The sequence below is a fragment of the Acinonyx jubatus genome, chromosome B4 (genome assembly GCF_027475565.1).
Source record: "Acinonyx jubatus isolate Ajub_Pintada_27869175 chromosome B4, VMU_Ajub_asm_v1.0, whole genome shotgun sequence".
In the NCBI taxonomy this organism is placed as follows: Eukaryota; Metazoa; Chordata; class Mammalia; order Carnivora; family Felidae; genus Acinonyx; species Acinonyx jubatus.
The window spans coordinates 135,023,796-135,084,743 of NC_069387.1; the positions used below are offsets into that span (position 1 = coordinate 135,023,796).

Sequence of the window (60,948 nt, forward strand, 5' to 3'; positions counted from 1 at the left end):
GAGGAAGTGATTAGGATAAAAGTCAGGCTAGTCCTACCCCTGGCCCTAGCCCCTGCAGGGGGGAAGGGAGGGGCCTTTTCTGGGATGGTTGGCAAGGTATTATTTTTTTGACCTGGGTGGGGGTTAACAGGGTATTGGCTTTTTGTTGTTGTGATTTATGAAGGTGCACATTTGTTTTGCGTTTCTTCCTGTATATACTGCCCCTTGAGGGGCGTTTTGGGAACATCACGGGTGATGTTGTTACCACACTGATGGGGTTACCTCAGGCCTTTTGTGGGTGGGACCAGGTTTGCTAGATGTTCTCCAGTGCCCAACGACAATCTCCTTCGTGTCTTTCCTTTTTTTTTTCTCCCCCAAAAGTCCTGGCGGACATTATTGCTGGTGAAAAAAGTGTTTACAACGGTCTGAGGCTTGACTTTCACATAACGCGCACAGAGGTTTTTACACATTAAACACAAGGTGCTGAGCAATTTGAGGGAACACTGTTTCTGGGCTCTTGCTGGAAGCTTACCAAATGTGGACCATTTCAAAACATCCTGCCCTTGCCTACAACGTGCTGTGGCTCCCATTGTGTTCACCCTCCTGGTCCGGTTCGCATCCGTAGCCATCCCCATTCACACTGGTTCTCCAAATACTGTATGGGTGTCAGCTTCTCACTACTCTATATGTCTTTGGGTGGAGCCAAACCTCAGCGTTTACATGTTGGAATATGCATTTCATTATCAATTTCTTTCATTTCTCCTTCATAGTACGGTTAGGACATTACCCTTTTTTTCCCTTCAAAATGATGTTTTCAGAAAGTGCTGTTAGTGAATTTCACTTCAACACGATTATAGTGGCATCACAAAATATTTGTTATTAACTGAATGACTCCAATTTGTATGAGGTATCGAAAGTAGTCACATTCATAGAAACAGGGGCGCCTGGGTGGCTCAGTCGGTTGAGCATCCAACTTTGGCTCGGGTCATGATCTCGCCGTTCGTGAGTTCGAGCCCCGCGTCGGGCTCTGTGCTGACAGCTCAGAGCCTGGAGCCTGTTTCGGATTCTGTGTCTCCCTCTCTCTCTGACCCTCCCCCCCATTCATGCTCTCTCTCGGTCTCAAAAATAAATAAACGTTAAAAAAAAAATTCATAGGAACAAAGTAGAATGGTTGTTCCCAGGGGCCAGGGGGAAGGGGCCAGTGGGAAGCAAAAGGGGAGTTGTTTAACGTATATGGAGTTTCAGTTCTGCCAGATGAAAAAGTTCTGGAGATCTGTTTCACACTAGTGTGAATATATTTAACACTATCGGACTATGCACTTAAAAATGCTTAAAATGATAATGTTTTATTTTATTATTTATTGAAGTGTAATTGAAAGATGGTAGTTTTTTTTTTATGTTAGAGAGTGAGAGGGGCAGAGGGAGAGAGACAGAGAGAGAGAGAGAGAGAGAGAGAGAGAGAATCTCAAACAGTCTCCATGCTCAGTACAGAGCCCAACTTGGAGCTCGATCCCACGACTCTGGAATCAGAACCTGAGCCGAAATCGAGTCAGATGCTCAACTGACCGAGCCTCCCAGGTGCCCCAATATATGGTAATGTTTTACATTATGTGCTTTCTAACCTCATTTTTTTTAATGTCAATAAAAGGAGGTATTAGGTCTGATTGGTTGAGAACAATGATCTTTATAAATAATGTCTACATTCCAAAACAAATGTAATAAAGCTACCATATGATCCAGCAATCCCACTCCTAGGTATGTGCCCAACAGAATTGAAAGCAGGGACTCGAACAGACCCTCATAACCCATGCTCACAGCAGCACTGTTCATAATAAGCAAACCGTGGAAAGAACCCAATTGTCCATCAACAGATGAATACATAAACAGAATGTGATCTGTGCATACAATGAAATATTATTCAGCCCTAAGAAGAAATAAAATTCTGACATGCTACAATATGGAGGATCTTTGAAGACACCTGCCAAGTGAAAGAAGCCAGATACAAAAGGACAAATATTGTACGTGTCCACTTACGTGAGGCCCCCATAATAGGCGGATTCACAGGACAGAAAGGAGAACAGTGATTGACAGGGGCCGGGGTGGGGGAATGGCGAGTTGTTTCACAGAGACAGAGTTTCAGTTTGGAAGATGAACAAGGTGTGGAGTTGGGTGGTGGTGGGAGTTGCAAAACAATGGGAGCGTACTTAATGCCACTGAATTGTACACTTAAAAATGGTCGAAATCTAGGGGAGGTGGTTGGGGGGGTGCATGGAATAGATAAAGGGAATTAAGAATATGCTTATTTGTGGGGGCGGCCTGGGTGGTTCAGTCGGTTGAGCGTCCGACTCTTGACTCCGGTTCAGGTCACGATCCCAGAGTCGTGGGACTGAGCCCTGAGTCGGGCTCTGTGCTGAGTGTGGAGTCTGCTTGAGCTTCTGTCTCTCCCTCTGCCCCTCCCCCACTTGCACACGCTCTCGTATGCTCTCTCTCTCTTTAAAACAAACAAAAAAAATTTTTTTAAAGAATACACTTACTGTCGTGAGAGCTGAATATTGTCTAGAATTGTTGAATCACTCAATTGTTCACCTGAAATGAATATTACGTTGCACATTAATTAGACTTCAATTTAAAAATTCAGTAAAAAAAAAAAAGGACATAAATAACAGAAGAATCCTACTAATAGAGATCTTAAGAATCTCAAAATCCTATTCATATCAAGAGTGCATCTATATGATATCACCTTACGATTCTGCTGTTAGCAATAAATAAACTGCATAAATTTTCTTAGGCAAAAATGGTTACAATATTAAAATGTATATCATGTGTATGTTATCACAATAAAAAGGGGGCGGGAACATTGTCCAAAAATTATCGAAAACTGTCTTCACCAGAACAATATCTCCACTTTTCTTTTATTTTTTTTTAAGTTCATTTATTTATTTTGAGAGAGAGAGAGCGAGCGAGTGAGCAGGGGAGGGGCAGAGAGAGAGAGGGAGAGAGAGAATCCTGAGCAGGGCCCACACGGTCCGCACAGAGCCTGATGCAGGGCTCGAACTCATGAACGGTAAGATCACGACCCGAGCCAAAACCAAGAGTGGGACGCTTAACCGACTGAGCCACCCAGGCGCCCCCTCCACTTTCATTTTTTCCCTTCCTAATAGACACAAGCGCCATCTTCCGCGTAAGAACTACCTGCAGAGTTTGTCCTTCCAGTGTTGACATGCAGTTGGCCCACAGTCCACCCCTTGAGAAGGTCTCTCGGGGACTCTCTGGTCTGTTGTGCAGGCAACCGGCTGAGGTACATGCAGAAAGTCCTCAGTTTCCTGCCCAGGAGCTCCTACCTGTCCCCGTACTGGTGGGGATGGGCCAAGAAAGGATGGACTTGTGCAGACACACAAGACTCCCGGTTCTGACTCACCCTAACTGCCTCGAGTGCCAGTTCGTCCGGGCATTCATTCTGTGAGTCTCCAGCACCTACTATGTGACCACTCACAGGCGGGTCACTTAGCCTGTCCTGCTTTGGTTTCCTGACCTACATACCAGGAATGACATTAACTAGCTTGGCCCACTCTTGTCTTAGACTGATTGACACAGATAGGGGACTTAGAACAGGGTGGTGCGTGGCTCACAGTGGGTGATGGCCGTCATCGTCGTCATCGGCATCGGCATTGGCATTGGCACCATCACCAGGATGGAGAGGAAAGGGGAGCATCAAGGGAGTAGGTATATTTCATCAAGAGGCGGGTCTTGAGTTAGACCTCAAAGCAGAGCGGCACCGGGCTGCAAGCGGTTAACACTCACATGGCCCTTCCTCTGTTCTTTACACACGTTGCAAGCGATTTACCGATTTACTGAGAAAGAGTGGAGCTGGATGTCAGCCAAACAGTAACTTGTGTTGGAAATACAGAAAGGGACTCAGCGACATTTGTGAGCCCATTAAGCACAGAAGTGGCTAAGGATCGGAGTTCCAGTAAAAGTGAGCACCCATTTTTGTCATGCCGGCTTTCTGGAAGGAATGACACGATGGCACTCCCCTCCTGGCCCCCACCCATTCCTTCTACCCCTATCCCCTCTTCCTCATCCCTGCCCCCCCCCCCCATCTCCAGAAGCTCTCAATGGACTGTTTAGGCCTTAACAACTCTGGAGAGCTATTATGATCTATCAGGTGAAAAAATCATTTACTTTACAAAGTGGTGTGTGTGATTTTCACCATTGACTGTAATAGCAACAGAGAATCATTTCAGCTGGCTGAGTGCATAATCCGTGCGCTAAACTTCTCTAAGCATGGATTTACACAATGGAGGAAAATAGCCCCCTGGGACCCACTCAGCGCCGCGGAATAAATAGCTTGCGTTTCATAGATGGGCTGAGTATGTGCCAGAACCATCGCTCAGGACCCAAACTGTGGTCAGTCTGAAAGACCATCGGACACTCAGAAATTGTCTTTGAAAATCCTTTTGTGGTAAGGCGGGGGGGGGGGGGGGCGGCTCCGGGGGACGCGCACCCAACCAGCAAAGAGACTAGATGTTACCATGTGCCCCCAGCCAGCAAAAGGAAAAAAGGCGAGGAGCCAGCCTGAGGACGGAGGTGTTCTTGGTTTTCCTCCATCACATTGGTGGGCAGTGCCTGTGCAGCAAGGTGGCCGATGGGAAACCATCTGGATTCCTTTGCTCATTGACCTGGAAGCAGGAGTGTGGTCTCGAAGAAGAGGGTCGGGCTGTTTGAAAGTGTTTCAGGACCTGCCTGGCCTCTTGTCCCAGGTGCTGCATCCCCCGTGGGTGAGTCTCCTGGGTCCCCCACGGAAAGCTCAACCCGGCCCTGGGGCCTGGCCATCCTGTCATCTGAGGAAAGGCACTTCAAGGAGCCCCAACCTGGGGGCTTCACTGGCAGACTGTTGAGACAGAGACTTGAAAAAAAATTATGATTTTTAGGGGAAGATGCAGGTACAAAATTGTGTATATGGCTTAGGTATAGTGGCACCTGGGTGGCTCAGTCGGTTAAGCGTCTGACTCTTGGTTTCAGCTCAGGTCATGATCTCATGGTCTGTGAGATAGAGCCTTGCGTCAGGCTCTACTCTGACAGTGCAGAGTCTCCATGGGATTCTCTCTCCCTCTCTCTCTGCCCCTCCCCTGCCCACTCTCCCTGTCTCTCTTTCAAAATAAATAAACTTAAAAAAAAAGAAGAAAGAAATATGCCAGCCTGTCAGCCCGGTTACCTTTCGGAATGAGTTTCTCCCTAACGTTCTGCATTTTCTAAAATTTTCTACAACAAACATGTAATCATAATTGTAATAATAAAACAAGATTTAAAAAAATCTCAAGGTGCCACACTCTGAGTTCGAGCCCCGTGTCGCGCTCTGTGCTGACAGCTCGGAGCCTGGAGCCTGCTTCGGATTCTGTGTCTCCCTCCCTCTCTGCCCCACTCCCGCTTGCACTCTGTGTCTCTCTCTGTCTCTCAAAAATGAATAAACATTAAATTTTTTTTTTAAATAAAATAAAATAAAGGGCAGAGAAATGCCCACAGGGTTGAGGAACAGGGGACTTACTGAGTCCTCATCCTACAAGTAGGAGCTAAAGAAAATCACTTATTGCCCTGTAGTCATGATATTCACATGCCTTAACTGCAGGCAACAACTGGCCTCCCCCCTCCTACAAATGACAACTGTCCCATCTTCCTGCTCAGATTCCCTCCCCTCTCCATTGTTACCACCCTCACCTACTCAGTGCAATTCCCTGATGTCCCAGCCTCTCCCAAGTCACTGTGGGCTCCTGCACCAGCCTGGCCAGAGCACAGATGTTGTGCCTGTGGGGTGGCGGAGGGGCACGTCAGCCTGGCAGAGCTGGACCCTTGGAGAAAGAATGTCTCTCCTCCTGGGGACTCCAACACTGCGGATCAGAGAAGTCTGGAGCTGCCAATTTTGCACGGAGAAAGCCTATGTCAGAATGAAGCCAATGCGTTTGAAAACAGAGTTAAGAGACGGGAAGACTGAGTCCTGGGGATGTCCCTTGAGTCCTGGGTTAAGCATGACCGCAGCCAGCCCTAGCCCCTTGCAAGTCCTATTTACTGAACCAGGAGATTCAACCTGGCGATTCCACCAGAGAGAAGAAATTCACATGCTCCCAAGGAGACATGAAAAGAACATTCACTGCAGCGCTGTCTCCACATTTGCATGAAGAAAGACCTGAGTCTCCGAGGTGCGGTCCACTGTGTGACGGGATTCTAGGTAGCAGTTTCAACAAATGAACCACATCTGCACGGATCCACACGGAGAGTCCTCTGCGCAAGCTGAGCGACGAAAGCAAGTTCCAGAACGATGGATACAGCACACCATTTTTGCACACCTAAAATACATTATGAATGGTATATATTGCTTATGATAACTTCGTATGTAATAGAGACGCCAAAACGCACAGGGAAATACATCACGGGCAGAAATGGGAAGGGGTAAGGGTGCAACTTTCGTTATGCCACTAAAGTTTTATGCCCTTTGAAGTTCAGCAGAGAGATTGGAAACAAGACAAAATATCTGCCCTGGTTAGCAAGATGTGTCCTAAGTTATCAGGAATGCCTAAGAAAGGTGTTTTTTGGGGGGGGGGGGGCGGTCTGAGAATGCTCAAAAATTTTCCATATAAATTAGTGGTATTTGCGGGGCACCTGGGTGGCTCAGTTGGTTAAGCGGCCGACTTCGGCTCAGGTCACGATCTCGCGGTCCATGAGTGCGAGCCCCACGTCAGGCTCTGGGCTGACAGCTCAGAGCCTGGAGCCTGTTTTGGATTCTGTGTCTCCCTCTCTCTGACCCTCCCCCATTCATGCTCTGTCTCTCTCTGTCTCAAAAATAAATAAACGTTAAAAAAAAATTAATAAATAAATTAGTGGTATTTGCTTCGTTGCTTTGCACCATGGTGGCTTACCCAAGGTTTCATAGGCACCCTCTACTTTCGGGTAGAAGGGGAATCCCGTATTCCATTGTCCAGAGGGGCCAGTTCAGTTATCCACTCACTGAAGACCAGCGTGGCTGCTTTCAAGCCTTGGTGATTATGAATAAAGCTGCTATAAACGTCCATGTGCAGATTTTGGGTAGATGCAGTTTTCAACTGTTTTGTGTAAGCACCAGTCACTCGATCGTCTGGTAAAAGTACGGTTGGCTTTCTCAGAGACCGCCGCGCAGTCTCCCGAAGAGGCCGTACTGTTCCGCGCTCCCGCCAGCAGTGAAATGAGAGTCCCTGTTGCTCCACCTCCTCTCGGGCGCTGGGTGACGTCTTCTCTCTTTGCAGACCGCAAAGTCGCTCCAGGACAGCATCCTCTCCCGGCAGGGCACACACAGCAGCTTTCCGCATGGGGTCACAGGATGAAGCGAGGTGTCTCCAAAAGGACTCCTGGCAATTCCCCCCTTCCTTCTTGGATCTCTTTCTTAACGCCTTCATGAGTTGAGGGTCCCAGCGCCACGGAAGCAGTCCCCGAAGCTGTCCTTAGAAATTCTGCACAGCGAGGTCTAGCCTCAGACGTCCACGTCTATTACATGTTAGCGTTGCCCTCGGCCTCTCGATTTTGACAAGCTGTCACGACTCAACCGACTGCTCTACAGTGACAGCCACCCTGTGTTATCTGCAGTTCCACGAGGGACAAAAATCTGGGCCCAGATGCCACGCTTCCCAATCTCACATCCGCAGAAGACACAGCGGCACTGACTGCCCAAGTGAACTATTGGAAAGAAATTCCAATGGCAGAGAATCAGAGACATGTCTTTGGCCCCACCGGATGAGAAGGAAGCCATTTACCATGTCAGTTCCCAGCTTTCTCTTATTTATACCATACGCACTTATTCTAAAGATATCATATATGATTTTTCCAACATTTGTTCCCCTTATGGAAATAGAATTGTTTCTTTTAGTCTGTTAAAGAGAAGAGCCTAGGGGCGCCTGGGTGGCTCAGTCGGTTGAGCATCCAACTTCGGCTCGGGTCATGATCTCGCGGTTCGTGAGTTGGAGCCCCACGTCGGGCTCTGTGCTGACAGCTCAGAACCTGGAGGCTGTTTCGGATTCTGTGTCTTCCTCTCTCTCTGCCCCTTCCTCTTTGTGCTCTGTCTCTCAAAAATAAATAAATGTTAAAAAAAAATTAAAGAGAAGAGCCTCTTTCTGTTCAAGGGCACGCCTTGTTCATTAAGATATTCAAGAGTCGATGCTCAATAATCTATTCTTTCCTATACACCTGGTCTTAGGTTAGTGACCCTGAGAAGCAGACCCTGAAATAGGGACTCAAGGTCCCGTAGTGGTTTCTGGCCATCCTTGGGCTTCCTTGGCCTGTAGATGAATCACTCCAATCTCTCCTTCCACATTCACACAGCCTCCTTTCTGTGTGTGTCTCTGTGTCTCTTCTCGTCTTCTTAGAAGAACATCCTAATTCAGTATGGCCTCACCGTAACTCGATTACATGTGCAAAGACCCTATTTCCAAATCAGGTCACAGTCACAAGTATCTAGACTTAGGACTTCAACATGTCTTTGGGGAGGGGGCACAATTCAACCTGTAATAGGACGGGATTGATCCCTGGGAACTCCAATGGGATGGGCTGGGATATGGGGCAGGGAAGGGAAGGACCAGTACAGAGTGTTATCAAGCAAGTTGCTGACAGGGCACTCGGAGCACAATCCATAGGGACCCACGAGCACATCTGGGAGTTACCCCACAGGGAGGCTGGGAAGCTAGGCTTAAGGAGTGCTGTAATGGCTAGTAGGTGTAGGTATAATAATTATTTCAACCTCAGTTGAGGGCTGCTTCTGGGGCATTCACTCTCCCACACTTCTGGCTTGGCTTGCCCAACGTCCAGGCCTCATATGATCTCAGAGACAGAGGGAAAGTCCTCAGGACAAGAGTTTCTGGTGCTTGTGGTAAGTGCTCTCCACCTATAGAAACGAGGGCTGAGGGAAGGAGAGGGAGCCAGCCGTGCTGGCCACAAACACCAACAAATTTAGTCGAATTTTATTTAGCGAAAGGAAGTAGATCAAAAATGTAAGACATCTGATCCACATAGATTCCAGCCAAGGTCTTTAAACCTTAAGTATCAACTCAAAATGTTAAACGTGGACACCCATACGGTATGAAGTCCAAAGGAAGCGATGCAGTGAGGTCCTCCTGTGTCCAGTGAGCCACCCACGTCGCACAGAGGGCACCTTCCGAGTTTTTGTTGGTCTGTGGGCTGTTTCTGCCACCTCACCCTCTTCCTTTTGGGTTGAAAGGGCGGATGGTCTGCGTCAAGAGCTGGAGAATGCATACCAATCCTGCCACCTGCCTTCTTTTACCTCTTGTGCCAACGTATACGCAGCATCTCCCTTCCTGGCACATGAGACAGAAACCAGGCTGGGCCTCGGCACATCTCATTCCAAAGATTGCCGACCACTCTGCTAATAGATTCCGTACTGCTCTCAGCTCTCACCCTTACAAACCCCAATGTACTAGAATCACAGTGCAGCTTGCTTCCCTCAAAAGTGATTAGAGCAAACTTACCCACTAGGGGAAGGCAACCAGAAGGGAGAGAGAGAATAGTCTGGATATCTCGGGCACTTCCCCTGAGACGTAATTAGTGCGTCTTGGCAATCATTCGTTTTCAGCCCCGTCGTAATTTTCAGCAGCTGCTTAAGCTGCTGAGGACGAAGTAACAGCTATTAATTAGCACACAGGCTCATCAAGTAATGAGAAGAAATAGAAAGAAATCAGCTTGGGGAGTGGAAAGCATCAATCACCCCATTCATTGATTTCCACCATAATTGTGCCAGTCTGGCTGTCGAGCTTCAGGGAGGTCAGCCTGCTGACCAGCAGCCCGGGCACGCTGCTACTTTCTACTTCCAGGGCAATACGGGATCGTCCCCTGGGGGCAGCCTTCCCAAGCAGGCACAGCCCAGAGGCACCGCTCTGTTCTCGGGATTCTGAGACCCGCCACATACGAGTATATCCCGTCCTACCCCAGGGACACACCCTGGGCTGTTGTTTCCCATCATGCTACGCTCACACTGATGTCTAACTTCTAGCGGCACTTTTTAAATGTTCCCAATGAGTATATAAACTCGAGGGTAGAGACCGTAGCCATCCCCCACATACCCAGAATGGAGTCCTGATTCCAAGAAAGCTACTTAAGAGACTATTACCACTTTATTTGAGATGTATTTCCTTCCTGCGGAAAAGACGCTCATCAGCCCCCGAGTGGGGATTTGCGGACCATGCGCTTCAGGTCATTCAGAGACGAGGCTATAGGACAGCAACCTGCCAGCAAGTAGAGAGGGCAGAGCCAGGGGTGGGGCCCTCTACAATCGCAGGGTCACCGAGGCTCTGGAACCCAACAGTGATTCAGTGGCAGTGACTGTGGTGATGGTATTGGGAGCTAGACCATCTTTGTTGGAATTCGATGTCTTCCTTCAAACATTTGTACAACTTCGCTGGTCTTATTTGGACTTTACTGAAAGCACCTGCTCTTCCTTCTCGTTCTAGGCCTTTTGATAGAATGCAAGTTCAGTAGAGAAATCCTGAGTGGAGACAAGGCCATGGAGTCAACCTTGGGTGTGTGCGCATGGGTCTCTTCCATTAGGCAGGGTCTTAGCGAGGGGACACTTCATTCATTCACCTGGCAAATATGTACTGAGCCCTTCCTGTGGCCAAGGGATGGCACCAGATGCTGTCTGGGGAAGGGTGGGCTCTAGTGAGTGGAAAGGAAGATAGACAGATGAATCAAAGCTCCAGCCCATCCTTGGAGTGCAGGGGAGGGGGGAATGAAATTGGCACATAAATAACTAGAATTCAACAGAGTGGCAAGGGGTCTAAGAAGTTCCAGGAAAGTTCACGGAGCGACCGACAAAGGGTGAAAGTAACTGAAATACAAAGACATTGTGTTGACTCCCTCCCTCTCAGAACTTCTGCCAGAAAGTGCAGAAACCCAGAAAGTTCGTGGGTTCAAGCCCCGCATCGGGCTTTGTGCTGACAGCGCGGAGCCTGCTTGGGATTTTCTCTCTCCCCCTCCTCCATTCTCTCTCTTTCCATGAAAATAAATAAATAAACTTTAAAAAAGGAAGGGTAGGGGCGCCTGGGTGGCTCAGTCGGTTGAGCGTCCGACTTTGGTTCAGGTCATGATCTCATAGCTCATGAGTTCGAGCCCCGCGTCGGGCTCTGTGCTGACAGCTCAGAGCCTGGAGCCTGCTTCTGCTTCTGTGTCTCCCTCTCTCTCTGCCCCTAACCCACTCGCATTCTGTCTCTGTCTCTGTCAAAATAAATAAACATTAAAAAAAAAAAAAAGGAATGGTAGGGAATCCCTGGGAACCAGTGAGTGTCCACCAAGGGTCTGTTAGCCATGGCCTTCATCAACTTAAATACATGTGTTCGTTTATACCTTAATACGTTGTATTTACTGATGTATATACATTGTGTTATCGATTTAAGGGTCATGGTGAGTTGATACTGTGGGTGTATGATGTAAAAGCCACCATGACGGGGAAAATTACTTGGAGTGGCTGCAAATGTGCCAATGTTCACATGGCCTGAAGTGATTCTTTTCTTCCCCAGAGGGGACAGCGGTAAGGAGGGGCTTTGGTTCCGCATCGGCATCCACGAAACAAAGATTCAGCGCTAGGCTGGGACCAGGCCCCAGAGAGCTCACTGTGCACAGCTCATAGTGCTGGCTTCTGTGGCTCAGACTGGCCTCAGATACCCACCTGCCTTGTGACGGGGACAACCTGCTCAGGCTCTCGTGCGTCAATCTCCCCATGCTTTTAGGTTGTTGTTGGGATTAAATGAGCACACACAGAGAGGTGGAGAGGGCTGCATAATGTGAGCTAGACATCTTCCTCCTCATCATCAAGACAATGCGACGGATTCTTCGGTCCAATCCAGACTCCTCCCAGCAGGAGGGATTTTAGGCAGGTCAAGAGGGAGGGGAAAGTCCCCAAGCAGCCAATGGACTTTCTAATGAGTCCAAATTGATTTTAAAATGAGGATTGGCTTTAGGGGTGCCTGGGTGGCTCAGTCGGTTAAGTGGCCGGCTTCGGCTCAGGTCATGATCTCGAGGTCCGTGGGTTTGAGCCCCACGTCGGGCTCTGTGCTGACAGCTCAGAGCCTGGAGCCCGTTTCAGATTCTGTGTCTCCCTCTCTCTGACCCTCCCCCATTCATGCTCTGTCTCTCTCTGTCTCAAAAATAAATAAACATTAAAAAAAAATTTTTTTTTTTAAAAATGAGGATTGGCTTTAGGGGCGCCTGGGTGGCTCAGTCGGTTAAGCGTCCGACGTGGGCTCAGGTCATGATCTCACGGTTTGTGGGCTGGAGCCTCGTGTCAGGCTCTGTGCTGACAGCTCAGAGCCTGGAGCCTGCTTCAGATTCTGTGTCTCCCTCTCCCTCTCTCTGCCCCTCCCCCGATGCGTGCTCTGTCTCTCTCTCTCTCTGCCTCTCAAAAATAAATGAAAACTGTTTAAAAAAAGTTTACTTGTAAAAATGTTATAATCCACTTACTAATATTGTAATATCAACTGGTAATCTGGTTTATGGCTTAAACAGATGTATGTATGTGAGAAAAATTTCCAAAACCCCACTTGGCTAATTCCCTGTGAATTCATACAAAGGGAAGAAGTTGGTGGGGAAAGTGAAAAAGAGGTAACGCTGAGTTTCACCAAATGCTTGCATCTAAATAAAATAAGAGTTTTTTTTTTTTCTTAATGTTTGTTTGTTTTTGAGAGAGATAGAGAGACACAGAGCAAGCAGGGGAGGGTCAGAGAGAGAGGGAGACACAGAATCCGAAGCGGGCTCCAGGCTCCGAGCTGTCAGCACAGAGCCCAGCGTGGGGCTTGAACCCACGAACTGTGAGATCACAACCTAAGCCGAAGTCGGATGCTCAACCCACTGAGCCACCCAGGCACCCCCCATAAGAGTCAGTTCTGAATAGCCAGGAAAAGCTTCCTGAGTTAGTGATAAAGTGGAATTTTTATACGTGAGAACAGGAAACTCACAAGAGATCTCACCGTCCGTCCCAAGCCACTCGTCCTCACCCTTCCTGTCCAGTTCAGTGTCTACGGAGATGGACATAACATGCCCATTCTGATCTCCCCAGGCCCTTACGTTTGCAGTGTCCTGTCTAGAATGCCCCCCTACCACATCCAGCCAGTTCTTCTGCATGCCACTCACTATGACTCCCAGCGTTCCACTAGCAAACATGTTTGTTTCCTATATACGCCCCGTGTCCAGCTGGCCTAGAGGTCGTAGAGAGGGAAGGTGGGTGGCAGGTATGGTTCCAAGGAACTGAAACTTAGGACGGCCACCTGGCCACTCTGGGATCCTCGTGCCTCTCAATCAACCGGCAAAGAAGAAAGTCCTTGTGCCTGCTGGGCGACTGATTCCGACTACCAAGGGGAAACTGGACCACCTCTCCACCAGGAGGTACGGAGGAGTGTGTCTGGAGTGCAGAAGACCCCTTAGGGTGTCTCTTAGTATCACCATGCCCTAGGATTGAAGTCAGGGACTTTATTCCATTCAAGCAGAGCTACTCATAACACCCAGACCCCTCAGGAATGAAGGTCTGGGTCACCCACTAGGTACAAAAATCATGACAAGCCAAGGTCTTTGCTGAAGGCAAAGGGAATATGGAACAGGTAGTGGAAGAAGGTAGTTACAAATACTAGCTACGACCACATCAACGGCCGCAGAAATGACGACTGTGGTTGTCATAAGTGTTTCTTCATTTCTCCAGAAAGAGTATTTCTTCTTTCTCCAGAGAGATTTATATAAAATAAATGGCTCACACAATTATGCAAACCAAGGAGTTCAAAATCCGCAAAGAAGGCCAGCAGGCTAGAGACCCAGAGAGGAGTTGATGTTGCAACTCAAGTCCAAAGTTGCAGGTAGCATCCCTCTTTCCTCGGGGGAAGTCCATCTTTTATCTCTTCAGGCCTCCGACTGATTGGACAAGGCCCACCGCATCCTGAAGGGTCATCTGCTTTACTCAAAGTCCACTGCTTTATTCTTTTTAATTAAAAACATTTCTGTTGTAAGTAGTCTTGTAACCATCACATGGTTGGACTGTGGACATGCACAATTTGAAGTGAGAAAAAATGGGATACATCAGCCCATTATACGTGGAGTCCGAGAGAAGGAGAGGTACAATCCAAGCACGTGGAGTCATCGCTGTCAAGATACCTATGGAGATACCTGGGAAGCTGTGGAGATGCTGGTAACTGAGATGGGAGGGCTGTTGGGGACAGCAGACAAGGGGAGTAGGGCCAGCCGTGGAGATCAGACCCTGGGGCTTCGAGCTTGGAAGTCAGAGACATCTGCGAGGCTCCAAATACGGCGGCTGCCGTATACACGACTGCTATTTGGAGCTGGGGTTGGGGGGGGGGAGAAGTTCGGGCGGAAGATTCAAATCTCATGCCATCTTCTCTGCGAGCCGTTTAGGATTTCCCACGCAGATTGCTAAGTTAAAACAAATCTTCCGTGCCCCAGTTCGGGATGCAGAAAATAGCTGTAATGAGAACCCGAGGAGGATTAAAGCACAGAGAGACCAGCCCCGCGGAGGAGGCCGCGGGTTACCCGGAGGGAGCGCGCCGGCTGCCGGGGCGCCGGGAGGAAAGCGAGCGAATCGAGCGAATCGCCTTCGGGGAGAGGACGAGGTTGACGCAGGCCAGGATCTGCCCCCAGGGAAGCGGGGACAGCCGGGCGCACGGGCGTCTCGGCCGGCCGTTTCCCTGAGACGCGCTTTATGGGTGGGAGCTGGTGCCTGGTGTTGCCATGAGGAGCACGTGTAGCCTCCAGGGCGAGGAGCCCGGGCTGGCGGCGCAGGCCCGCCGTTTCCCTTAGTCCGGGACAGTAATTCAGTTTCTCCGCGCCTCCGAGCCTTCGCCTGGTAAAGCAGAAGCGCACTGCCGCCCACTCCCCGGGGTTCCTGCCGGAGTGAGATGCCACGGCCGCCGGCTCAGGGCCCACGCTCCCCACGTGTTAGCTCCGGCCCTGGCTGTCCGTCTCGCCCACTCGTCTCTGGCTCCACCAAAGCCCCGGATCCCCTTGCGCTCGGGTCACCCGTCCGTCTGGCCCAAGTCGGCCGTCAGCGGGAGGGTGCAGAGTCGAACTGAACGGAAAAGTGGCCCCCGCGGCCCCCTCCCACGGCGTCGGGGAAGCAAGTGGTGCTTCTGGAACCCTTCCCGTGCCCGTGGGCCATGCTTCCCTTCCTCTGTCCTTCTCTCCTGGCGTCAGTGTCCCCGTGGGCCCTGCGTTCCAGCCCCCACCTTCTCGAGAACCGCATTCTCTTCTCCCGCTCCCTTCTGTATCTTCGGCCTCTCCCTAGGTTCTTCCCTGCTGCACCTTGCCGTGCTCAGGGCTCTCCCGCTTTTAAGAACAAAAACACAAAGGCACCCCCCGCACCGCGCTGCCCCTCTGGCTATTTCCCGTTCTCTACCCGTCTGTTCTCAGCCAGACCTCTGAGTTACCTACATTAGCCCCCCATGGCTTCTCTGCTCATCTCTCCCTCCCTTGCAAAGCGCTAAACTCACCCTCCCGCTTCCGAAACGGCTTCTTTTCGGCGTCGCCCATGACCAATTATTTCTGCGAGATCCAACTGCTGTTGTACGATCTTCAACTAACGTAATCCTCCCGTGCAGCCAAGACCCCTAACCACCCCCTTTTCTTGGAACGTTAGATGGTTCCTCCCAGCTTCCTTCTTACATCCCAGGCCGATGGTCCTCGGTCTCCCCGGCTGGCTTACCATCCTCCGGGGATTTTTAGGAGCATTGGAGTTCCTGCCAAACGTGCCCTCTCTGAAATCCACCCCTAGGAAATTCATACACTGAAGGGCTCCGGTTATCCCTGGACACCCATGCCTCCCAGCTCAAGCCTCCTCTTTGAACTTCAGACCCACATTACCAGTTCGACCTTCTCAAATCAGATTAGGTATCTGTCAAACCTGCCCACTTCCTTCCATCGTCATTGCTGGGAGAAGGAAGCACTGTCCGTCCACACAACTCCACTGGGAGAGCTCCACACCTGCTCTCTCAGGACTCTGCCCGCCGTGCCTATTACCTTTGCCAATTTAAAAATTTTTTTTAATGTTTTTATTTTTGAGACAGAGAGAGACAGAGCATGAATGGGGGAGGGTCAGAGAGAGAGGGGGACACAGAATCCGAAGCAGGCTCCAGGCTCTGAGCTGTCAGCACAGAGCCTGACGCGGGGCTCGAACTCACGGACAGCGAGATCATAACCTGAGCCGAAGTCGGACGCTCAACCGACTGAGCCACCCAGGCGCCCCTACCTTTGCCAATTTTAATCTGTATCCTTTCGTGGTAGCAACCCGTGACCGTGCGCATAAGGGCTTTTCTGAGTTCTGGGACTCCTTCGAGCGATTTTTGAACCCGAGAGTGGTCTTGGGGAGCTCCAGCATATCAACGAAAGTCAAATGCTAAGAACCAGGATTATAGTCTTGGATGTAAAAGAAAGAAATGGGAGCCATCTGTTTCCGACTCGATATGTATCCCCAAACCCTAGGCCATGCTGATCCTTGTCTTTGGGCCGGAGTGGGGGATGGAAGTAGCTGGAGACCAGAAGCTACCGGAAAGTGACATCACATGTGGAATGCGAGAACTCGAGAGCTGAAAAGCACCTTGGAGAGAGTGTCTCGTTCGAAGTCCCCCAAAGAAGGCAATGGAAAGCAGCCCGGGACATGGTCTGAGCCGACCCAGGTCACAAGACTGGGTTCAAACATACTGAATGCTCATTGAACATGAGGTGCCAGGCACTAGGCCAGGTTCGAAGGAATGGGTTCCCTGGGTTCAAGCAACGCTTCTAAGAGGCTTGAGGGAGGCCAGGGCTACAGGACACTCCAGTCGGTCTCCGGCCACCCGGTAGGTGCTGAGTGAGTGCAGGCTGTCCCTGAGCAGCACAGGTGGTTCGCAGAGCTCTGCTGCTGCCAGCCTGCAGCATCCGTGCCCCGCGCGAACCAGAAAGCAAGGGGCCGTACTCTCCATCACTCGGCCGGGCGTGCAGGGGCTGGTGAGGGGTGCAGTCAGGAGACTCCACAGGAGGGACATCTGCAGTGACCCAGGAAGCTGCCCCAGGGGCCCCGATCTCCCCTCCAGAGCCCAGTTCTCCCAAACTGCATCTTTTAGCACTTTCTCTCTCAGAGAAGGTTAGTTAAATCTAACCCCCCGCCCCACCTACACACACACACACACACACACACACACACACACACACCCCTCAGGATCCGAAGGAAATCATGTGCCCTAAAAGGACTGCAAAAGCATTTTGTAACCTTTATAAATTATGCACATTTTGGACGGAGCCGCAGATACTTTCTGAGAAAGTGGGATATACGGTAATTCAAGAAAAAATTGTCAGTCAAGGCTTCCCCCCCATTTTTTTCTAAGCAAGGAAGAAAAAAAAGACAGAAGTTAGTATCTGTGAAGTGTACAAAATGCCCAGGAACCTGCTAGGCCCTTTGGTCTCAATGACAGGTGATCTGGGAGCCCTTGGAGGCAGACAGCAGCATCTTCATTTAACAGATGGAAAGAAGATAATACTTGGGGACTCGGAAAGATGAAGTAACTTCACTGCTAAGTAGTAACACTGGAATTGAACTTAGCTCGCCTGACTTGGAGCACTGGGCCTTTTCCACTCAAAGAAAATTTCTTCAGCTGCAACTTACAGGGAGACTCTGGTCAATAAATGCTGTGTCACAGAAAGACCTGGCCAAGGCCACAAGAAGGAAAGCAAAGAGTTCATTGTATGAGCTCCACCCTCTCTGCCCAAGGCTTCGCGAAGTGCATGGTTTGCTATGAAGTCAATGTTTTTGTCTAGAGTCACTCTACGTGCACGCAGGAAAAGCAAGCAAGGCATAATACAGTCCTCAACTTCTCCTGCGCCTCCAACCTCGTGTCCTCATTAAGAAAGACAGCCACGTGATTCTTGTCCAACATGAGTTTAGTGTCAAAGGTAGGGAAGGCATTGGTCAGCTGAGGCTCAAGCTGACACTGTACTTATTTTTTTTTTAATGTTTATTTATTTATTTTTGAGAGAGGGAGAGAGAGAGAGAGAGAGAGCACAAGCAGGGGAGGGGCAGAGAGAGAGAAGGAGACACAGAATCTGAAGCAGGCTCCGGGCTCCGAGCTGTCAGTACAGAGCCCGACATGGGGCTCAAACCGACGAACTGTGAGACCATGACCTGAGCCGAAGTTGGACGCTTAACCAACTGAGCCACCCAGGAGCCACGACACTGTACTTAATTTTATTACAAAAAATTTTTTAATGTTTATTTTTGAGAGAGACAGACAGTATGAGTGGGAAAGGGGCAGAGAGAGAGAAGGAAACACAGATTGTGAAGCAGGCTCCAGGCTCAAACCCAGGAACCACGAGATCATGAAGCCGAAGTCGGACGCTTAACAGACGGAGCCACCCAGGCACCCCCCCTCCAACACTGTGCTTATAATAACAGGACAAAGTCCAGGCTGCTGAACCAGAGAAAGTCTAAAATTTCAGAGTTTTTACAGAAACTTTTACAGGCTTACAGACTTTTACAGTCCCAAGGTCCAGGACGGTGACCCAGACCCTTTCCACCTCGTTGCTGTGCTGGCCCCGAGGGCACGGTCTTCTGCCCGGGGTCAAGTGTAGGCGGTGAGCACACTCACAGGGCAGCTTACGAGAAGGGGACGGGGAAGGGCCCATCGTCCGTGTTCGGGACACCCCAGGAGTTGTACCACTGTGTCTGCACATCCCCCTGCGCTTGGCCACCAGGCCTCCCCAGCAACAAAGGAGACGGGAAGTGTCGCTTCCCACTCAGCCCGATGGCAAGTCTGTTCCTGTGGAAGGTGTGGAGAGCGGACCCGGGGGGCCAGAGGGCCACCTCCGCCGCGGCCACGGTCACACTCAGCCCGAGCCAGAGCCTCGCTTTGTACAAGTGCTTTTCCAGGCACTGCTTCATCTCACCCAGAACAAACCTTTGAGTGGGTCGCATTTCCCTCACATCACGGGCGAGAAAACGGGCCCGGAGGGGCTCAGGGACTGGGTCGAGGCACAATCACAGAGTATTAAATGTACGGTGAGAACAACCCCTGTGGTGATAGAATACTGGCAGAGTCAAAGAGAAAAAACCTGTTCCGTTTCTTCCAGCCACGTTTATTAAGCAATTCATAAGAACCAAGGAACCGAGGAACCAGGAAACACGGGGCAGGTCCTCGCCCTCGAGGACTTCGTGGCCGTCAGGGAGTTCAACAGTGATTGCAGGGCGGTATGGTCATAGGGACTGCGGGACACCTTGCCACCAACGGACAGAGAAGGGTCATTCAGACACGGAGAAGGGAGTGACGATTCCCGGAGAGGGATGAAAAGGTAAATGCTTGTTCCCACCAGGAGTGGGAAAAGCAGTAAGTCAAAGCTCTCTGGCAGGAAGCAGAGAAGTAGGGCATTCAGAAGGAATTAGGTGCCGCTTATGCTCTGCCTTCAATCCTCTCATCCTAGCTTTTACTCCGGCCAGCGCCGTGGCAATCCGTTTCCTGCGGGTGTGACTGGAACGCCCCGTGTGTCTCTGGCTCCAGGCCTGCCCTGATGCAGCAGTGTGGGACACCTGTGACAATCTGCCCAGCATTCACACATCCACATTCCACAACCAGGAAACGAGAGTTAATCCCAGAGGACAGGTCGTGGCCACGGAACACGGGGCACCCGTGAACAAGTGCTCCCTCTCTGTCCAGAGTCGCACCGTCCAAGGCACACTTTACACACTACTGGGAGGGATCCAGGGATTGAGTCTGTGATGGTTAATTTTATGTGCCAACTTGGAGGGTGTTTTGGATGAGATTGACATCGAAACAGCGAATGCTAAGTGAAGAAGAATGCCATCCACAGAATATGGGTGGGCCTCAACCAATCAGTTGAAGGCCCGAAGAGAACAAAGACCGACCTCCCAGAGCAAGTTCTCCAGCAGACTGTCTTTGGACTTCATGTGTACCAACGGCTCTTGTGAGTCTCCGGCCTGCCGGCCCACACTGCAGATTTTGGACTTCCTAGCTTCTGTAATCATATGAGCCAATTATTTAAAATAAATCTCTTCGTCCTGCTTCTCTGGGGAGCCTTGAGTAACACAGAGCCCCCGGGACCGACTTGAGAATGCACACTTGTATTGGCTCTCCCCCTTTCCTGCCGCACTCTCCCGGTCTCCGGAATCATTCGCGTTCAAAATAAACCGTGAAGGAACGTGCACACCTTTGTCTCGGGCTTGCCTTCTAGGTGCTCCCCAGCCAGTGCACATGCACAACTGGAGACGGTCAATATACAAGGACATTCGTGGCTCAGAGAGAGCCTGACATGTCTTCAATTTCCGCATATCAGGAGACCCGGAACCCCGGCCAGGGTGCTCAGGTGTAATGGGATGAATGCTGCCGGGCCGCCTCCTGCTCCCCTCATGGGACTGCACCTCTGTCTATCGCAGAACCATGCCCCTTTGTATCCCCCATGCTGCCTAGCATAAGGGAAGTTTCCTAAAAGCACTTGCTCAGCTGGACTGGACGTTTCATTTTCAAATCTGCCTATGTGTTGTCATGACGTAGACATAGTTTGTTGTTGTTCAAATGTTGTGTTACTCAGTGGGTCCAAATACAAAAGATTTGGCTAAAAACTACGCTCTGGTGCTACACGGGCATAGATTCAAGTCTCAGTTCCTCCACTAACTGGATTTGGCACACCAGAAGCTCTCTATAAAGGAACATAATCGGATTTTTCTGCTGAGAGAAAATAAAGGCCCATGTAGAATTCCCTGTCCAGCTAAATGCCAATACCACAATGAGGGAGAGAAGAGGGTTTTCTTTCTTAAGAGACTAAGAGAGTACCACTATAAAGGTTTTCACTGAAAGAAATGCTATAGGATTTATTTCAGGGGAAAAAAAAAAAACACATCTGGAAGAGAGAAGTGTAAGTTTATCAACTAGGAAGTAATTGGTAACTATGTGGCAAATCTAAATCAGCACTGCCTGTCTGGAAACAACAGCACTAGTAAGTGATTTGAGGGCTGTAAGAATGAGAGACGGAAGTAAAAAATTGACAATAATGGCATAGAGACAGGAGGGGGTGTTTGGGTTAAAGCATTTTCGGGCTTTGGCATGATTCAAGACTAAAGGAGAGATATTTATTGATTTCAGATTAAGTCAAAATGAATGTTAGGTATGGAAAAAGGAGGGGGGGGAGTGGATGAAGGCATGTAATGAAAATTCAATTGATCCAACCAAAGACAAGAAGAGGTGTTTTTTTTCATCGAATAACTAAAAGAACACAAAAAGTAGAAGGTACAAACGCAGATGGCAGAAACGAATGCACACGTATCTACGTTACCCACCTAAGTTACCACCGGAAGACAGAGATCACAGACAAGGTAGAAATAAGAAAAATGCACCTGTATGATATTTATGAGACACGTACCAAAAGCTGAAGTACCGGAAAGACTGAGACTCGAGGGGAAAGTGGTTTATGAGGAAAATATTACCCAAAAGAAAACTGGTGCACTTATCTTAATATCAGAAAAAAGCTGAAAGATGGAAATTGTCGTTAGACTTAAGAGGCTGTGATAAAAGGAACATTTTCTCACACAGGCACAAAATTTCTGAACCTGCTTGGAACCTAACAACAATCTCAAAACATACAGACCAAAAATTGACAGAATTACAAGGAGAGATTGACAGACCCACAGTGAAGTAGGAGGATTCACCATCTTTCCAAGGACGGACTGAACATTTGTGAATATTGATCATGTACTAAGCTATAATGCAAGAGTCAACAAATACGAAAAACTAACGTAGTAAAGACCAAGTCCTGAACTCAAGATCATAAAAATATGACAAAAAATAAGCAAAAAATGTCTACACTATTGCCATCAAAAAAAAAATAAACTTCAAAATAATTCTTGGGGGAAGAACTCAGAAACTGTAACAACTTAGGACCGAGTAATAATAGTTTTTACACTTCCCCTCCACTGTTCCATTCTACCCCCTCTTGGCCGATGCCGTTAAGACAAAACACTGACACACACACACACACACACACACACACACACACTCTTTATGTTGGAAATGAAGAAACAAAAAAGTCGTTAGCAGAAGACCCCAATATTGAGGATCAAAGAGGATCAAGGACAAGCCATTGGTAGAAGAGAGTTCAGTGAGACTGCAGGATGTAAGATGAATATCCAGAAATTAATTATTGGCCAAATGACTACAATAAATATTTGGGAACTAATTTTTAAAGCGGTACCATTTTGCAATCCCTACAAAGCATTTAAGGTATCTAGGAACAAATCAAACAAAAGATGCGTAACATCACAAAACTTTTTGAATAACGTAAGTCGGTAAGGAAATTTGACATTTTAACAACGGGAATCCTCCTCAAACTAACATTAAATGTTAACATTAAATGCAGTTTTACGTAAAGTCTCAACAGGGCTTTTTGAAGAACTTTTAAACTGATTCCAAAATGTATGCGGAAGTGCAAAGAGCCAAGTATATCAAGAACGCTTTGAATAATGTAGGGAGACTTACTGGGCTAGTTATCAAGACTTACTATGAAGCTATCATAGTTAAGTTGTTGGTCCTGAGATAAAAATGTGGTGAATCGGAACTCAGAGAGCTGAGGCAGACTCGTGCATATAAGAAACACAATGCAAATCAAGCTGCTTTACAAAAAGAAAAGGATTTAAGGAAGGAGACTTGACACGCCTGGTTCCTGCAGCAGCGGGCACACAGCTGGTGGGCGAAGGTGGGCGAGAAGGACGCTGCCTTCCCAATCTGAAGGGTGGTGATCTGAGCTCTGGCCACTGACTGCTGCTTCTGACCACCAGGGGGCAGGCAGGAGTGGGCAGCCACTGTTGGTGCACCTTCCAGCACAGCTGCAAGCCCCTCCCCCCCAGGCCGAAGTGACTTCTGTAGATCTAAAGGGCCAGTGCCCTTTCCCCCCTCCCCCAGCCTCATTCTTCTCCTCCTCCCCTATTGGAAGCCAGACGTTAAAGATTAGGACATTAAAAAACACTTGCGTGTAAGGAAAAAAAACTTAGAAAGTGATCCACGCATACCCAGGGAAAGGCTTGGAAAAGACCTGAGAAGACCTTAAAGTTTACCCTCAGGCTGATCTTCAGCACCGAGACAGCCTACACTAAAACAAAAAACAAACAAAAGAGGGGCGCCTGGGTGGCTCAGTTGGTTAAGTGTCTGACTTTGGCTCAGGTCATGATCTTACCATTCGTGGGTTAGAGCCCCGTGTCAGGCTCTGTGCTGACAGCTCGGGGCCTGGAGCCTGCTTTGGATTCTGGGTCTCCCTCTCTCTCTGCCCCTCCCCCACTCATGCGCGCGCTCTCTCTCTCCCTCTCTCTCTCTCTCTCTCTCTGTCTCAGAAATAAAAACATTTTAAAAAAAGATTTTAAGTCATTCTGGGGGTGCCTGGGTGGCTTAGTCGGTTAAGTGTCCGACTTCAGTTCAGGTCATGATCTCGTGGTCTGTGAGTTCGAGCCCCGCATCAGAATCTGTGCTGACAGCTGGGAGCCTGGAGCCTGCTTCGGATCCATGTCTCCCTCTCTCTGCCCCTCCCCCGCTCACACTCTGTCTCTCTCCTTAAAAACTGAATAAATGTTAAAAAATAATTAAATAAACAAGCAAAACGAAACAAAATACCCAAAAACACCAAACCTGGAAAAGAGGGAGAGAATATAATTTCTACTGTTACCACATTGTTAGATTCAAAAGTCCAGTTTTCAACAACAACAAAAAAACACAAAGCATGCAAAGCAGCAGAAAGTATGGCTCAAAGGAAAAACAAAAAACAGAAACTAACCCTGAAAAAAAAAGACCTGAACGGCAGATCTACTAGACAAAGACTTTAAAACAATGGTCTTAAAGATGCTCAAAGAACTATAGAAAGATGTGAAGAAAGTCAAGAAAATGATGTAGGAACAAAATGCAAATAGGAATAAAGCAGCAGTTACCCTAAAAAGAAACCAAAAAAATTCTGGAACCGAAAAGTATGATAACTCAAACAGAAAATTCACTACAAAGACTCAAAGATAGATTTGAGCAAGCAGAAGAAAGCATCCCTGAACTTGAAGATATGACAGTGGAAATGATTAATTCTCAGGAATAGAAAGAAAAAACATTGGAAAAAAGTGAACAAAGCCTAATGGACCTGTAGGACACCATCAAGGAGCCTAACATACGTATTGCGGGAGTCTCACAATAGGAGAAAGGGGCAGAGCGAATATTTGAAGAAATAATGGCTGAAAACTTCTTAAACCTGATGAAAGACATGAATATAAACATCCAAGAAGCTCAATCAAGTCCAAGTAAAATGAACTCAAACAGACCCACACCAACACAACATAATTAAACTTTTTAAAAACAAAGAGCAAATCTTGAAAGTAACAACAGACAAGCAAACTGTCATATACAAGGGATCCTCAATAAGATTATCAGCAGATTTCTTATTAGAAATTTTGAAGGCCATAAGGCAGGGGGCCAATATACTCAAAATGCTAAAAGAAAAAAAAAAAAAAAAAACCCTGTCAACCAAGAATCCTATATCCTTCAAAAGTGAGGGAGATGGGTCGGCTGGGTGGCTCAGTCAGTTAGGCATCCGACTCTGTCTCAGGTCATGATCTCATGGTTTGTGGGTTCGAGCCCTGCGTTGGGCTCTGGACTGACAGCCCAGAGCCTGGAGCCTGCTTCAGATTCTGTGTCTCCCTCTCTCTCTGCCCCTCCCCCACTTGCACTCTGTCTCTCTTTTTCTCTCAAAAATAAATAAACATTTAAAAAAAGTGAGGGAAACAGGTGCCTGGGTGGCTCAGTCAGTTAAGCATCTGATTTCGGCTCAGGTCATGATCTCACAGTTCGTGAGTTTGAGCCCTGCGTCGGGCTCTGTGGTGACAGCTCAGAGCCTGGAGCCTGCTTCGGATTCTGTGTCTCCCTCTCTCTCTGCCCCTCCCCTGCTCACACTCTGTCTCTGTCTCTCAAAAATGAATAAACGTTAAAAAAAATTTTTTTTTTAAGTGAGGGGAGAAATTAAGATGTTCCCAGATAAATCAAATTTGAGGGAGCTTGTTACCACTAGACCTGCTCTACAAGAAATGCTAAAGGGAGTCCTGGGAGGTGAAATAAAAGCACACCAGATAGAAACTTGAAGCCGTACAGAGAAATAAAGATCTCAATAAAGGCAAATATGTGGGCAATTATTTAAAAGCTAGTATTGTAGCAATGGTTTGTAAATGCATTTTTTGTTTTCTGCATGATTTAGAGACTTACGTGAACAGGATTATTACTCTAAAAGCTAATGTGGTCGTAACTTTGGTTTATAACTCCAAATTTTGTTTTCTACATGGGAGATGAATGCATTTACAAGAATTACCAGCTTATGTTTGGGCATACAACATATATAGATACAATCTGGGGGACATCAACAACCAAAAGGGGTGAGGACAGAGCTGTAAAGAAGCAGAGCTTTTGTATGTTGCTGAAGTTAGGCTGGTATACATTCAAATTAGAATATTGTCACTTTAGGATGTTAAATATAATCTCCACAGTAACCACAAAGAAAACGGCCCTGGGATATACACAAAAGGAAATGGGAAAGGAATTTATTTATTTATTTTTTATTTTTTATTTTCCAACGTTTATTTATTTTTTTGGGGACAGAGAGAGACAGAGCATGAACGGGGGAGGGGCAGAGAGAGAGGGAGACACAGAATCGGAAACAGGCTCCAGGCTGTGAGCCATCAGCCCAGAGCCTGACGCAGGGCTCGAACTCCCAGACCGCGAGATCATGACCTGGCTGAAGTAGGACGCTTAACCGACTGCGCCACCCAGGCGCCCCAATGGGAAAGGAATTTAAACATTTCACTACAAAAAGTCAACTGAACACAAAAGAAGGTAGTAATGCAGGAAATGAGGGACAAAGAAGCTATAGGACATGCAGAAAACAAATAGCAAAATGATCAAAGTCCTTCTCATCAGTAATTACTTTAGCCGTGTATGGATTAAACACCCCATTCAAAAGATCCAGTTTGGTACAAGAAATAAAAATGCACGATCCAACTATATGCTGTCTACAAGAGACACTTCAGATCCAAACACAAAACAGACTGAAAATGAGAGAGTGCACTATTCCATGCAAATAGTGATCAGCACAGAGCAGCAGTGGCTCTACTAATATCAGACAAAATAGACTTTACATCAGAAAAGGATACAAAAGACAAAGAAGGACATTATATATTAATAAAAGGTTCAATACAACAAGAAGACATAACAATTATAAACATTTATATAACTGTTCATTGCTTCTCGGTCATATAATTTCTTAGCATAGTTATTCATATATTCCTTAGAGTCCCTTTTATTGCTTGAAGTCAGTTGTGATGTTTCCTCTTTCATTTCAGATTTAACAGTTTGTGTGTTCTCTCTTTCCTTCTTGGTCAGACTAGCTAAAATTTTGCTACTTTTTACTTTTTTTTTTTTTTAAATCAGTCTTTGGTTTTCTTTTCTTTTTTTTTTTTTTCCAACATTTTTTATTTATTTTTTTGGGACAGAGAGAGACAGAGCATGAACGGGGAGGGGCAGAGAGAGAGGGAGACACAGAATCGGAAACAGGCTCCAGGCTCCGAGCCGTCAGCCCAGAGCCTGACGCGGGGCTCGAACTCACAGACCACAAGAGCGTGACCTGGCTGAAGTCGGACGCTAAACCGACTGCGCCACCCAGGCGCCCCTTTGGTTTTCTTTTCTAATTCTTTTCTCTTTTTCACTTATTCCCACTCTCTCTCTCTTTTTTACGTTTCTTAGAGTGGAAGTTTTGTTTACTGATTTGAGAACTTTCTTCTAATATAAATTTTGTTCTATGGGTGGCATCTGCTGCTTTCCTTAAGTTCTCGTATATTGTCTTTGCTTTCATCTCTATGTATTTCCCAGTTTCTGTGGTGATTTTGACTCTTCGTTATGAATGTGCTGCTTCAATATTCCATATTTTTGAATTCCCCAAATTTCTTCCCTCTCTCATCTCACTCTACTGTGGTTTGAGAACAGACTTTGTATGATTTCAATTCTTTCAACCTTAGGAGACTTGTTTTATGACATAACATATGGTCTATCCTGGAGAATGTTCCATGTGCCCCTGAGAAGAATGTGTCCTCTGGTGTTGTTGGGCAAAGTGCTCAGAAGATGCTTGTTAGGTCTAGCGGGTTTAGAGAGTTGTTTAAGTCATCTGTTTCTTTGGGGATCTTCTGCCAAGGTGGTCTATCCACTATGGACAGTAGGGCATTGAAATCTGCAACTATTATTGTTGTCTATTTCTCCCTTCAATTCTGTCTCTTTTTGTTTCATGTACTTTGGTTGCTTTTATGAAAGGTTAGTTGATTTTTGGAGGTCCTTATCATCCCAGAAGTGCTTCCATCTTTGATATCTTGTTTGGAGCCCAGAAAACATGTGAGCTTTTCCACTGGAGATCAATATTCTTCTATAAATAGCTTCTAGGGTGTGATATCAGGGTTCATAGTTCACAGTGTACAATGATAATATTCATTTTCTCCAGAGATAGCTAACAGAGCTCACCATCTGGCACCATATGAAGGTCATGACCAAAGTTGTAGCTGAAGACTGGCATACTGACCCCTAATGCCCTCTTCAGTTTTCTCTTGTGAAAGTGATGTGCCCCATATCGCCAATATCCCCAAACTTTACATTGTATTTCACCCAAACTATATATTTCACCTGAAAGTCATAATTGCCAAACTACACAGCTGTCGGGATCTTATCTCCAGCTAGAACCTATGTTAGAATCTGTGTAGACTGCATCCCAGGTCAAGTCACTATTCCTAGATTCCCCAACTTCTCAGTACATAGCTTTATGTATCATAGACTATTTTAGTTTCTTAGCTGCTTGTTTCCCCATCACTCCTCTCTCACAATGTGGGTTTCTACTATAAGCAAACTCAAAGTGAAATGCTGAACCAGAATTTCATTCATTAGTCTCCATAATGAGGAGTTTTAGCCAGTCCCGTCTCCACCTTCAGTCTTTGTCTTCCTAACATGCTCTGAGATGTTCTTTCCTTATGAATTTTATCCAAAGGGAAGTATCATAGATTTGTTTTTGCACTTGGCAGTTGAACAAATGTGAGTTTTGCTGGCAAAAGAGTCTCAAAACAATTATGGAAATAATTCAGCTAAATCACAGATAGGGAGCTTTATTGCTATTATAGATATCTGAAATCCAACATGTTCTCCTGGAAAAGATTTCAATTACAGTGCTTAGAGTATCCTTGCCTAATACAACTCGGTGCAAATAGTCTCACATGTAATAAGGTAGATACATATAATCCTAGGTGATCTCATTCCACTTGTGTTCAGGGTTTTCAATATTCTACATGCACTTCTCTTTCGAAATATTCTCTTTATTCAAATAGAATTATTTGTCTATAGCTCATGTCCAGACTGAGACTAGTGTTTACTAACAACACTTTGAGCCTTTTTTTTTTTTTTTCCAAATCAAGTTAAGCCCTTATCGACCACGTTATGGACTGAATTGTGCCCCCGGAGCCAGATTCATTGTGTCGAAGCCCTAATCCCAGAAGTCACTGTGTCTGGAGACAGGGTGTAGAAGGAATTAAGGCCGGATAAGATCATAAAGGTGGGGCCCTGATCTCATATCAGCGCCCTGTAAAAAGACAACACAGAAACGCTTCTTTCCCTCTTTCTCTTGCTGTCCCCCTCAGTGCAGAGGAAAGGCCATGTGAGGACTTAGTGAGAAGCCAGCCATCGACTAGCCAGGAATGGACCCTGCCAGGGTTTGATCTGGGACTTTCCACCTCCAAAACTATGATACAATAAATGTCCGTTGCTTACGCCACCCCGCTCGTTTTGTTACAGCAATAGCAGACTTATATACCCCGTTTGGCTCTAGAGAGAGGCAGATAAATGAGACAAAGCCCTCTGCTTCAGGAGCACAGAATCTAGTAAGAAGGGACATCTCATGAAAATACGTGATCAGTGCTTCCAACTCAGCCTGTGAGTTCTGAAAGGCTCCACAGAGCACAGATTTGAGCAAGGTTCTCAAAGAGGCCGGACTAGGCAAGGAAACAGCAACCCGGGAAGAGAGAATCCCCGGCAAGGACTGACACCTCAAAAGGCAGGATGTATCTGGTGAACACTGAGAGGCTACAGGGTCTAGAGGGTACAGAAGGCATGACAAGGAGGCTTGGGAAGGGAGGGGCTGGATTAAAAGGGACTGGGGACAAGATGTGAAGGTCCCCGAGTACCAAAGAGCCTACGTTTCCCATGTAAGAAAATACCACTCAATATGTTCATTTACTAGAGCTGTTAGACTAGATCTCTCTCTTTTTTTTTAAGTTTATTTATATTGAGAGAGAGAGAGCACGAGTAGATAGGGACAGAGGGAGAGGGGAGAGAGAATCCCAAGCAGGCTCTGCACTGTCAGCGCGGTGCCCTACGTGGGGCTCAAACTCATGAACTGCAAAACCCTGACCTGAGCCAGTATCAAGAGCCAGACGCTCAACCGCCTGAGCCACCCAGGCGACCCCTACAGACTAGGTATCTTCACAACAGAAATTAATTTTCTCCTTCCAGAGGCGAGAAATCCGAAATTAGGTGTCAGCAAGGTTGGTTTCCTCTGAGGCCTCCCTCCTCGGCTTGCAGACGGCTGCCTTCTCCCTGGGTCCTCACGCACCTGTTGCTCTGTACGTGCAACTGTGTCCAAACCCCCCCTTCTTGTAAAGATGGCATTCACCTCGGATTAGGGCCCACCTTAATGAACTCATTTTAATTTAATGACCTCTTTAGAGACGCTAACTCCAAATGTGGCCCAGTCTGAGTCATGGGGTTACTGCAACACCGGAGGGGTGTGGGAAGGGAGAGGGCACAGCTCAGCCCATGGCAAAAGCTACCACAGGGATGATACACGTGAGACACCGCCTGCTAGGGAAGGGACTCCTTTTATGCCATTTGGTCACTTCTCCCCCCGGTGGACTCCTAGGTTTTGAAAGATTTCATCTGCCAAAGTACACTTACTAACTTATAAATTCTTCATTTCCAAAAATCAAAGACAGTAGGCCGGTCAGATGTGATCAGCAGGTAACATCTAGAATCACCATACTGAGTTAATAAAATCTCAACCAAGAGGAGAACCTGACATTCACATCGACCCGTGAGGACTTGTTGCAGGGAGCGTGTGAGTGTATGTGTGTGCGTGTTGTGGCTGGAGACAAGACCTTCTGGAGTGTCACATGTGCTGAAGTGTATGCTCCCCCCCCCCCACACACACAGTGTCTGCATCGTAGCACTTAGCATATCGTATCGCCATTTTGTGGTTGTGACTGCATCCCCGCTCTAGATGCTGAATCCCTGTCAACAGGGACCCCATCCCACTCATTTTGCAACCCCAGCAAGGTCCCTGGTTGTCTTAAGCTGACTAGACCCATTACCACAGCGTTAAGGCCTCTGTAGAACAAGGGACCATGAAGCTGAAACCCACTGTTCTGGGACCTTCAATGTACATGGGGAGGCTCTACGGCCACGTGTGCACACTCCCACCATACACACTCTTCTTTTAAATGCCATCACGCCGCAGATAAAGATGCTATGGAGCAGGAGATCGATACAGCTGTGGGATTCTGAGTGGGGACTCCTCAAAAGCTGGGGCACTCAGCAGAGCCAGCCAGGAAAGACCATCTCTGCTTCCTTGTCTGTTCCTGGCCGACTCCCACTCCCCCTGACAGCAAAGGTATCACCTGGGCCTGGCCAAGTCTCATATTTAATCCCATCTTGATAAATGCCATTGAATGAACGAATGAAGGCATACATGAATAAATGAATAACAGAACTGTAAGTAAAAAAAAAAAAAAAAAAGGCGGAGCGCTCAGGAAAGGAGGTGAGGTGGGCTTTGACAGATGAAGACAGACGAATTTGGAATAAGCAGAGAAGAGGGAAAGACATTCAGGTGAGGAAATCACAAGAGAAAATTCAGGGATGGAAAGATGTTTTAGGGTTTTCAGTAGGTAAAATTTTTATTTTTATTTTATTATTTTTTTTTTAATTTTTTTTTTTAACGTTTATTTATTTTTGAGACAGAGAGAGACAGAGCATGAAGGGGGTTGGGTCAGAGAGAGGGAGACACAGAATCCGAAGCAGGCTCCAGGCTCTGAGCTGTCAGCACAGAGCCCGACGCGGGGCTCGAACTCACGGACTGCGAGATCTGACCTGAGCCGCAGTCCACGCTCAACCGACTGAGCCACCCAGGCGCCCCCGTAGGTAAAATTTTTAAATCAAAGTTTGATATACAGAGAAAAGTTTATAAATCATAAGGGTACAGCTAAATGAATGATCAGAAAGGAGATATATCCACATAACCCCCTTTGAGATCAAGAGATAAGACATTATTCTCTGTATCTCCTTTTGTATGGTTGAATATTGATCCACAGGATGTATTAGGAAATATCAACATAAACAAACACCTAAAAGGGGGATATGTTCTGTTTCCTCGGTCCATCACAGCAGCTTGAACAACGGCCACGCAAAGACAGCAAGTCTTTTTTTTTTTTTTTAATGTTTTATTTATTTTTAAGACAGAGAGACAGAGCATGAGTGGGGAGGGGCAGAGAGGGAGACACAGAATCCAAGGCAGGCTCCAGGCTCCGAGCTGTCAGCACAGAGCCCGACGCGGGGCTCGAACCCACGAACTGTGCGATCGTGACCTGAGCCGAAGTCGGGCGCTTAACCGACTGAGCCACACCCAGGCACCCCAAGACAGCAAGTCTTAATCCCAGGGATTTGTAAATGCTACTTTATTTGGAAACGAGGACCATGGGTACATCTTTTGGGGGCCACTACTCCAGCGCTGGAAGAGAGAAATTAGCATCAGTCTGTCGCCAAAATCGCCTGTGGGCAAGTTACTAACAGAAGCGTACACCTGCCAGGCTGAGGGCCAGATCTCGGACACCTGCAGGTACCCTTCTGTCCCACTACAAACCGCTAGCATCCCTGTCACCTCTTTCCATCAAAACAGCACAAGTCATTATTATTATTTCCACTTTACAGATCAATAAACTGAGCTACCAAAGATGTGAGTAAAGCTGCAGGTCAAACGTGGTGAGGACAGAACTGGAATCTGGACTCTGACGTGATCATGGAAATACACCTGTCACCCCTATCCCCCCTGCCTCCTTCACCTCCTCCAAGACTATTACAAAGGCCATCACTTTGGGGCCATACACACTGTGACAGATGACAAACACAAGAGGAGACGTCCACAGATCTCTGAAAAAAACCGTACATCCTCTTGAGTTTTCTTTTCTAGTCTCGGCCTCCCTGATTCCTGCGGCCTTCACTTAGAGCGCATGGCCTGTCCCCTCACCCCCACAGTCACATCCTCGAAGTCTGCCACACTGCGTCTGCACGCTTCTTTAAAGAATGCTTCCCGGAACCGACAACTGTAAAAACCAACTTCTATGGAGTACTTATGTGCCAGGCTCCCTTCTAAGCACTTCGATTACAGAACTTCAATTTAATGCCAACAACGCCATTAGATAAGATTACTATTATTATTCCCCATATTGGAAATGAGGAAACAGACATGGAAGTTAAGTATGTTGCTCAAGGCCACCAAGTTAGAAAATGAAAGCTGGTACTGAAATGTAGGCAGCTGTCTCGAGAGCCCTGCATTCTTAACCTCTACCCTCTATGCCGCCTCGCCTCGTGCCTACTCAAGAGTCAGAAGAGACCACCTCCCTTGTTTCAAGTACTATACGCCACGTGATGCGACCTTAGGTCACATGGCAGTTACATCACGTGCAGGCATTTATTTGTTCACTGCTAAACACGTATGCATCTATCCCTCTCCTCCTCCTTACCAGAAGAGTCCCCGAAAGCCACAGACTCGGAGAAAAAGTATGTGGCAGGGGTGGCAGGTGGGCAGGCAGAAAGAAGGCCAAGAATGAGAGAGGGCGAGCCACAAAACCAGACGAAGGATCCAAGCACGTCAACTTGGAGGCGCCACGACAGACCAGGTGCAGGAAGACTGTGGGCTGGTTGAGGACAAGTCTCACAGATACCACGTTTGCATTACGTTATTCCGAAGAGCCCTCAGAGGCAGGCCAGGCACCATCCTCGGCTGCATCTAGAAAAGCGCCTGCGTAGGGGCGCCTGGGTGGCGCAGTCGGTTAAGCGTCCGACTTCAGCCAGGTCACGATCTCGCGGTCCGTGAGTTCGAGCCCCGCGTCGGGCTGTGGGCTGATGGCTCAGAGCCTGGAGCCCGCTGCGGATTCTGTGTCCCCCTCTCTCTCTGCCCCTCCCCCGTTCATGCTCTGTCTCTCTCTGTCCCAAAAAAAATAAATAAACGTTGAAAAAAAAATTTAAAAAAAAAAAAAAAAGAAAAGCACCTGCGCTCAGCAAACCTCGACACTGTTGATCACTCGGAGGCACCAGCGACCAGAAAGGAGAAAAGCGTCTTATTCCAAACACGTTAGACATGGCGGGGAATGGAAGCAAGCCGGATCTCTGCAAAGACGTGGCGGATGCACTCTCGTGCGGCCTCTCTCTGGCTTTGTCTTGAAGACTCGTGCACCTTAGTCACTTCACCGTTCCGTCGCCACCTCTGCCCCCTTTCCACGTACACAAAACCCACTCACCTTGGAGGCCACTCAGCCACAGTGCTGGGAATGCGTCCTTCATCACGCCCTCTGCGGGGATCTCTCCCGCTTCAGAGCCCAGAACAATTTTTGCCTCTGCCATCATTGGGCCATGATATCTCCTGACGGTTTTCTTTCATTCTTTTAATTCTTGTTGGCAAAATTTTGTTCCCAGAAACATGATACGATAGGCTACTCTATACAATCCACGGTATTTTGAGCATTTTTTTAAACCTGCTAAATACCGCTACTGCTTTTTCAGAGACCGTAAAGCCTCACGAGAAAATAAGTAACAGCTGTACAAGACGTAGCAGTTTGTCTTAATCCTTTTGTACTGATGTCTGAAATGTGAAAAACACAAAAGCTATGACATGTTGGGAGCACCCGATGGAGTGGAATCTCTGGGACGAAGCAAGTCAGGCACTGCTCAAAGTCTTGAGAATCCAGCTAAATCCCAGCTTAATCATTGATATTTTTTTGTTACGAAACCAAACGTGTCGACATTGAAAGATCTAGTCTAGAATCTATAAAGGGGGATAGGGAGTCTCCGGCCCTTGGGCAACGTTCCAAAAGCCTACTGGAAATCATAAATCTAACAATAAAACTACTCGAGTTAAAACATCACAGTTCTTTGCTTTTAGCTCGAATCGTTAAGAACCCGGTGAATTACATTAGTTATGGTGTGGAAGCCAAAACCTCTGAATGGTACATTTTTGATTAGTAAAAGGAAACTATTGTTTTGTAACTAAAATCTTTTAAAACAAGAATCCCGTTAGAAAAAATAATTTAGGGGTGTCTGGATGGGTCAGTCAGTTAAGCGTCCAACTTCGGCAAAGGTCATGATCTCACGATGAGCTCAATCCTTACACTGGGCTCTCTGCTGTCAGAGCAGAACCTGCTTCAGATCCTTTGTCTCCCTCTGCCCCTCCCCCACTTGCACCCACATACCCTCTCTCTTTCAAGAGTAAAATAAGCATTTAAAAAAGAAAGAAAAAAACAATTTAAAACCTTTAATATTCCCATTCAATCCTTACAACTTAATGAAGGTATTATTACTACCTTCAATTTACAGATGAGGAAACTGAGTGAGCTCTTGTCCAAGAGTTCAATAGTTTGTCCAAGGCCATCCAGCTGGCAAGCAGCCTGCTCGGGAATCAAGGGGCAATTAATGCCAGAGCTCACGTTCTTCGTCTCCGGATTTTATTCATCTCCCTTTCCTCTCTCACTTTGGATAGCCTCTGCCTTCCCAACAACTAAAGGAGGAGGGCTCCCAGTAGCTTCAAGTTCAGGCAAGAAGCAGCATGGGAGGAAACAAGGCTCTTGGGGAGTGTCTGTTGGAGACACATCACCCTGTGGATTTCTGGACCTCAGATGAGTCCGGGGAAATGCATATCTTCTAAGAACTATGGCGTTTGGGGGCACAATCATTTAAGAATTCCATGCTCTATGGTCTGGGAATAACGACCCCAAATTCTTCATTCTGCTGCCTTTAGCACCTACCTCCTCCTGACCGTGGATATCGTTTTATCAATACTCAGTCACCCTCCTTGGGAACCGAAGAATGGGATGAGGAAAGCAGCACGTGATATTCTTTTCGGCACTGCCTGCTCCCTACCAGTTTGTTCTAACCTTTTTTTCCCTTTTTCTTTAGATAAAAGATACTCCAGGACGGGGCACAAATTCTCTTCGACAAATGGCCCAAAATAAAAGACAAAAGTACAAGTACATTTCTAGATTTTAAGAGGTCATTTCTAGATTTAAAGAGCACCTGGGCGGCTTGGTCGGTTGAGCATCAGGCTCTTGATTTCAGCTCAGGTCATGATCTTGGGGTCATGAGATCAAGCCCCATGGAAGGCTCTGTGAAGAGTGGAGCCTGCTTGGGATTCTCTCTCTCTCTCTGCTCCTCTCTCCCGCTTGGATGCTCTCTAAAATTAAAAAAATAATAAAGAGGTCACTGCAGGGGCACCTGGGTGCCTCAGTCGCTTAAGTATCTGATTCTTGATCTCAGCTCACGTCTGGATCTCAGGGTTGTGAGCTTAAGCCCCCACATTGGGCTCTGCACGGGGCATGAAGCCTCCTTAAAAATAAATGAATAGGCCATTGCAGATAAAAAGGAGGTGGTGGCTTCTATTAGTCGGGAACTTCAGCAGCCCCACTGTGGGGCTGACGGTACATCTCATATGTGAACTCCGTAACATCGGGAGCAGAGTGGCCCTGTCGGCTTCCCGTTGAACCGCGCTTTCTGTTACGTCCTAATAGAGAATGATTCCAATCTCAAAGTTCAAGTCTACCTGAACCAGAGGCCAGGACACAGCGGCCATTCAACAGATCTTATCTTGCAATTTTCTTCACCGGGTTAAACTAGACTTCAATTGTCCACGACGTTAATGACTTGATCACAGTGTGAAGGCGACCCAGTGGCGGTTCTGGTCCGCTAGTGGAACTCAAGCAGCACAAAGGCAGGACTCCATGAACTCGTTTTGAATTAGGTGAAGCAGGTAAACCAACAGGTGTGGGTATTTATTAACTGAACATATGAAAATGACCCAGCCTGGGCAACCATAAAAATCCTCGGTGGCTAAGCAAAGTGAAAGGGATTTCAGAAATACTGCCTAACACCTTTGGAGAACTATTTCATAAATTTCCCAAAGACCTTCCCTAAATGGACGCAGCCAAATTCAATGGAGATAGAGGTCTGTGTGCAAACTGCCTCTATTCTCCTGAGTTATAGCCAGTTCAACGCTGTCATTTCAGTAAGCAGGGAATTTTAACACATAATGTGCAAGTCAGCCAAAGTGCTATTAAATGCATAAATCTTTTTATTTGCATTACAAAGGCATCCATCACCTCACGGTACAATTCGCAATTAAGAAGTAAATGTACTATTTTGCTTCGCCTCACAAGAAAACTTTTGTATTATTTCCAGAATAAAAGTTGTGATTTTAACTCGCTACATTTCAATGGTAAATACAGTTGATCCCTGAACACGGGAGTAAGGGTCACTGACAGCCTCCCCTGTCAAAAATCCAAGTATAACTTTTGACTCCCCCAAAACCGAACCACTGTTGACTGGAAGTCTTACGCAAATTATAGTCAATTAACCGTTGACAGAGCTTGTATCCGCATTGTACACTGTATTCTTAGCATAAAATAAGCTAGACAGAAGAGTGTTAAGAAAGTCATCAGAAAAATACAGTACTATACTGTATTTATTGAAAAAAATCCACACCTAAGTGGACCCGTACGGTTCAATCTGCATTGTTCAAGGGTCACCTGTACCTGCGCGAAAGGCTACCCCTACTTACCTAAGCTGTCTGTCTCTTATGTGGTAACAACCCAGATATTACACAGCAAGTAATCTAGCATTTCTACTTCCACGTTAACAATTACCGTTCCATTTACAGGAAGGCACTAGAGGGGGACCTGGGGGGCTCAGTCAGTTAAGCATCCAACTCTGGGTTTCGGCTCAGGTCATGATCTTGTGGCTTTGTGGGTTCGAGCCTGGAGTCGGGGTCAGCTCCAGCAGCAAGGAGCCTGCTTGGGATTCTCTCTCTCTGCTCCTCCCCCACTCGCACAGTCTCTCTCTCTCTTTTTTTTTTTTAACGTTTATTTATTTTTGGGACAGAGGGAGACAGAGCAGGAGCAGGGGAGGGGCAGAGAGAGAGGGAGACACAGAATCGGAAGCAGGCTCCAGGCTCTGAGCCATCAGCCCAGAGCCTGACGCGGGGCTTGAACTCATGGACCGCGAGATTATGACCTGAGCCGAAGCCGGACGCTTAACGCACTGAGCCACCAGGCGCCCCATCTTTTTTTTTTTTTTAAATAGGCACTAGAGGGGCGCCTGGGTGGCTCAGTCAGTTAAGCGTCCGGCTTCGGCTCAGGTCATGATCTCATGGTCCGTGGGTTTGAGCCCCGCATCGGGCTCTGTGCTGACAGCTCAGAGCCTGCTTCGGATTCTGTGTCTCCCTCTCTCTCTGCCCCTCCCCTGCTCCTGCTCTGTCTCAAAAATAAATAAAAATGTTAAATAAATAAATAAATAAACAGGCACTAGAGACATTTTGGGATGAATGAGCTTCACACAGAACCAAATACGAAGAATCACAAGCTGCTGATCAGATCAGGAAAGTCTGGGATAATGTTTCTCTCAATAAGGAAACAGATGGGTTCGTTCTTTTAGTAACTAGTTGGGTGCCTATAACCCAACTACAGATGAAGTGAGGTGAGACTGGGGGTTGGCAGGTGGAACAGGGAGGAAGGTGGCTGGAAAGGTCTAAGCGATGACAGTCTAGGACAGTCCCTGTAAAGAACAGGAAGGCTGACCTGGGACAGACGGCAGACATGAGTGGCCACTTGGCTCGGCACCAAACATCTGTGGAGTCCCCAGCACAGGCAGGTGTTCAACGGTTGTTGAAAGGGCTTGTGGAATGGGACGTCAGGCTGAAGTGAGACCTGGGTTCCGGCACTAACCAAACGGATAGCTCTGATAAGTCATGTATCACCCAGAAGGAGCTGTACTGCAAAAACTGATAAAAACAAAACCGCTAATGAGCACGGCATTAAGGCCCACGCGATGACACATTAGTCAACGTTCTTGGACTAGTTACACATACAATTAACGAGGACAGTGAGACAAAGTCAGGCAACAACTAATCCAGTTTCCTGGCTGGACACCTGGCTGGACATTTTTTTCATTATCTATCCTCAGGGGGAAAACCAAACATCTGGCAACATCTACCTTTTTGGATTCCTAGGGGAAGTCACCGTAAGGGCAGGGAATACATCAGGCTTTCTTTTAAATGGCCAACGCAGGGACTACTGTTTTTTGTTTTAATTTTTAAAAAATGTTTATTGAGTGAGACAGAATGCGAGTGGGGGAGGGGCAGAGAGCGTGGGGGGACAGAATCTGAAGCAGGCTCCAGGCTCTGAGCTGTCCGCGGGGCTGGAGATCATGACCCGAGCTGAAGTCAAAAGCTGAGCCACCTAGGCGCCCGAGGGACCACCTTTCTTTAACCCTTGTGTGTGCAATCGAGCTGGTTAAGGAGTCCCTAACACAGTGGTCCGAGGATGGGATTTTAGGGAGGGCTCCCACGCACGGGAAATCGTATGCGAACTTGTCCTCTACGAGCACGCACGGACGCACAAACGTTTAGGTTTTCAAATGCTCAACAGCCATAAACCCCTCCCCCACCGAAAAGGTTAAGAACCATCGCTCTAGGAATGTTCCTTTTCTGAAGCAAGCTTCCTAAATAGTTAATTCTCGCGAGTGACTCCCGGGGTGTCCGCGGCTGACAAGTCTCGTGACCCCCAAGAGGCAGGGACAGACGCGCTGCTCCGTGCGGCGTAACCTAATTCCCCACTACACGAAGCCCTGCACCGAAGCACTTGGGAGGGCTACGCGGTAGTATTCCGACAAGAGCGCAGGGACGGATGCGTTAGTTGCGCAATGTAACATCGCGTCTGCGCACCGCCTCTTCGTTGGTCCTCACCAGTGGCCCGATTTTAAGCAAGTTACTTCGCCTCCGGGGCACCCGCTGCGGGAAGCAAATACGAGCCGGGTGTCCAAGTAGATCCGTTTTTTTGGTTTTTTTTTTTTTCTCATCCACAACCGAGGCCGGTGCTCCGCGCTCCGCAGTCCCAGGCCTCCCTGCCCTGAGCGGCCAGGGACGGACGTCGCCGCCATCAGAGCAGGGTCGCCTGGGCCAGCGCTCTGGGGACGGGAGGCGGCGCCGGGCAGCCCAAATCCACTCACGTTTCCCGACCGCCGCCTGTCTCTTCGCAGTCCCGCGGCGCCTCGCACGGAACACCCCGTGCCCCGGTCACGCTCACTGCCTGACCGTGCGGTCCAGAGCGCCTGGCAGAGCCACTTCACCCGACAGCACAGACCCGCGCGACACCCGCGCCTCAGACGCGTCCCCCCAACCCCCCGCCGACACGTGACCACCGCGAGCAAACTCCCGCCGCCGGCCGAGGCCCGCGCGTGCGTGAATGCACGCATGCGCGCGCATGCGTGAGACGGGAGCGCTCCTCCCGGCGACGGTTTCCTAGCAGCTGGGCGCCTGCGCCGCGCGTCGTTCCAGTGCCCGCGGAGGGAGGTGCTGCGCCCCTGAGCACGGGCGCGCTTGCGCAGTTACTAGACGCGGGCGTTTCTTTCCTTCCTTTTTATAGAGTTGGTTGGGGGGAGGGGGGAGGTTGGAGTTGTAAAATGGCGGCTTGGAGCATATTCGGCGCCGTTCCCCCGGCGGTCTCTGGCTGAGCGGCGGCTCTCCCTCACTGCCGAACACAGAGAGGCGAGGCGAGGCCCCCAGAGGACATGGTGTTTGAGACCCGGGGCTTGCTGACCACCAAGTCTTTCGAGAACCTCGGCGCACCGGAAGCGACCAGGCGCGCCCAACCGGGCGAGCAGCGGCCGCTCCAGACCCGAGGCCCGCGCGGCTGCAACCTCGCACCTGCTCGCTGTCGCGCACCCGGCTTTCGGCGCACCCACAACCCAGCGAGTGCCGCGGCGGCCGCCTGGGAGGTAAGAGGAGGGCGGGCAGCGTGGCAGGAGGAGCCGAGCCTGGGGAGAGGCGCCGGGGTCACGGTACGGGACTCGGCCTGGAAGGGGGAGCTGGGCTGCGGGTCCCAGGCCTGGGGAGGCGGAGGCAGCCGGGGTCCGGGTGCGGGAGTCGGAGCCGGAAGGGGAACCCTGGGCAGGAAGTCGGGGTCCAGATCCGGGACTCGGACCCGGAAGGAGGACCCTGGGCTGGAGCCGGGGTGAGAGGCCCGGGCTTGGGGTGGAGGAAGCTGGGGTCCGGGCGCGGGACTCGGACCTGGAAGGGAAACTCTGGGCGGGAGCCGGGGTGAGGGAACGTGGGTCTGGGGTGGAGGAAGCTGGGGTCCGGGCGCGGGACTCGGACCTGGAAGGAGAAGCCGGGATAAGGGGTCCGGGCCGTGGGGTGGTGGGGTCAGCCGGGGAGGGTGGGGCGGGACGATCCCAGCGGCGCGTAGTCGGGTGCTGTTTGTGAAGCCGGGCGCCGGACCGACCTGTCGGGGCTGCGGCGCCCAACTTGGGTGAGGCGGCCCCGGCGGAGGCCGGAGCGGGCAGGGACCGTCGTGATCCGGCCACCCTTCCTAGCCGTTCCCCTCGGCACTTCTTCCTTCTTGGCCAGCTCGCCGCCCTCTCCTCGCTCCCGACACTACCTCTGCCTCGGCTTCACTTTCTTAGTGCAATCCCGGGCTATCGATCGGCTCTTTTACTCTGTTCCCTTAAGCAATTTTGAGACTTCGTTTTCCCCTGGCATTTCGGTCTCCGGGGTCTGCCCCCTTGTTTTTTGTTGTTGTTTTTTTCCTCGGTCAAATATGGGCAAATGCGTTTTCATCTTAGGGTACCCTGGTGTTGACTAAAGTTCAGCCCCAAGGATGAGGCAGCACTTGGTAGCAGAGACCGCGTAACTCTCCGGCGCAAATAATAGCTTTTTCCCAATTACGAAAACTCTCAATTTGCTATGACAGTGTTTCCTAGCTAGGAATCCTTTCAAAAGCTGGTACCTTTTTAACCACAAGCCCAAACGTTTTCTAAATCCTTTTTTTTTTTTTTAAACAGATTTTATTTTTAAGTAAACTACACCCAAAGTGGGGCTGAAACCAACAACCCTGAGATCAAGAGTCCCTCGCTCTACTGGCTCAGTCAGCCAGGTGCCCCTAAATTTTTAGTAATAGCCGGGACATAAAACCCCTTAGGTGCTAGGCCTTGTTCTGAGTACTTAACAGAGACTTCCGTTCCCCCCCCCCCTTCTTTTTGCATAAAAAGAAAATTTATTAACTGAAGCATCGTGCTTTGAAATAAAATATGGATTTGCTAAAATATATTTTAAAGCCTGGCTCATAATTGAAGTCTTTTTTTCCACACTGTACTTTGTACATTTTGAAGAAAAAAAATAGTATTTTTTATAGCTTTTGCTTCTAACAAAATTTGTTTCTTTAATAAGATGCATTAAGCCCTTCCTCTGTTCTGGGCACTGTGCTAAACTAACTTTTTTCTTTTTTTCTTTTTTTTTTTTTATTTTTTTTGAGACAGAGACTGAGCATGAGCAGGGGAGAGGCACAGAGAGAGGGAGACACAGAATCTGAAACGGGCTCCAGGCTCTGAGCTGTCAGCACACAGCCCGATGCGGGGCTCGAACTCACAGACCGTGAGATCATGACCTCAGCTGAAGTCGGACGCTTAACCGACTGAGCCACCCGGGCACCCCTAAACTAACTTTTTTCTTGATCTTACTTCACCACACCTGCCTTGTCTACAGATGAGGAGGCCAAGTCACAACAATTAAATAACTTGCCAAAGGTCTAGCAAGAAAATGGCAGAACTGAGATGCCGGCATCTTGTAGCATTTTCCGAAATCCGTAGTGCCCCGGGTCACTGATTGAGCGCTTCTGGAATACCTCCTAGAAGATGGACAGGTTCGGGGCATTTGGAGGGGGTCAGTAAACACAGCGAAGATCCCTGCCCTGTGGCGAGGTCACAGATTCAATAAATAGGGTAGGATACGGACGCAGCTGTGTTCATTTTGGTTTTTACTCTGCTGGTTGTCTCCTCACTTGTGGGTGTGCGTTAGATGCTGAAATTTTACTATGGTTTTTGCACTCCCAGCGTCACCCTTTTTTGCCTTAATCACTTACAGTTAACGGCAAAAGCGACTATTTCAACTTCTCCCCTCTTCTGCCCTCTGGTGGAGGTGTTACTTACTGAGTAGGAAAAGAATCCCAGCAGAGACCTGGCCTCTGAACCTTTGGAGTTCAGTAAGATCATGTCTGAAAGTACCTTGATTGTTTGAATAACAAAGACTAATGGCAAAACTTAACGAGGTATTTGGTGGGGGGGAGACCTTAAAAAAGGATTTGCAGGTAATGGCTGGGTCTCGTATTTCATGTGTTAGCAACTTGGGCTTTAAAACCATTTATTCTATAATCAGGAAAGAAAGCATGTACGTACTTGTAAAAGAGAAGTTTAGATATTATTAAGATATTATTAAAAGCTGAAAATCCCCTATGTAATGACTCCACAGGGGGCCAGAATTTGGAGGACTTTGGAATGTCAACATTTGAATTTTATTGTGTAGATAGTAAAGAGAAATAGGCCGGGTGTAAATGTGTATCTTAATGACCATGAAATTCTAGGAACTGACTCTGGTAGGTTGTGGTGTTGAGTAAAATGAGTGGGGAAAGACCTTCAGAAAGGAGTCTAGACAGGTTTCAGGGACCCTGAATGAACTGGTGAATTCCAGGCAAGGCGGGTAGCACGGGAAATGGAATTTGCTTGGTCCATTTAGCTGGTGAGTTAGAGAACGAGCCAGTTCAGCACTCACAATGGAGCTCTCTGTTGAGTGTTTTGGTATTTTTGTTTTTTATAGTAAACAACATATGTTAGGATCAGAAAACATTGCAAATTTTAAGGGATGGTTTCAAGTACCCTCTCTGGTTAGCTGCTTGTGTCCACTGCAGAGATAATACTGTTGCCCCCCGCCTCATAACAGTGGCTTTAGAGTTGAGCTGATGTCTTATTCTTGAAGGGTTATATGTAAAATTTCAGAATGTTAACACATCGATATTAATTACATTTTGAACTTTTAAATGATAGTCTAGCTTAGCAGTATACAGATTGGGGTAATTAAATGTTCAGTCTCGGGAAATTTATTTCTATCAATTGTCTGTAGCCTAAAGAAAGGTACTCATGCTGTGAAGGTATTTCCACTGCCTTACTAAAATTCTTGTCTAAGGATGAGCTTCTTTACTGAATCATCTTTAAGAGAATTTGAAGTGTTTAAAATGTTTTGCCTGTAGCAAGACTGTGATTATAATTTGCATAGAATAAATTAATCACTTGTTGATTACGTATACAGTACTTCAGATTTTTAAAAATCAGTGTTATAGTGTTTTTTCAAACGGAGCTGGTTTAGCATTGTTTAAAATTCTTCGTAAAAATTCTTTAAAAATTCATCGTAAGGAATTACATCTTGATCCAGAAAAGTAAACTTTTCACTTCTTTCACTTTTAACGTAGGGTTGAAACAATGGCCAAAAGAATTGCTGAGAAGGAGTTGACTGACAGGAACTGGGATCAAGAAGACGAAGCAGAGGAGGTAAGATCTTTCCCCAAGAACGATTCCCTGCTGCTTCTAAATTTAAATTCATTTTGGGATTCCTTGGGCAGATTTGGTAGGAAAATCAAAAGGCCTTTTTAGGGGCGCCTGGGTGGCTCCATCAGTTAAGCAGCTGACTTCAGCTCAGGTCATGATCTCACGGTTCGTGGGTTCGAGCCCCGTGTCGGGCTCTGTGCTGACAGCTCAGGGCCTGGAGGCCTGCTTCGGATGCTGTGTCTCCCTCTCTCTCTGCCCCTCCCCCGTTCATGTTCCATCTCTCTGTGTCCCAAAAATAAATAAACATTAAAAAAATTTTTTTATTAAAAAAAAAAAAAGGCCTTTTAAAGAACAGCCGGAACAGGAAGTAGTATGGTTTCTTATGATCTGTACTTAGTATAGAAATTTATTTATTACATTTGGCTGTCTTTTTCCCACTAGTTCCCGTTCCTGAAATATTCTGCACCTTTGTAGAAGCACCTTCCTGAATTTCATATACTTGCTGCATTCTAAACTCATAGTTTTAGTCAAGCCTGAAGGGTGAGTAAGTGATCTGGTCGTGAACTTAGCATCGCGCCCGAACGTGAGAAGTGGTACTATGCCACGTGACTTCTCCGTCTGCCGCACCCGTAATTTGAGATTTCTGATTGGGGTCACCTCCCTTACCCTAATGCTTCTTGGAGGCCTGTCTTCATGTTCGCACAGATCTGAGACCCCCACCCCCGCCCCCACCCCCACAACAATGAAGTAGAATTTGGATGGCCTAGTTTCTTTCTTCACAAAATAAAAATGGTCTTCCCTCAGAAATATTTCCTTTTCTCTCTTACAAAGAATAGAAATAACAGCTGCATTTTTAGTGCCTTGTCAGCAGTTTGATGCTCCCAGGCCAATAGAATAGTGCTAAGTTTAAAAAAAAAGAGGAAGAAGTAGAAATCTGCAAAACTGTTTCCAAGCTTATTCTAAAACTGTCTTCTTGCTGAATCTGTCTTGTCGTATGAACATTTTTTCCTTTACAAATACATGTATTCCTATGTTTAGGGAAACCAAAATCACAAGTTTATTAATATTTCGGCAAGGTTTTTAACATTTCTAACTGACTTGGTGCTTTTTAACCAGGTCTTTGGTAACTCAGGTTTTTTCTTTCCAGATCTTCTGCCGAGTTTCATTCTGGTCCTAGTAAGATTTAAGACTGCGGCATAATGATTTGCTTTGATGCTAAGATATTTCAGGTATGAAAGGACCTCCATTTGGATTGACTCTAATGAGTCTGAAAGGGCATTCCATTTGTTTGGGGACAAATGCAACCAAATAGTCCCGTCTGTAAGCATGGAGGTCTCTTTAACCTTACCTGAAATAACTATGGATGACATCTTCTTACAGAAAGTATTTCATGCCAGCCCTACAGGGTAAAAGAAGGGTTGAAATAAACCCAAAGATCTTCAGCCAAGTTCTGATTATGGACGAGGTACTTTAGCTCCTGGGAAGAGCGGTAGCTTCCAAGCAGGGGCCCTTAGGAGTCCCGGGTACATCAGTGGGCTTTTGGGTGATGGACAAATGGGCAAGGTTTCTCTTAAAAATGGGATGCACACGTGATAAAAATAAAATGTGTTTTTGGAAACTGAAGTAGTAACGTACTAGATTTGGGCATTTGGGTTTTAGAACTGGCTCCACCACCGTTAACTGTTGATGATCTTTAAGGTAACTGTTGGCTTTTGAAGAATAGATTTTGCTTCTTAAAAGTGGATTTTTATTCTAAGATACATGTCTTTAAATATATTTAAAATTTGAAGAGCCAGTTCTGAATAGTTTTCTACCAAACTTTTGATGGTCTTGGTCTTCGCAAAACTTTTTCTGTGTGTGCTCCTCTCCGGGTTGTATGCAAAGCCTGGATTTGCGTAGATCCTGGGAGACTTCTTTCTTTTCCTTTTTTTTTTTTTTTTTTTTTTTTGAGAGAGAGCACACTAGCAGGGGAGAGGCAGAGGGAGAGAGAGAATCGTAAGCAGGTTCCATGCCCCTCACGGAGCCCAGCCCAGCGCACAGCCCATTTTGGGGGCTTGATCTGGATCCCAGAACGGGCCTGGAACTCATGTACCGTGAATCATGACCTGAGCCGAAATCAAGAGTCAGATGTTTGAGCCACCTAGGCGCCTCGTTCTGGGAGATTTCTGATTCATCTAAGTAGCTTTGGGATTCACGATGTAGACAACAGACATAGACTTTATTTTAATCTGCCCTCTCCTTACTTTGTTATCAGTATTAACAGTATGTTAAAACCAGATGTGAAGATAAGTTTGGTTAGGCTTTTTTGTTCATTTCTTTTTTGGGGCCTCGTCTCACTGCTGTTTAATTTGTACACCTGCAGGTGGGAACATTCTCAGTGGCCAGTGAGGAAGTCTTGAAGAATAGAGCCATAAAGAAAGCAAAGCGTAGAAATGTTGGATTTGAAGTGAGTGTTTTCTTACCGCCCTTGGCATTAAACGCTAACTTGACTCCTGAGTTGCAGAGCATTTGTACCTGTGGGAGCCGTCAGATCGATAAATGCTTTTTAAAATGCTAACTCCGCTTGTGAAAATCCTTGATGTAGACCACGGGAGATGGACGACAAGAGGCGTGAGATCTGTACCTGACCGAGTTGCAGAAATCCAGTGTCGATCCTGTAGACGCGATTCCAGCCGAACGGCAGTAAGGAGAGGAAAAGACACATGGAACCATGCAAACAAGTAGTGGCAGGTGGCGTAGGGAAGGGAAACGCAAGGCGTCCTCGGAGTCCTGCCGCGTCCTGGCGTCGGGGGGAGGGTCAGGGGGAGTCCTTTAGCTCTGACAGAAGCATGGCAGGTGCGGGTTTTCTTCCCAGTATAGTAGGTTACAGTGTTTTCCTTCCTGTGTTCACAAGGATAAAAGGTGAACTGTGACTTGTGAATGGAAGTCACGTGGTCCGTATTCAGCAGTCCCTCCCACGTTTAACTAGTCTTCCCCGGTACAATTCCCAGCCCTCAGATACCTTCCAGATACCTGAGTGCTGACTCGGTGGCCCGGACATCTGTTGTCAGGCTGGAGAAGCTGCTTTGAACATCCGGGGTGGCAGCTTTGGAATGAATCTGCTCCCCTGCACCTTCCGTGGTGACTCTGTTCAATTTTGTTATTCGAAGTTTTCACTGATCCGATTTCGTTCTTAAAGACTGGTGACCGGTCAAACCTAGGTATCGAGCCTAGTGAAGTTTGATGGCTCTTCCTCGGAGAGGGGGCAGCAGGAGGGAAGGACAACTTCATTGTGGAGGAAGTGATCGGTTCAGTTGGGGAAATGTGTTCTAAGAGCCTGGGGTACATTGAGGTGAAGTTCTAGAAGACCACTAGGTCTGTGGGCGGCTTCCTGGAACAGGAGGTGCAGCTGTGAGAGTCCTCACCACGCAGGAGTTTGAAACCAGGGAGGGTGGCTGAGAGTGGCAGCTCACGGCGTAGACAGAAACCAGAGGAAGACCGCCTCAGGGAGGGCTGGCCCGGCTGTCAGATGAGGGACAGTGAAGAAGTACAAGCCGTGTCCACCACAGTCCAGACTGGGCCAGAGGGAAGGGGGTTGGGGCCCTCTGGCTGCTAAAGGAAATAAAAGACACACATAATGTCGACTATAACTTGCAGCGTCAGGTTTCCATCAGAACTTGTATGTTACAGAAATTAACAGTTACATTATCTGCTTAAGTGCTGAAATGTGACTTTTCCTGTATACAGTTGACTGTTGACAGTACGGGTTTGAATTGCATTTATACGCAGATTTATTATTTTTTTGATAAGGGAGGATGTTGGCGTCCCTAACCCCCGGTTGTTCCCATGTCAACCGTCCTGGATTGTTGTGCCGAGCACTAGCGATTCATTGGTGGGTGAAGACAGGAGTGAGTAAAATATCCGTGCCTGGTGGGCCTTACGTCCTAACGATGGAAGAGACACGCTGAATATATAATTTTAGTTTTCCTGTAAGTGCCATGGAGAAAAATCAAAGTACGTGAGGGAGATTGACAGACACGGGTGTGAGCCCCGGTGGATTACCTCTTTCACTTGTACTCTCGTTTTTCTGAATGACTCCATTCCTTCGTTTAAAAGCCAGTGATTCTTGAATTTTTGTGATGGCTCTAGAGCCAATGTACTGTCAGCAGTCTCTAAAATAACTATCAGTATTCTCTGGTTTTTAAATCTCATGCAAAGTAAAAGGCTCTGAGGAGCTACTCACAGCTTTTTATGCTTTGTCCATGGAATCTTATAAAATGATAGCGCTCTGTGTGGTGTCTTCGGGATATTGATTCGTTAAAAATCAAATTTATAGCGTCAGAACCGAAGAACTATATTTATTACATGCATTGAAATTTATGCAAGTTAAGGCTTTGCTTTTGTTTTTGTTTTCTGGGTTTTTCTGGCCTAATTTTATTGCCACAATTGTATCCATGGTCAGTAACCATGTGAAATCCTATGTTTATGATTGAAACTTTTTGAACGATTTTTTAAAACTTTGCAATAATATTAGGCTAACTGGCCCATTTAGAAAATGAAGAGTTTCTAGCGTAAGCAGTTTTTTGTGAGCTCATGATTCTAATTCGTTTGTGCGTGAACTTAAGGTTGGTGCACTCCCGTGGATGTTCTGAGCATATGTATTTGAGAGTATTTCCTAGAGCCTCCCTTGGATCCTTGATCCAAAAAGCAGACCATCCCCTGCTGCGGTAGAACCACTGTTTTGAACGGGAGGGAAATAGTAACTTCAGTCAAGCACTGTAAACTGAGGAACATGTCTCCAAAAGTTTCCAGGGGCAGAGAGCAGTGTTAGAAGTTCATAGGCGTGCCGGATGTTTCCAGAGCATCTCAGGTTAGAGAGGTGAGAGAGCCAGCCACAGCGGGTTGAAAGTGCTAGAAAGACCCTGCTACTGGAAGTCGCAAGAAAGTGGAGAATAAAAATGTCGCCTGTGGATTTCTCAACTAAGGGAAAGTCTAGATCTGAGAGTCAACTTCACCAGTTCCCAGAGACTAAAGGCTGCAGAAGGGCTTAGGAGATTACAGGTAAGTGGGTAAAGCACTTGGAGTTCACCTGACTTGATGTTTCTGCAGCATCCTTGGGCTAATGGTCTTTTTGATTGCATAGTACGTGAAAAATTGTTCGCTAGGGATTCGTTGTATTGAAATGTTTGCTTTTAGTTACAATTCTGAGGCTGCGTACACAACCTTATCGCGTGAGTCTTTTTTGGCCTCTATTTCCTAAGTCTACTTCTAAACACAATCTCACTGTAGATTGGGAGTGTCCTTCATGGCTGTCTCAGGAGGGCAGCTTTGGAGGGCAGAGCTGTGTCATCAGGAGGAAAGTCTGCCTCATCTCCAGCTTGTGCCGGCAGTTTTGCTTTAACGCTGCTGCGTAAGGATTCTAGGTGCTGTTGAGCCAAGATGATACTGTTACGTACTTAGTTATAAAAGAGAGTTATCTAACGTGTGCTCTTTCTTTGTATTTCAGTCTGATAGTGGAGGGGCCTTCAAAGGTTTTAAAGGTTTGGTCGTGCCATCTGGAGGAGGAGGGTTTTCTGGATTTGGTAACGGTGCTGGAGGGAAGCCTTTGGCAGGACTGTCTAACGGAAGCAGCGTAACGAGTGCCCCTCCCTTCTCCAGTGCCAGGGCAGCCAGCGAGACCAAGGCAGCCTTTGGTGAGTAGGTTCCCCTCCCCCTGGTCACATCTGGGTAAAGACCATCTGAAAAGTAACTCTGCAAAGATACTTTTCTTGTACTTATCCCGGGTCCTGGGACTAAACGAGCAGAAACAGGGTGATACCGAAAGGGATGCAAATTAGATATCGGCTATGTGCAGAGGAAGTGAATGCAGCAGAAGCTTTTGAGCCTGGATAGACCAAGGTTCTGTTCTCAGTTCTGCTGGTTGCCGGCTCTGTGACCCTGGTAAAGTCCCTTAGCCTGTGAGCGTCTAGATCTTCAACTGGGAAATTGAGAGTGACCCTCGGAATTGACCTGAGGGTCAAAGGAGAAGAGGACGCTCTCAGTGGACCCTCTGTAAAGACCCGCCTTCCAGTCTCCTCATTCGTTCTGTGGGGGCCGAGGTCTTTCTGTGTGGTGCGCGCCCCCCGGGAACCTAGGGGGTCCTCCAGCCTAGGTTGGTTTCGCCCGGCGTGTGTTGATTGCCTGATCTGTTCTGAGAGAGTTGGTCACGAGCTCTCGGGATCAGTGACAGAGAATGGAATCCTGCGCTGCGGTCTTCGGTTTTCAGAAGTGACCCTGGCTGGTTGGATTGTACTTCGCTAGGTATTTTAAGTGTGGCCCGTTGGGTGTTAATTAGGCGGAGTGCTCGGTGTGATGAAGCTAGCGCTCCCTGTTAAGATTTTAACGGCACGAGTACGTGCTCATCCCAAGGCGTTGGGGGTTAAGCTTTCCCCTGACCGTTGTGACAGTTCTCGGGGAAGGCAGGCATCAGGCATCCTTTTGAAAGAAAAGACCATTTTAAACCTTTAGAGGTTTAATTGACGCGAGCCCCGTTTTTGTACAAAGTTTGATTTTTGTGATCACTGCTTCCTAAATGTCAGACGTGCACACGCTTCTTGCACTGTCACAAAACTAGGGTACGGTAAAAGAAAATACGAAGGCAGTGCAGCATAAAAATCTGGGGGATAGAATCCAATCAGCCTCTCAGTAAACTCTTCAAACTTTAATTTCCTATAGGATCTGTTGCCACAAATGGTCCTACCTCCTTGGTCGATAAAAAGATTTTAAATCCCAAAACTAACGGTGACAGCCAGCAGCCCTCTTCCTCCGGCCTCCCCTCCAGCACGGCCTGCCCCAGGAACGCCTATCACAAGCAGCTGGCTGCCTTAAACTGCTCGGTGCGGGACTGGATCGTGAAGCACGTGAACACAAACCCGCTCTGCGACCTGACGCCCATCTTCAAAGACTACGAGAAATACCTGGCAGGGATCGAGCAGCAGCTCGGGAGCAGCAGCAGCGGCAGCTGCAGGGATTCCAAAGGCGACTCCGACAAGACGCCCGGCGCCACCCCGTCTCCCTCCCTCTTTGGGTCAACGAAGTCACAGCAGGAGTCAACATTTTTGTTTCATGGCGGCAAAACCGAGGACACGTCCGAAAAGAAGACGGAGGCGGATCCTGAAAAGAAAGCGGACCCGTCGGCGGGAGCAGCAGGTGCCTCGTTTCACTTTAGCAAGAAGATCGAGAGTTCTGCCTTGGGCTCCTTAAACTCTGGCCCCCTGACTGGGTTTTCATTCTCTTCTGGAAACTCCGGTTTATTTGGCAAAGATATTAGCCAGAATAAACCGGTCTCTTCACCGTTCGCCACAAAGACGCTGGAGGTACAAGCCGATGGCGGCAGCAACGAACGCAAAGGTAATGACAAAGTTCCAGGCCGTCCTCGCGAGTCGGCTCCGGGTGTGTCCGAGTTGGTGTGTAGTGGCACGAGCGTAGGTGTGTGTTTCGGACGGATCTGGATTCACGCTGTGACTGTCATTTCCTAGGTGCGATCCCGGACAAAGTTGGCCAGCTGTTTCTGAGTCTGTTTTCCCTACTTGTAAAATGGAGTAAGACCATTTTTGTAGAGTTTATTGTAAGGATTAAGAATACAAAGGTAAAAGTGAGGAACATACAGATACCTGGCACGATGACTTTGAAAATTATGAAACGGCGTGGCTTTACATGTAAAAAATTAAGTGAGTGGCGCCTGGGTGGCTCAGTTGGTTAAGTGCCCGAGTCTTGATTTCAGCTCAGGTCATGATCACAGGGTCGTGGGATCAAACCCCACGTTGGGTTCTGTGCTGAGCGTGGAGCCTGCTTAGGATTCTCCTTCCCCCTCCCTCCCCTCTCTTCTCCCCTCCCTCCTCCCCCCCTCCCCTCTCCTCTCCCCTCTCCTCTCCCCTCTCTTCTCTCCTCCCCTCTTCTCTCTCCTCCTCTCTCCTCTCTCTTTCTCTCCCTCTCCCCTGCTCATGCTCTCTCTAAAATAAAAATTAAGTGAATTAACTTCGTTTGACAATTGTGTCTTATTGAAAGAACTGGTCATAGGGGCGCCTGGCTGACTCAGTTGAGCGTCCGACTTCGGCTCAACTCATGATCTCGCAGTTCGTGAGTTCAAGCTCCGCGTCCGGCTCTGTGCTGACAGCTCGGAGCCTGGAGCCTGCTTCCAATTCTGTGTCTCCCTCTCTCTGCCCCTTCCCCGCTCATGCTCTGTCTCTCTCTCTCACAGATGAATAAATGTTAAAAAATATTAAAAAAAACTGGTCATAAACATCTATGGGATTTCTCGTGTTTAGGTTTTTATAATCATGGGGGAGGTCACATGGCAGAAAAGTGCTCTACTATAAATAAAACAGGTAGACTCTTGTTAGCCATGGGGAACAAATTGACGGGGTTTTCCCTGGATGTGTCTGGGTTGCAGCCGCCTTTCCAGAAGTTTCCACCTTGTGTAGTATCAGTGTCCCCAGTCAGCCTTCCCTCCCTCTTTTCTTAGCTCTTTGAGGAGAGGGGTTCGCGTCCCAATCGCTTGTCATCACGTGGTGACTGTGAACAGCCCACACGTGTGAAGATACTTCTTCGTAAGCAGTTAAAAAGTATACGTCTCAGGAGATGTTAACTTCGTGAGAGGGAGAAAGAAAGGAACCCGCGGTGGCCGGTTTGCCACCAAATGTTCTGTGTCCCTCCTCCCTGGAGCGAGACTGCCCGTACCCCTCTGCCTGGCCGTCAGGTGCGCCCTCAGGCACCGGCTGCCCCGTGCACAGCATAGGATGGAGACCGCCCCTTCCCTTCCCCTGCCCTGAACGGGACCAGTGGGCCCGGGGCAGTGGCAGAGCCTGTGGGAGGGATGTGGAAGTGAGGGTGCCTGCGTCTCCGGGTGCTTGAGGTGCTTGGCGCATTGGAAGGACTAAGCTTGCTAAAATACCGGGATGCCTGGGGCCTGCCCTGGAGAACCTAACTCCGGACTACCTTCCTTCTGAGAGAGAGGGTGCAAGCCAGGGGAGGGGCAGAGGGAGAGAGAATCCCAAGCAGGCTCCATGCTTGGCGCGAGCCTGACGTGGGGCTCCACTCATGACGGTGAGCTCGTGACCTGCGTGGACACCAGGAGTCGGGCGCTTAACGGACAGAGCCCCCCAGGGGCCCCCCAGGACTGCCTTCTTAAAATTTAAATCTTGTCTTTGAATTGTTTGAGCACCAGAATTGTTGCTGTTTAATTTATTGAGTTTCCTGAGACTGTCTTTCTCCAGAGGATGTTACTTGCATCCCATAGTGACTTCAATCTCCCCTGTGCCTGGGGCCCTGGGCTCAGTCAGGGAGGGGACCCTTGGGACCCGAGCCCCAAGCGGTGTGGCAGTTCAGGCAAAGCTTGCTTACACACGGGGGTGGTTTCTCTGACAAGTCCTGTAAACAAGTTTATCTTCCTTATCTTTGGCCGTTGCTCAGATCGATTATTCCTTAGCTCCTTAGCAGGAGCATTTGGGGGGGGGAAGGGGGCTAGAACCCCATCTGACATTCTTCTTCTCTAGTGGGGTAATCTTGAGTATGTGTGGGTGTTGATTGGTTATTTTCCTGTTAAAATTTGGGCACTGAATCATGTCGATAACTTTTCATTCCAAGGCCTTCTACAAATTGACATCTAGAAGAGAGAAGTAGGGTCCTGTTAAAAATTGTTCTCATTTTTCAGAAAACCGTTAAAATCCAGCGAGTCCTCCCGCTCCCCCACGCCCAGTTAGACGCGTGCTTTCGATTTCTACATCAGCTTACATAGGATTTTTAGGTTGAGGATGGGGGGTGGTGCGGGGATAGACAGCTTCTTTGGTTACATCGTTAAGCGTTCGATTTGAATTTTACTGAGTTGGTCTTGTTTTTATAAAAGGCGGAGATGAAGAAGAGAATGACGAGCCACCCAAAGTAGTAGTTACTGAGGTGAAAGAAGAAGATGCGTTTTACTCCAAAAAGTAAGTGGGAGTCCTGGGAGTGCGTTCGGTGGGCATGTCTTCGGAGACGTGGGAGGAAGAAGGGGGCCCACGGAACGCGCCGAGCATCCCGTCCCGGGGTCAGGCTGCGCTTGCCCTTTGAACTGGACAAGGAAGAATTCTTGACCTGTGTGTTTACAACAAGCTGATTCTGTAAATTTCCTGTGGGCGTATCCTACTCTTATTTTTTTTTCTGCCTTTTTTTTTTTTTTTAAGAGGGCAAGACAGCGAGTGGGGGAGGGGCAGAGAGTGAACCCCAAGCAGGCTCCGCCGCAGAACCCGACGCAGGGCTCGGTCCCACGAACTGTGAGATCGCCACCTGAGCCAAAGTGGGACACTTAACTGACTGAGTCACCCCAGTGCTCCTCTTCTCTCCTGCTTTTTAAAGTGCTTTAGAGATAGGTTTTTCCGTGACCCACCTGCCCCATGTCCGCTTGGGCTTCTCTCCTTCTCTGCCCCTCCTCCTTCCTGCACAAAGTCACCTCGTCACTGATTCCAGATTTGGTTTTACTCCCACTGTTCCTCAGGCGGCCTCCTATCTTCATGGGGACGTGGCTGGCCTTTGTGGCTTTTCTCAGCCAGCAAGTTGTGCACAGTGACCATCCCTTGGTCTTTCCCCCAGTGATGAGAGTTGTTCCGCGTTTTTTTGTTTGTTTTTATATGAGAGCTGTTGCTTTCAGAAGAAAGATCAGAGGAAATTTTGAATTCTCTCATCCCAGTGAGATGAAATTAGTGCTTTTTGATTAAAGATATTTACAGAATACTTATTTGTGCCATTTTAGAAGCTTCCCTACATGTGTTTTTCTAAGTAACAAAAATTTCAGACTGAGTTTCATAACAGGTCACCATATTCTATGGAATCCCCAAGTGTTATATCTGAGAACTTTCAAGAATCCAACAATTCCTTTTGCTTATTCTTAATTACACAGATGATACAAAGGAGTGATCCTGACCTGAGATTCTTTGCTAACTGGGACAAATCAAAGGAGCAGGCAGTGGTTTGGGTTTGTTTATTAACAACCTAAGGAGACGTGGGACACGGCAGGCTGGGGAGGCATTTGATTACATTACTGGTAGTTCAGCCTTGCTTAAGAATGTTTTCCAAGATTTCAGCATTTGGTAGACCCAAAATTGAAGGAGTCCAGAAGAAACTTAAAAAATAAACAGGAAAAGAGGGAAGAGAGATGGGAGCAGAGTGTCCTGCATTTATTCCTGTCCTTAAAGGACCCGGTCAACCTCTTGAGCTCGGGGCCAGAGGAGCACGGCAGAGACCTGTGGGCTGCTTAGCTGTGATTTTGACTGAACTGAGAAAAGTGTCCATTTTAAAAGTGTCATTTTAAAAGTTGTATGTGACCCACTGGGTTATTTTTTTAGGAGCTAGTGGCAATTTTATTTTTCTTTCAGAGAGAGCAGGTATATGTGCGCATGGGGGAGAGGAGCAAAGAGAGAGAGAGAATCCCAAGCAGGCTCTGTGCCCCGTGACCTGAACTGAAATCAAGAGTCGGACGCTCAGCTGACAGCCAGCCAGGCGCCCCATGAGCCACTATTTTAAGAATTATTATTATTTTAAAATTAGGGAGGGGTTCTACAGTATCTAACCAGTTTGCTTGTTCTGGTTTGTGCCCAGACCCAGCTTGAATCAATCAAGGATTCATCCCGAAGCTTCCTGTGCTCGTTTAATGCGGGTCTTTCCACACAAGTGTGAACGGTGGTGGTCAGAAAACTTGTGACTTGGTTTGTCTTTGGAATATCTGATGATGCCTATTTTTCCCCATAGGTGTAAACTATTTTACAAGAAAGACAATGAATTTAAAGAGAAAGGTGTGGGTACTTTGCATTTAAAACCTACAACAAATCAGAAGACACAGCTTTTAGTGCGGGCAGACACCAATTTAGGTGGGTATCTCTTTTTTCAAGTGGCCCAAGTCCTCATAACCACATGGTGTAAAAGACTTCCCCTCGCTCACTGCAGTCCTCTAGGTCGAGTATATTGCTGTGTTTGGGGTCGGAATAGCAGTCGTTCAAACCAAATGCATCCTGTATTTACTGACTATTTACAGATTTAATTAAGTGACAATGTGTAAGGAGATATAGGTGTGTTAAAAACTGTAGCCAAGAAGTCACCAAAATGGTTTTCGTTTTAATTTGTGTTAGAAATGTAACCAAGCAGCTATCGATAAAGTGGATGGTTTAATAAACACAGAAGGGAGTTAACCGTTCAAAGGAATCTGGTTTATGTAGGCAAAAAACTTGAACGTGCTGCAGTCCATCCTTCACCCCACACCCAGCTTCGCCCTCAGAACAGCCCGCCGGAGGGAGGACGGGGCAGGTCTGAGAGGAAGTGGTGGGTAGCTCTGGGCCCTGCCAGCCTGGATACAGAAACTTCCCTATGGCTTTTTTTCCCTGAAGGCTTGATGCATGGGTGACGCCATCATGGTACTAGTGGGCCCCCCCCCCCCCCTACCGCCCCACTACCCATCCGGGAGCCATGCTTGCCTCGGACAGAGGTTTCTTTGCTGACCATTCTGCCTTTATTCCAATGACCTCGTGAAGGCTCCGGGTCGTGCCAAAGTGTTCTTCCTTTCGTGTAAGAACGGACGCCCCTCAGCAGGGCCTGGCTGCTGCAACGGAGGCCGGGGATGTGGGCAGGAGCGGGGTGGAAGGCAGTTTCCCCGCAGCAGGGCCAGGGCCTGCCAGAGTCCTCGTGGTCCTCTTGGAGGGACGCCGTGCTGGCATGTGCACCAGGGATCCAGTGCCCTTTCCCGTGACCTCCCTGATGGCCCCCCGCGTTAGATCGGTTAAGTTGAAGAGGGCTTCTGGATTGAATGTTTTCGCATATTAAAGCTGTAGTCTCCCGACACGGGGTCTGTGTGATTTTGATGTACCTTTTCCTTTGCTTAAATGCAGGCAACATACTGCTGAATGTCCTGATCCCGCCCAATATGCCGTGCACCCGAACGGGGAAAAACAACGTACTTATTGTGTGTGTCCCAAACCCACCCATTGATGAGAAGAACGCCACCGTCCCGGTCACCATGTTAATCCGGGTAAAAACAGGTGAGGACGCAGATGAGCTGCACAAAATTTTACTGGAGAAAAAGGACGCCTGAACGCCCTCCCTCTGCGGAGTCGCTGCCGAGCTGCTGCCCCCCCTCCCCTGCCCTCCGCGTAGTCAGCCCGCCGCGGACGGTAACTTAGAACTTTGTGAGGAAGATGAATGTGGCCAATAAAACCTGCAAATGTTAAGCGTCAAGAAACCGTATTCTCCCTTCTTAACAACTGTCTGATGTGTAAAATATGTTTGAATGAAATTTTTTGGAAGATTTTTAATGTTCATTTATCAAACTGACCGCAAGTGATTTCTTAATAGACTAAATCAGGGTATCGATTAGACTTCCCAAAGGCTGTTCCCATCCACGGGTTTTGGGGTGCGCTGCTACGGCCTGCAAGGCGTGCCGGCAACCCCTGCGTCCAGGAGGAAACTTGCCTGTGGCATTCTCTCTGGTGGGCTTGCCTGATTTGGGAGGACAGCACCCTTTCCAAATGAATCTCGCTACCACGCCGTGACAGAGGCGTTTTTCCTTTGCTGCATCGTCTCGTTTTAAAGCTGAATCTTGACCACCAAATGTTCCCCCTCCGCATTAGAGGCTTTAGCTTATCATTTGCAGACATCGGCCTTTTAGCCCTGTGGCCTGTTTTACCTGATTCAGGAACTGCTTTCTCATTTTAAAAGGAAACGAGTTTGTTCTTTGGTTTTGTAGATGGGGTTTTGTAGTGGCATTCCTGAGGTGCTGTTACCAGTGCGTCCCCTACAGACAGACAGAATGGGGGGTGGTCAGGAATGAGGGTTTAAAAGCACAAATTTGGTAGCTTATAGTTGATAGACCATAGACCGCAAAACCTGGGGGGAGAAAATTAAGTTAAAGTTCGAGCACGGTACAAAAAAGAAAGTGAATCTGTCCCAGTTCACTTGTACCGTGATGAACCCTGAGGATCTCAGAGCTTTTACTACACATGAGCCATGTAAGTTCACCAGGAAGGTCATGGAATTGAAATCGTGTGTGCAAATGTTGCCTTTAACTTTAGACAGAAGTATATTATTCTGCATTCGATAAGTTTCCGTGGACTTTTTTAAGAGTAAGATACTCGGCATGTCCATTTGGAAGGGAGCCGTGGTTGCGCATGAGAAGATCCCGTCACTTCGCCACCGCTGTTGGGTCGCTAATCCTAGCCTTCTGGGAAGACTCTGGGCACATGAATTAGATGCAGTTTTTAATGTTTAAATGTCCACTTTCATTCCTCGTTAGTCATTTAATGATCTTGTTTTAAAGGCTCAGGGTCCGTGCCTGAGGGCTCACGTTTGTATATTCTGATCTTCAGCGCATAGAATGTTTTCTGACTTAGGAAAGAACAGTCACGATAACTGTAGATAGTACAGTTGCTTTTTTAAAAAAGAAGCTATAAGTTTTAGATATAAGGGGGGGCAGGGAAACCGTTTTACGATCAACCATGTTAAACACTTGAAGTGTGGTAGTTGGCCCAACATTTATCATGAGATTCTTGTACTTGTTTTCTGGTTCTGCTGAGAGAATTTGGCCCCCGCGTGTATGTGACTCTGGACAAATACACAGAGAGGTGCTTACACTTTGTGAGACGTAGTCAGACTCTCACCTGGGACAACAGGGAGGGCGTGGCCACTTCTGTTGCATTTTCCTTTTAGAAAGAGTACGTGGGTGAGTTTCTGTTACCAGCGATCTGTGGTAAGCAGGTGGCTGACACCGTTTCCGCGTCATTGGTCCTGTTCCCTCACCTGAGGTTTATCCAGCCGTTGGAAGGACGAGGACATGTGGGGCCCCGTGTGTCCTACGTTGGCGTCACGTGCTCCCGTGGTCCCCAGGCGCCTTCAGGAGCGCCTCGGTGGCAGTAGCCTCGGCCTGTCCGGTGGGACGTTTGCCAGAAATGGCCCGAAAACATCAGAATTGGGCCACCTCTCAACCCCCCTGGAAAAATAGCTCATATCTCTTTGAAGTAGTGGGTATGTGTGGCTTTCTCTTGTCCTAACATTCCCGGCAAACTTGCTGCTACAGCTGTCACTGCGAAAGTGATCATTACAGGGGCAGATGTGACATGTGCGCCATCACTCACAACGTGCTGTTTCCTCCATGTCCCTTGTGCGTTAGGAACTTTGGCCTCCACTTTAATTATGTACTAATAGAAAAGAGCGTGAGTGTGTGTGGATTTTACTGTAAAGTCTAAGTGCTTATATGTTACTCGGGGGCGGGGCCCCCCAGAGAGCTCACCCCCCACCGTACTAATAGCTCAGTTCCACCCCTTGGCTTTAGTTAGAATTATTTTTAACAAAATAACTAGAAATTTGGCTTTAAAGTGTCTGATGTAGATGGAAATTTTTGTATTTAGTTGAAGGATCTGTGATGTGTATCATCTGCGTGGCCCGAAGGATCACCTTTGATCCTAACTGTGCTGCGTCATACTGAGTGTCCCAGTGGCCTTTTTTTTTCTTTTTTCTTTTTTTTTCCAACTGGTGCCTGTCCCATCTCCTCTGGAGCATTCCCCAGTAAGCAAAAACTTGGGCGTTGTGCTGTCTTCTTTTTAGAATTACGGGCTGGAAACGTGTGTCCCGTTTTTAAAGCAGTGTGTAGATTGTGTTTTCTACGGAAGGACAAGTCTGGCCATTTGTTAAACTGATTCTCTTGACAAGGATTATTGTTGTACAATTTCAGTTCTACATTATAGTTTTGATAAGCTGCATGCCAAAAAAGATCTACCTGTTCCGGGGTAGAGAAAAAACAATTCACCTTACCATCAGAGTTCAGAACAAGTTGTCACTGAGCCTTTTTTTGGTTTAGTTTTAAAGTTTAAACAAGTTGTTTGCTTTTTGAGCATTCGTCAGTCACTCTTCACTTCGGAGCAGTCAGGACACAAGCGCAGGCGTTTGAAGGCTTTGCAGACCAAGTGGCTCACTCCCCAATCCCCGGGTACTTGTGCTCGCTCTGGAAGTGAGAATCTGTGGTAGGACCTGATGTGTCCTGTGGTACCAGCGGGTGGCCGGGAGCAGCCCATCCAGGCCGCACTCTACACACTGGTACGTTCTTGGCCAGAGGCCATCGTGCTGAGGACCGTGGACTCTGCCGATGCAGGTGCAGTTGTAACAGCTGTAAAACTTGTTAGCCATCAGTTGGATAAGATGTTTGCTTCCTGTGTCACATAGGAAATTGTTTTCTAAAACTAAAATACTTGAATTGTCAGACAATGTAATCTCAATTTGTATTAGTTTTTGAGGAAGTGTAATATCCATGAAATGTGAATAAATGGAAAGTAAACAAGGTCACAGTGTTTGACGCTTTTATGCTCCTGTGATGTTCCTGGTGTCGACACAAGTCAAGCGGACCAGAGGGAGGAGAGGTGTGGGGAGGCAGCGCCCAGAAGCCCCCAGGTCGCAGGAAGATCTGGAGGTGAGGACAGACCTACCCATCGGCCCCCGTGCGTGCAGGTGAGGCCCCTTCCAAGCCACCGGAGTTCGCCGTGTCGGATTCGTGTTTTCACAAATGAGCATTGCGGCGGGGACGGTGGATGGTCACCGGCCACCATGGGAAGCACTGCGCTGGGCGCGCTGCCCTCTGCATCCAGTGCCCGGGCCGACCTCCCGGACGGCCCTGCGGTGGGTTTTGCAAAGCCAGGGGTTTGGGCAGGTGCGTGTGTTTCTTCCACGTAAGTGAGCGGAGCTGGCATCTGTGTCCAGGTCGTCTGTCAGAAATCTGAACCCTCCTAAGGATATTTTAAGACTAAGGACCAAAATGATCAAGAAAAAAATACACTGAGGTTTTAGAATTTGAAATTTTCAGCGATTTGGCAAACCGCTCTCGAGGTGTTCACAGATTAAACTGCAGTAGTCGTTAGGATACTGCTGTGTCGTCGGTCTGGGGCTGACTCCGCACCAGGCTGTACCGGAGGCGTCACCTGGGTCGGTACTGGGAGGACCGACCTCCCCGTCAAAGTAGCACTCCCAAGCTGCAAAGGTCCAATGGGTGCCACCCGAGCGATACAAGAGGGTGCTTTCTGAGGAGGGAGCCTGTCCCGGAAATGCACCAGCCCTACTGTAGGCGCTCAGGACGGCTGGGTGAGAACAGGGTTCTCAAAAGGGTAACACCTGGGAACTTGTTCAAACTGCAGACCCCGGGCCCCCCCCCCCACCCCAGACCTGCCGGAATCGGAGC

General features: G+C 47.9%; 1 protein-coding gene and 1 long non-coding RNA gene across 5 annotated transcripts; one reads left to right on the top strand and one right to left on the bottom strand.

Moving 5' to 3' along the window:
- Nucleotides 1–31,613: 31,613 nt before the first annotated feature.
- On the bottom strand, nucleotides 31,614–39,595 carry LOC106967282 (uncharacterized). 4 transcript variants are annotated; one of them, XR_001428916.3, is made up of 5 exons: nucleotides 38,782–39,590; nucleotides 37,958–38,160; nucleotides 35,406–35,562; nucleotides 33,389–33,978; nucleotides 31,614–33,138 (listed from the first exon to the last, which is right to left on the bottom strand). It is a non-coding gene; the product is annotated as an uncharacterized LOC106967282 (long non-coding RNA). The 4 variants fall into 4 exon arrangements; XR_003424169.2 differs by having other exon boundaries at nucleotides 33,389–35,562; nucleotides 39,020–39,595; XR_008288900.1 differs by having other exon boundaries at nucleotides 33,389–35,562; nucleotides 38,782–39,595.
- A 174-nt stretch (nucleotides 39,596–39,769) lies between these two features.
- NUP50 (nucleoporin 50) lies at nucleotides 39,770–60,057 on the top strand. The gene is made up of 8 exons (XM_027070485.2): nucleotides 39,770–40,154; nucleotides 43,676–43,754; nucleotides 46,114–46,197; nucleotides 49,237–49,423; nucleotides 50,445–51,119; nucleotides 53,614–53,695; nucleotides 55,491–55,609; nucleotides 56,621–60,057. The coding sequence occupies exons 2-8, from the start codon at nucleotides 43,686–43,688 to the stop codon at nucleotides 56,821–56,823; spliced, it is 1,419 nt and encodes a 472-aa protein (XP_026926286.2). The 5' UTR covers nucleotides 39,770–40,154; nucleotides 43,676–43,685; the 3' UTR covers nucleotides 56,824–60,057.
- The last annotated feature ends 891 nt before the right edge of the window (nucleotides 60,058–60,948 follow it).

What these genes read in the sequence shown, in the direction of transcription:
- NUP50 (XM_027070485.2), top strand. Translation starts at nt 43,686, where the DNA reads ATGGCCAAAAGAATTGCTGAGAAGGAGTTGACTGACAGGAACTGGGAT. An exon ending in CGAGACCAAGGCAGCCTTTG is followed by an intron (nt 49,424 to 50,444) that starts GTGAGTAGGTTC and finishes AATTTCCTATAG; the next exon opens with GATCTGTTGCCACAAATGGT. An exon ending in GATGCGTTTTACTCCAAAAA is followed by an intron (nt 53,696 to 55,490) that starts GTAAGTGGGAGT and finishes TTTTCCCCATAG; the next exon opens with GTGTAAACTATTTTACAAGA.